The following is a 60,948-nucleotide window of genomic DNA, read 5'->3' as shown; positions in this document are numbered from 1 at the left end:
GTGTGATAAATTAATTAGGTAAGATATTAAAAATGTACGAACACTGAAAAAAACTAATAAGATAATGAAAGACAGCTCTAACTGCAACACAAGGTAAGATGGATTTTCAAGCACAAGGGGTGTGATCTTGTGTGCATGCGCAGTACCCAACGGTACGTTTCGATAGGTAAGATGAAGTGTTAGAACACACAGTTCACAATCAATCGAATGTAAGGAGTAGAAAATACAGATATTCATGCTAAAATGTACGTTGTAAAACTTAAAAGTTTACACAAAATAAAATCAACAAATAAAAGTACAGGTACTCATGCTGACACATATGTACGTATGTATTTGCGTACCCCTATATATGTATATGCATGTTTGTACAAGTGCTTGACACCGCTTTATATATATGTGCAAGTGAAGTACACATTATGCCCTAAACGGCTTTTCCTAAGTGACGGTCTCCGTGGCGTGATGAGGTTGTGAAATTCCTTGGCAAATAAATAAACAAATTTCCGAGTGTTTTTCTCGCAAATCTACGACTTTTACAATCTCCCGATAATATCCGAGTACTTTCCTCGTAAATTTACGACTTTCGTTTCGGATATTCTGGAGTTTTTTTTTCTCGGAATTTTACCCCATTCCTGCAGCTATTTTTTTTCCTACAATGGCCGTAATACGCCGTTGTAGAAAATCCCTAGTAATCAGATATCTCTTGTTTTTATATATGTATAAATCAATATTTTCATATAAAATATATTTTTGTATAATTTCCTATAATTTTTATTAGTGTGCATAACAGTGACAGCTAAACATATATTACAAATATTGTCATTGGACTAAACGTGTTTACATTGTTGGAAAACGAATATACGGTAACCGCCTGAAGTACGGAATGAAAATAATATAATATATACGGTATTACAGAATATTATTGAAGCATTCGTTTCGGTTATGTAACAGGTTATTTTAAGATTGCTATACAGTATTTCAAATTGAAATCAGTGATATGGCATTAAAATGATTATTATAGATCATATTATCAGTTTCCGCATTCCGCGCCATTCTACCCTCAATCATCTCTTCGAGAGGCATCTGGCTGCAGAAGGGCCTGACAGCGCGTGTCCTCTGTCAGGCCCCTTCCACTCTCAAGCCCCTACGTCATTTCCGTTCGAACGACAAATCTTCTTGTCGCGAGCTATAAGAATCCATCTTGTCGTGCGGATAATTCTGAAGTCGTGGAATGTATGACTTAACTATTTAAAAATTAATTATCACATCGAAATACGCCTGTGTTGAACTCATCGCCTTAGTACAGGCAACTCATGTTTACCTTAAAAAAGTCCTAAGAGTAGTGCTCGGTCACATAAAAAAGTCAGCCAAAGACAAAGTAAACTTTATAGTCATCTCAGCTACTGTATATACAAATATATAGAGAGGCAAGACGACGTGACTCCGACGTGACTTACCGTTATCAGGAGTGGCAAGATGGACTTCATAACTGAATATTACACTGAAGAAGAGAAAGATACCATTGTCTATCCCTTTTTTTTTCAATTTTCAAATGTTTCAAAGACATGCATTTGTTTTTAGAAAACACAGCCGACAAGAGCTTAATCGTGTTTTGTGGTTTAGCGTAGTAGGTTCACTGTACAGTACATTGTTATTGTCACAACCGATCGTTCAGACCTCGTGGGCCACGCCCACTTCATTTATCTCGTGTGAATCCCGCTTGTTACCAGCTTTCCTGTTTGATCTTGTTTGTCTTGTGTATTTCAGTGTGTTCTATTTCATTCTCCAGATCTGTCGTTGTTGTTGCTACGTGCCTTGTTCCCTGTGATTCCCTTTTTACCCTGATTAAACGCATTCACGGCTCCCTTCGCCTGCTTCTCCGCACCCGATGTCAGTTATTTTTTATATTAGTCATATATATGCATCTGTTTTTAGTGAAAAATCCTTAATCACTGATTGCAGTTGTCATGCCCGGCCCGCTCCTCCTGTGTGCCACGCCCCCTGATTACCCACGTGTTTTCTCCCGATTGTACCCAGCTGTGTCTAGTTAATTTGATCAGTCCTGTGTATTTCAGTCCGTGCCTTGCCTGAGTCCATTGTCTGTCATTGTGGTTATTACCTTGTGAGCGTATTCCTGCGATGTTCCCTAGTCCTCGTCAGTTTAATAAATCCCCGTTTGCCCTGATCTTGCCGGCTCGCCTGCCTCTTTGCTCGTCGCCCCGTCCTTGCGCCTCACCCGCACCGCACGCGCGTGACAGCAGTACTGTAAATTATTGTATATTTTCAAAGATCTGTTATTTGTATATAGTATTTGTTGTCATTTCATAAAGTAGTTCATATATTTAAGTGTTTTATACTGTATTCTGTTGACATCCTGTTTGGTTTGAAAAATAAACCTTTTGCTGTTTTGTGAGGATTTTTTTATTATTATTAAAAACAACATAGTTTCTATATAACTAGAATAGTAGTTTTTCTTGTAGAAATTTAATTCTCATCGGCTCCTTAGAAAAAAATTTACATAGTAAAAATATTGTATTATGGCCAGTACCAAAGCACAACTTTTTACTGGCAATCGTTTATTTAAATTAGGCAATTACGCAACTGTTTCAACTTCACATTATATTATTGTCTTCACAATATAATTAAAAATATTTTTATTTGTTTTTTTATTAAAAAATGACTTCGTCATATGTTTACATAATATTGAGGTATGTATTAATATGTGATATATAGTGTAATACACGGTAAGAAAGTTCTAATTAGCTATTTAGGCACACTACACTCTAAATCTATGTTGGAACACTGGACTCTAGACATCGTTATTAAAATGATGTTAATACTTGGGCACATATCTTGGGTAAAACAAATACGTTTTGTCAATAACCAATAACGCACAAAACATGTTTATTAGATTATGACTTAAAAGTTTCCGTATAAACATTGAAATGCTGACATTATTAAAGTACAATATTTGACGGAATAAATATGGCACAAGAAAATAATGATTTAAGTACATATTAGCTATAGTCTGATGTCTCACAATAATAACACATACAGTAGCACTACATTTATTTACACACACATATGTACAACTATATTGTTCAGGTTTGAGACGGATTCCCTCGTTTAAACAGAAATTACGTATTGGGGTTTGTCAAGACGTATTTGTCCACAGGACGGATTGTTTGTTTGTCTCTTGGAAAAAATAATCTCTCTCCAAATCTGCTGAAATATAAAGCAACAACACACAACAGCGTGTTCATGGAGGCAGCCATGTTTGAATGGGAGATCGTCACCTCGGAATTTCCGGATAATCTGTCGTTTTAACGGAAATGACGTAGGGGCTTGAGAGTGGAAGGGGCTTGACAGGGGACACGCGCTGTCAGGCCCCTTCTGCAGCCAGACACTCGTGATCTCTTCGGGGGTTTCCACCTCTATATTCTATGGATTACGGTCTCCGTTCTGTTGATGCCTTTCCGGTCACGTGTGTGGCCCCATGACCACATGATGTCATAGCAGGAAAGGGAAGAGGGTCAGCTTTGGGCACTTTCGGGTAAGGGTATAAACATCATAAAACTACATTGCTAATCAGCTTATTGTACAATTATTTGGCACGACTCACTTATGACTGCTGAAATATCAGCGAGCTAGTGTGCCCGGCTTGGTCTGGCGGCAATGCATGAAGACTGTATGGACATTAGCTCCGCATTCTTCCACAGTAATATTCCGTTTCGATTCCTATTCACTCTGAATAACCTACCCTGGAAGAGGCGCTGCCGGTTTACCCGATCACTCTGGCAGGTTATTATCATTATTTATCTGTTTCCTACCAGTAGACAGCAGAAAATCAGAGGGTACTTAGAGGCAGCGCAAGACGGGCCAAACCGATGCGTCTCCTCCATCTAATAGGGATGTGAAATGTACATTGCCATCTGAAGTCGCTTCTGCCCGTCACTGCTGGCGACCTTTTTAAGTTCCTCATGCTTGTACCCCCGCGGTTAATCGGGATCAGTCACTGGCGCGGGTCCTGCTGTGGGAATTTCCCAGGATGTGATGAGGGTCCACAGCCGCCCATCGTTACTGATGTAAAAGTAACTTCGCGTCTGAGCCTAGAGTTCTAATGTGCCAGGTTCCTGTAAAGTAGGTAGCGAACTGACGGTCCCCCTGGCATCCAGCTTTTTACTGATGTAAGAGGTTTGGGATAAATTGTAGAATTAGAAGGGGCAATATCTTGATATGCATCACATATATATATATATATATATATATATATATATATATATATATATATATTTATAGAAATGCTAGCTGAGTGTTGAATTTTTATAATAATACATGCTGGTGTTTGAGTTAAAGTGGATATTCACAGCAATTATTCGAGTGGTTCTGTTTGACGTTTTGTTCTCGTTTGTCTTTAACGTGTACTTACTATTATAATATGCATAAAAATGTTCTTTTCTTTCTTTCATAATAAGGCTGAATTCTCACTGCCCAGCGACATTTAAAATTCAGCAAAAACAGTGAACGCTGCGTGTTGATCGCTGGCAGGTGCAGGTAAAGCCATCATGCAGAGCACAAACAACTACCTGTGGCTCATCTCGGACCTCCTGGGCCAGGGAGCGACTGCCAACGTGTACCGGGGGAGGCATAAGGTCAGCGGGAGTCTAAACACCAACACACGATTTACCAGAGAAAAGCTTATCTGGATATGAGGTTTTACAGTCATTAGGGAACCTGGCTTGTGAGTTGTTCTGAATTATTTAGGGCATTTGATATGATTTTGTTCTTATTTCGTAGATGTTTATTCTAGTGCACTTTTAGGGTTGTATAGGACCTTTTTGTGGAATTTATAAGGAGGTTGGCCAGGTGTAGCAGGTAGTACAGTGGTTAAGTAAACAGGCATGTAACCTGAAGGTTATTGGTTCAAGTCCCAAAAGTGGTCCATCTGTTGTACTCTGGAGCAAAGCAATTAAGGTAATTTTGTTCCAGTGAAACATTTAAATATAAAAATGAGTGAACATGCCTCTTTTAGGGTGCGTTTCCACCGCACCAGGTATCACACTTTTGGTACAGAAATTTCGGTATTTTCCCCATAAGTTCCAGTACCTAAAGTATCAACCGAGCTGGGGTACTTTTTTGGTACTTCAGTACTTTGGGGTGTGACTTGCAAATGCTTTTTTTTCTGCTAGTTGGTTATCAAAATATTCTGCCTCTAAACACAATACAACCGCTGCCTTGAGAACAAGTTACGGGCCCAGAAAACCAGAAGAAATTAAGTCAAACAAAAGACAGTTTAGTAATAAGGGATGCAGGGACCAATGAAGAGACCGAAGCTTAAATTGCAATCTGGTCGGAAGAACAGATTAAACAAGTTCAGGATGGCATGACAGGAATTTATTTTAAGTATTTTGTATATTATCCTAGGACAGCACGTTATTGGGACATTTCCAAATATCTCAGTGTGATTTTGTTGAAATCGGGGTATTTACAGTATAAAACCAAAAACGAGTTCAGCATTATTTTTTCACAAACCTGTATAGGAGTGATTTAAACAGCTAGGATGAATGTGATTGTCTAACAGAGCACATCCCGCACTCATGCAGGAGCAGTGGAGGAAAACTTTAAACTGATTTTTAAATGTTTATTAGATTATTTATAAAAGGAATAAAAAGAGTAAAACTAGCTAAAGTTGTTTTCTATGGCAGTAAAAATGTGAAATTTGCTGTGCTATATTGTTCGTACAGAACTGAAAGTAAGAAGGAGCTTGATCTTAATCCAACAGACTAGCGACGTATGCATTGCAAGTGCATAACATGCAATGTTGGTATTAATATATCACATCGTTCTAATTCACTACAAAATACCCTGTCTTGCGCTGTGACGTCATTCAGCGCCAGTACCAGTATTTACTGTAGTGGGGAAAAAAATCAAAACTTTCCTGAAGTACCAAAAGTACGGTATCTGGTGTGGTTGAAAGATTCCTGCAATGATACAGAAGCTGTACATGTATGGATATGGAACACTCAAGCCTGCTCCTGACACTAAGCTAGATTAGTCAGGCTTGAGTAGTGTCTTAATGGACTATTTCCATCTCATTTTAGGATTGGTTTTTGAGGATAACCATGCCATATGTAAACCAAAGTAGGTTAGCTCATTGCGCATTTTTTAAAGGCTACATAGTTTCAGTTTCACTTGTCTGCGTGGCTTTGTGTTTGCTATGTGGCTCATAGTGTTCGAAGCGTTTCCCTCCGTTGTGAAGTGCAGCTCTTAGCCACCTTAAGGTGTGGACTGGTCTCCATATCACATATCTCTGAACTGGTCTGTCGGCACTGCAAGACATGTGAGCTGAGTGATACAGTCTATCACACATCACCGGCCTACTTGGCTTGAAAGGTTATGCTGTACTGCATTGCAGAAAAACAGGTTTTATTGTCTTGGCAGTGGAATGAGACGTCTGAGTAGCTGTAAATATGAGTAGTGGGGTGCAGGTTTTAGTTTGTGCCTTTGGCACCATTTTTTTGTCTCCCTGACTTCAGGAAACCATGTGAAACATCTTGTAACTTTCTCATTGTTGAGCTTCAGCATGAGTACAATCTTTTTCAACAGCTTGAGGTAAAACATACCAACACAATCAGTTCAGTATCCTGACTCCCTGTAGTTAGTGTGAAAATAGGTGCATCCTATGTGGATGCTGACGCCTTTTTAACCGTGCCAGATGTCCTAGCATCACATGAATGTTGATTTGTGCTCAGATCCCCTCTGGCTTTCATCGTTCACCCTGATCATCGCTCTTCATCCCCATAGTAGTGTCTGTGTTTTGACTTGTTGGTTTTAGAGGTCTATTTTCATGCAAATGTGGAAGATAAGCTTCTTTTGGTGAGGAGATGGTTGAAACAGATACATTTCATTTACAAGTGATTAAACAACAGGATGTGTGACTGTGGTGAGCTGTGTAAGTGTCCTTGGCTGAGGCCCACGTATGGATGATTGAGGTTCAGCACCATTTTTACCTCTTGGAGGCTGAAACTATGTGGATCATCTACATCTCAAAGAAAGGGAGCTGCTGAATGGGCATGATAATAAGCAATGTAGACTTGCATACAATTTTTCTTCCTCATATGTGATGTGATGAAATGTCCTTGTCTAGAAAACAGGAGACCTGTATGCCGTCAAGGTGTTCAACAACCTCAGCTTCCTGCGCCCCCTGGACGTGCAAATGAGGGAGTTTGAGGTGCTGAAGAAGCTCAACCACAAGAACATCGTCAAGCTGTTTGCTGTAGAGGAGGAGGTGAGCCCTTAGCTCATCTGATGATCCATGTGTACTGATCCTGTTGTATTTGATTAGCTCCAGAGTGACAGACTTCACCTTTTCAAGGTGCTATAGGCACAAGTAAAAGTAACTTCTTATGGCGGTTGATGAAATGTGTCTTTATTAGGTACACAGTGGTAAGAGTATTCATTTAACTGCCAATGATGGCTCAGAAGATCTTGAGAACAAACATAGATGCTTGCGGGAGTATTTAGAGCCTTTCAGTCGTGTCCTGTTTCATGACGTCACAGTGCAGATTTTTCAGTGGTAGACTGTAGGATTGTTACAATACTACAATTTCAAACTCGATTCTGATACCTAGGAAAATTCTCAATACTCAATCCTATTTTTGATACCCTGGGTACTGTTTGTGTCTAGTTGCTGGTTCAACTTTTCTCAGCTTCAATCTGGGACTTTAAGAAAAACATAACAAATAATTCTGCTTTCCTGTTAAATGAACACTGTCACTTAACATTACAGATGGGCGAGAGTGATAACCTTCGTTGCCTAGCTGCTATATTAACATTATTGTTTTTTTATTAGCCATAGTCGCTGCCTTAATAACTTCAAAAACAAACAGTTAATGTAGCTGCCGGCCAATCTGGTAATAATTAAGCGGCTAATGTTAGTGTGTGCACCGGCAAAGTTTACATTCATGATAACTGTTTAATACTTCGTTGTTGTTGAAACGGGAGATGTACTGACCTCTTGAAATTCCTTATAAAGGGGTGTAGGTCTGTAAGATGCTTCGGCAAGTTTGCTGTGCTACTCGACTTTGTCGCCCCCACCTTGTAGCGTCGTTTGCATATATGCTTCCCCACATCCTTAGCCTTTCCCTGGTCGTTTGACTCATATGCAAAATATTTCCAAAAGGCACTTTTGCTTTTTTCATTCTCGACTAAAACTGGTCGCAAAGTCTCTTCAGCAGCACTGCTTGCCACGTTCAGCCAGCTCAGTGCTGTTAACGTCAGCTAGCGTTCATGTGTTCAGGGTAAGGACAGTGTGAAGCTTGCCATAAAATGGCGGAGGCGAAGATGGCACTGTTGCAGTACTGTTGCAAATGAGTATGTAATCCGATAATAATTTTTAGTATTGATTAGTATCTGAGTATTGATTTCTTTGACAATCCTAGTAGATTGTAAAATGAAGTTTATGAGTAAAATATCCAGGTTTATATAAATAGATTAAAATGGTCTGTCACTTAAGTGCTATTTGAATCACTAAACATAATGTAAAGGTGATAGTCACCATTCCCCTAGCACCGTCAAATAGTGGTCACCCAAGAGGGTAATGAGTGTGTACCTTCCAGACCAACACGCGCCACAAGGTTCTGGTCATGGAGTACTGTCCATGTGGCAGCCTGTACACTGTGTTGGAGGAGTCGTCCAACGCGTACGGCCTCCCGGAAGACGAGTTCCTCATCGTCCTGCATGACGTGGGTGAGTGTGTCACACTTCCCCCTGCCACAGTAACACCCTTCTGCTGGCTGTACTAATAAAGCGATAATTTATTAAATGTTCATGTGTTTTTGCACTCAAACAGCTTAAGGGTTGCATACTTCCATGCAAGAACCTGAAATGGCAGGGAAAACTGAATTTGTTTTGAAATTTTTTATTACTAAAATTGCAAATTCGGTTAAAGACGGTTCTAAACCAAAGGCAATGTGTCTGTCAATGTGTCTGAATCAACACCTAAGAGATTCTTATTTTCAAATCGGAAAAGTAAATATGTAAAATAAATAGAAATTCAAAAATGAGACTACATCATAACAATCATAATGAACTAAATTTATCTGGAAACCAAAATGTTCCCAAACCACCGATTATGACTGACTGTAACCATCATTAGCCATAACCAGCTCACAGCAACAATCAGCATAATGATTTCCCTACTTTAGCCTTTGCCTGTGTCTAGAAATGTACTTGTTTCATTGTGCGTACCGGACCTAAACTGATGTTACTGAACAGCAGATGACGAATATGTGTACTGAAAACGGCTGTAGCGTAGGGTCTTCACATGAGGATGAAGTTCGGATCTTTTTGATAGTAAATGGTTTTTGTGGAGAGCTCGTCAGCTGCAGACAGTAACTCGGTGCTGGCATTTCAGTGGCGGGTATGAACCACCTTCGGGAGTATGGCATCGTTCATCGTGACATCAAGCCGGGCAACATTATGAGGATGATCGGAGAGGACGGTCGCTCCGTTTACAAGCTGACGGACTTTGGGGCGGCCCGTGAGCTGGATGACGATGAGCAGTTTGTCTCTCTCTATGGGACAGAGGAGTACCTGGTGAGCGTTCAGGGAACTCGGGGGGAACTTCCAAGAGAAGCTTGGTCAAATGTTCCAAGGTGTTTCTGGGTGATATGTTAACTCCTCGTGACCCAAACATGTTGTCTGTTGAGATGTGGGCGGCTCCAGAACCTTCCTGACCAGGTCTTCCCCTCATGTCTTCCAGCACCCGGACATGTACGAGCGGGCCGTACTCAGGAAGGACCACCAGAAGAAATATGGTGCCACTGTGGACCTGTGGAGCATTGGAGTGACCTTCTACCATGCCGCCACAGGCAGCCTACCCTTCAGGCCCTTTGAGGGGCCACGCAGGAACAAGGAAGTCATGTAAGACTAGTCTTCTTCTCTCATCAGCCCCTTTGACATGCCCTGTCTTGTGTAATCCTGATTGTATTACAGCAGGTTATGGCAAATGTGGATTTTATGCCTCACTGTTGCAGTACGTGTTTTTTTTTTTTTTTTAAAACTTTCTTTTCTCCATTTTTATATTTCCTGTTTCTAAGTGAAGAACCTTACTTTGTGAAAACTATGGCTGCCATCTTCCTTCCAGGTACAAGATCATCACAGAGAAGCCTCCTGGTGCGATTTCTGGGCTGCAGAAGTTTGAGAATGGCAAGATCGAGTGGAGCTCAGAGATGCCTGTGTCCTGCAGTCTGTCCAAGTATGTGCTTTTCAGGACCTCCGTAGGCTGCAATAACGGGCTGCGTTTGGATCAGTGTTTCCCCGTCTGGTCCTTTGGAACCCGGTATGGAGCTGGGAGGGAGCAAAAATGTGGACCGTCTATAGGTCCCTGAGGACTGGGTTGGGAAACACCACTTTAGATCTATTAGAAGAGTAACTATAAAAAGCAATAAAAAATAACTGGTTAAACTGTGTCTCTTAAGCACATCAGTGCAGTAATCAAAGGTCTGATTATGCTGTTTTTCACCCAAGCATAGTTTCTGCACTGTCTGTCACTCAGGGGCCTGCAGAGCCTTCTCACCCCTGTTCTGGCCAACATCCTGGAGGCGGACCAGGAGAAGTGCTGGGGTTTCGACCAGTTCTTTGCCGAGACCAGTGACATCCTGCACCGGCAGGTGGTCTACGTGTTCAGCCTGCAGCAGGCCACACTGCACCACGTCTACATCCACGAGTATAACACGTGAGTCAGTCACATTCGGGAGGCCCTCTCCCTTCCCCATCACATGACGGTCAAAAGGGGGACTGTGACCCGCTGTGGCTCCTGGTGGGCTCCCATCAGTTCGACGTCGCAGTTCTCTCTGTGTCCACAGGGCGACACACTTCCAGGAGTTGCTCTTCCGTAGGACCAACATCGCACATGCCAACCAGGAGCTGATATACGAGGGCCGGCACCTCGTGCTGGACCCGAACCGGCAGGCACAGAGCTTCCCTTGCACCACCCAGGACAATCCCATCATGCTGCTAAGCCGCGAGCTGGTGGGCACCATCGGGCTGCTCTTCGAGGACCGTAAGCCCCACCCCCGCCGTCCAGCACCGCTGGTTACCCAACAACCAGTCAGCCTAAGTTTCCACTCCTTTGTACAGCAGGTACAATTACTGGAGTGGCTGAGATTAAATACCATGTTTGAGGCTATAGCAACTGATTTATGGCGTTTGTGGTGCTCCCAGCCAATCTGTTATTTAACTTGACAGTTCCTCCTAAACTCAGGACACATCTAAAGCGTACGAAGTATGTAAAAGTCATTTGTATGAAGTCGTGTTGTGGATGTACAGACTATCCCTGACTATCCCAGAAGGGTTCTGTTGCAACAGGCAGGTCGTACGTCAAAAAGGACATATGTCGGTAATAGTGAATTGCGTTGACTTTTAGGTGTGAATATGAGGCTGGGACAGTTGTGTTGCCATACAGTCTAGTACTTTTCTGGGGCAATTGTTGTAAGCTGCAGCGTGCACAAAGTAACATAGTGCTACCGTGAGTATGGTGCGCTCGAATGTAGTAATAAATTCAGTCGCATAGGTTGTAAGTCAGGCACAGTATGTAATTCCATGATTCTCTGTGGCTTAAGTTTAGGTTCCTTCTGCATAAGGTGAACTTTGATTTGGGGAAGTGAATCTCTTCTTTCTCCGAGGATGGCTTTAGTGCAGCTGCAGGTTTAAACATGCTGTATGCACGCTTCCGTGGTCTCATTGCCATCCCTCTGTTTTCTCAGCGAGCCCCCCAAAAGTGCAGCCTCGCTACGACCTGGATCTGGATGCCAGCTACGCTAAGGTACGGACCCCTGTGGGCTTCTGTCTGGGAGGGTGGCCCATGAGGGGTCTCTTTACCAAAGACTCACTCTGTTCCTTTGATGAATGGGGTCAGTAGATCTTTCGTTTTAGGAGCATCTTTACCACATTCAGTTTTATTTATGGTATTTAGGTTCATGTCACCCTGTATCCCCAGACTTTGCTATTGTCAGTCTTCCTCATTTGGTGGGGTTAGAATTGGTGCTGGCTTTGGATGTACACTGTCAGAAAAGAAAAAGAACCAGTTTGTACCTTTGCTTGTCACTGGGGCTGTATCCTCAAGGGTTTGCTAGTTGTAGCATTAGTTGTAGGTACTTGTACCTTTTAAGATAAATAAATGGACCATGAGGAACATTTTGTACCATTGGGTACTAATCTTCCTCAGAGTTGAATCCTATACCTTAAATTACACTAAAAGGTACATTTACCTATAGCTATGAACTCTTCCTGGTTTTTTTGTAAGGAACTCTTCTTATTCCCACCAGACCTTCGCCGGTGATGTAGGCTACCTCTGGAAGACAGCAGGCCAACTTCTGCTCTACCAGGAACTGATGCGGAAGGGAGTCCGTGGCCTCATGTAGGTTCAGTGGCGCTCTGCTGTTTGCTCTCTGTCCGTCTGCTGCCCCCGTAAACCATAATGCCTGTATCTTTATACCAAAGACCTTACCCCCGTAAACCATAGGAACCACATCGACTAGTCAGGCTCATAGAGTAAGACATTCTGCAAATTAGTCATCGGTCGAAACTAGGCTTTTTGTTGAGCCATCTGTTGAATTTATTCACCACCAACTAGGTAAAGTGTTTAGAAACCGCTAGAAACCTTGATAATAAGTGATTTGAAACTAAGTCAACCAGTTTGACTTTTGAGGGCTGACCTCTGACGGCCAGTTCATACTTCACTTTTCCGCCTGTGCTTTTGGCTGTGGATGAGGGGACGTGATGTAAATCTCGTAATCTGGGGTTGGATGCCTATGGCTGCGGTCGGTGCTTGTGCGGCCCACATCTTTATGTCTAGCGGAATTCTTGCACATACATGTGCATCGACTGCACATGTGCAGGATAATTGATTGAGTGTTTCCAGTAGGTGCCAGCGTGGAATTTCAGTGGTCAACAACAAAAGAGTAGAGAAAGAATAGTTATTGTTATGGTTGTTGTTCTTGTTATGGTGAGCAGCTGTATGAGGAGTGTTGGAGGTAACTGCATATGAGATTTTTCATGTTGTCCAGACATTTTTCCGAGGTATATGGTATTTTGAAAGGCATCCCTATTAGGTCTGTCACAATTATTACATAATCGCCCGATAGAGATTATTTGAATTGACCACGATTATTTTTTTAATCGTTAGAATCGTCTCCATTCATCTGTATAAAAATAGCTGGATGAGACAGAACCGGTATATTTATATCACTGTTACACCACATAGTGTTTGACTTGCACTCATGTAATGACGTCATCTCCTTTCTCTTCTGAACTGATGCATATCACCTGCCTCATTTGTACCTCGCACATCTGCGCATGCGCAGCATTACACTTCACGGTGCCTGATTTGTACCACCTCGTTTTGCAACACTTTTATGTCCCACCCTGATTTCATTCGTATGTCTTTCACGGGCTGATGGTGAACAATCCCCACCAGCCCAGCCAGATCAGTTATTTGTGTTCTCTATCTTCTGAAAGTTCTGCATCGCACATGCACTTGTGTCTGAGTGCGTGTTTATGTGTCTTTTTACGTGGAATCACTGTTTGTCCCTGACGGCTGTCACTGTTTGTCACTGTTTTGCTGCAGCATAGTTATTATGCCAATAGGACAAAGAATTGGAGAAATGTATGTTATTTTGTCCATTTATTTCCGATCCCACTGTATTGGAGTGATATACACAGATGCATGTAACAAGCATGCTAGTAGGCATTCGCCGTAAAGCACTAAACGCGGAAATGTCTTGAAGCAGCACAAATGCGTATTTTACTTAGAAATTGCCTTGCATTTTAACCTTTATGTGGCTAATTTGTACTTCTTTTGCAGCATAAAGGCTAAAATGCTCAGTGATTTCTTGTCATAACGGCCCATTAAATAAAAAAAAGCATTTGCATGTACAGTTAATGTGTACTTGCATACCAGTTATTTGCATCCCTGTATATAAATATGGCTGAAACAAACACAAAATATGCCAAACTTCATATTTCAGTTTAGAGTGAACCAACCCTATAAGTATAACAAAATACCATGTCGCTGGATAGCAGCAACTTCAGCCGATGGAAATTTAAACTAGCATTTCAGATATGGGATATTTAGGTAATGGTGCTGATCAAAAATCAGCAAACGTGCCAGGAAAAATCGGGCAGATGGTATAGATCTCGAGGCAATTTTTGGTTACAAAACTTAAAAGGCACGTACAGTTTTTATTTTTATGTTCCAATATTTAGTATTCAGTTCTTCATAAGGTGTACATGTAGTATTAATCTATGATGAGACTACCTCAATGCTGATAATGTTATAAAATGAAGAGAAAAAGACAATTAAATCATTAATCAATTATTTGTGTGACAATTCGTCAACTAAAATTGTAAACTAAAAATGATTGTGACAGCCCTCATCACTGCTGTGTGCATGCACCGACTACAATCATCCGCATCCGCTGCCAAATGGAGTAGGAACACTAGCTATAGTGCGCACAACCGTCCGCAGCCCTGAAAGCTCATGAAAATGCGGAAAAGTAAAGTATGAACTATGTTTAACTGCTTCTTGTCCTGCTTGTTGCAGTGAGCTTATGAAGGATGATTACAATGAGACCGTGCACAAGAAGGCCGAGGTGATCCACATGTGCAGCTACTGCACTCAGACACTGGAGAAGACAGAGCAGCTGTGAGTCCTGGTCTGCTCATGCTCTCTTGACTGTAGCTCACATGTCCTGGACCGGTCTGGACCTTGTTCTGTTGGGTCATGCTTCGTCTCTGGGTCCTGTCTCCCTCTCTGTTCTGTAGGGTCATGGTCCCACTTTGGGTCCTGTCCCCCTCACTGTTCTGCAGGGTTGTTGTCCCACTTTGGGTCCTGTCCCCCTCTCTGTTCTGCAGGGTTGTTGTCCCACTTTGGGTCCTGTCCCCCTGGTCCCTGTATGTTTTGCTCTCTTCATTTTAGTCCAATCCTGATATGTGTTTAAACGTACTTATTGTGTACGACTAATTCAGTCTTATTAGTTGGACTCAGTTTAAAAACTGAGATTTAATGGTAATATCTGCTTGCTGTACTTATTTCAGGTGTGACGTTTTGACTCAGGCGAACTTGCTGACGTCTGAGTGGAGCGAAGTCTCTGAGATGCGCAAGAAGGTAATCCGGGTGAGTAGGAACCGTCTCAAAGGAGCCTCCTGCAGCCGCTCTCTCCCACTTTACTCCTCTTCCTTCTCACTTTGTGCACATGGCAGAAGTGCTCCATTGTTGTTATGAGCTTCTCTCTCTTTGGGTCACCTCCAGCGGACTGTCTGACCCCCCCCCCCCCTTCCTCTAGCTCTCTAGCTCCCTGGCCTCCGTGGAGCAGACTCTGCAGGAAGTTAAGAAGATGTTTGCACCCAACAGTCTCCTGACAGATGTGTGGACTCAGCAAGTGGGGACCCACCCTGAGGACAGAAAGTGGGTGCAGTCAGGCCCTCGTTTGGGTTGTTCAGTCTCAAATCAGGGCTGTATCGTTCTGCTTGTCTTTAATAAGCATTAAATTAGATGGTTAAAAAACGGAGCTTCTTTACACTCTACTGGTTACAAGCATGATGAACGAGGTCTACACTATTCACACTCATTTTATTATATGCATCTCTTAATTTTTGGGGTTTGCATTCTTAAAGAAGTTAATGCCCGTATAAAAGGATCTTCATGTTCTCGGCTTACTCTGCTCAGCAATGCCTCCAGTTGGATTATGTTAGGACACAGTGTCTCACGGCATGCTAATGTCGACCTTTTCAGCGTGGAGAAGGTTAAAGTACTCCTTGACTACATCACCGCCATCTACCAACAGTTCAAGAAGGACAAAGCTGAGCGGCGTGAGTTTGTCTGTCTGGGCGGAGCCTGTGATTGCTGTTTGCACAGGACGCTTGAGGTCTTTGAGGTTTCTGACAAGGCTGCCCTCTCCTCCCCCTTCTAGGCCTGCCCTACAATGAAGAGCAGATTCACAAGTTTGATAAGTAGGCCTCTGAGCAACCGTCCGAGATTCCTTGGCCGTGTGTCGTCATGGTAACGCTCTCCCCCCATGCCCCCCCCCCCCACCACAGGCAGAAGCTGATCTTCCATGCCTCCAAAGCTCGCTCCCTGTTCACCGACGAGTGCGCCAAGAAGTACCGCCAGTTCATCTCCACCGGTGACGACTGGATGAGGTGATACAGCAATGGGAGTACGAGTGCAGGGGGGTTGAGGCCATGTGCAGATCGGTAGTCCACATTCTGTGCCCCCCGGGCATTAAGACCCCCAGACCAGATCTAGCCCCTTTTACTCACCCCTGATAGGTTCTTGTCTAGCAGTTAAACATCCGATAGTCCTTTTAGTGTCCTCTTATTGGAACAGTAAATGTCAGTTATTCCAGATTGTTACGCCCTATCAGTGTTAACAGGCAATTATTAATGGTCAGTCAGACAAAAGAATATCCCCAAGTCGATGCTAGCTGTTTCTCGAGATTTTAAAAAAAACACTGTTGGTTTCATATATTCATAATATGCCCACTCTGACTTAAAGCCCTGGATTAGCTATATTGCATAACTGTTCTCAGACCCTCTCTGTAAGGTTACTCTCTATTGACAACCGACTGAGTGTAATCGTCACTTCCGACAATCAGTGCCTTGTAAAAATACCTGTATCTCTTACTGCTAAAAAAGCTAATTTTAACAAGTACCGTACCTAACATACTACTCACTGGACGGAGAGGCATAGAAATGTATGTACATTCAGAATTTGAGGTTGTTGCCTTGGTCTTCGTTCCTTTCTGAAGCTGCTATATGTGCAAAGACTCAAAGTGAAACCTGTATTCTCAGTAGCATCCACCTCTTCTGTAACTGAACCCAAAGAAATACCCGTGGTAGTTCTTCAAGTTGATGGTTCCGCTTTCTGTTACGGTCCTGAATTTCTGATTTTCGGTTTTCATGAAAACACGTTTGGTGTCTGGGCTTGGGCCTCGTGTTTTCTGGTGAGGTGGATGTTTAGGCAGAACTTTTTGGCACTGAATGCTGTTTTATTTTGTTTCAGGAAAGTCCATCATGTGAGGAAGCAGCTGCTAAATCTGACCAACCAGCTGATCACCATTGAACAGGAAGTCTCTGTACTGGTCCAGCGAGTTTATAAGGTGAGCAGATGCTGGTTTCCAGTAGTCGTGTCTTCAGTCTATATGCATTACTTTTATGTATAATTCTGAGTAAATAAACTCTCCAGAGGTGGAAAGTTGAGGTCCAGAAGTCAAAATCCAGACCAAGATTTTGTTTCAACCAACTAGATGAGTATGAAGTGTCACACTCACAGAGTACTCAACTGTTTGGTTCGAACAAAATCTTGGGCTGGATTTTTACTTCCTGGACCTGAACTTTCCACCTCTGGAGAAATGTACTGTTTTCACACATACAGCCTGATACTGTACTGAGAAAAAAAATCATTGCTATGTGCTATAATTGGTGTAATTAGTAAGATGTATGACCATGTGTGTATGGCTTTTTGGTGCCTTTGAGGAAATCCCCTCCTTTGGCTTGCGATTGCGTCTTGCTTCACACGAAGCTGTTTTGCCGCCTGCCACTTTTCGGTGTACCGTAGCGCAAGCGCAGATGTGCTGCAGATGTGCTGCAGTTCTGTGGCATGTGTTCTTGCAGTTACTGGAGCAACTTCCCCAGAAGATCATGCCAGTGGCGTCGGGTGCGATCAAGCCCCAGGTGTACCTGAACCAGAACACGCTGGTGGAGATGACCCTGGGGTGAGTGTGCTCTGCCTGGTGATCTCAGCGTCCACATCTGTTGCTGAGGGTGCTGGGGCAGAGATGACTCCATACTGGGGGCTCTCATACCCCATTTTTGGAATCCATTAATGAAGAAAACAAAACAATTTTGCAGGATGAAGAAGCTGAAGGAGGAGATGGAGGGTGTGGTAAAGGAGTTGACGGAGAACAACCACTTCCTGGAGAGGTGACACCATCCTTTTGATCTCAGGATTGTCACGTTATGTGTATAACTTCTTATTTATATTCATCATGGTTCTCTGCTGTCCCCCCTCCTCTTCCGCGCTTTAGATTTGGTTCCCTGACACTGGACGGGGGTCTAAGAACTGTGGATCGTATTTAAGCTCCGCCTACTGTGAGTCGGAGAACCATAAGCACAGGACGACGTCCCCGGGTTCCCATATGAAATCGGCCATGTCATCATGTCTCTCCATGTACATAGACTGTAAATAACAGGAAAATATTTAGGTTCCTTATATTTAATTTTATATCTGCTGACCTTTTGCCTTAGTTCTCGTCGCTTAGCTCTGAGTAACCACCGTAGGTTTCATCTGGCAGCACTGATGTTCTGGCCACGTTCGCGGGAGATCACAGCCAGCTTGACGCTCTAGTAGCTAGTTTGCGGACACACTCTGAGCCAGTGTGTTGTGAAGAAGCTGCTGATTCGACTGCTGTCAGTGCTTTTGCTGATGAACAAGTGGACGGGTGTAACTCGGGGCCAAAAGGCAGCAACGTATTGATGTAAAATACACACTCTAGATGCCCTTGGAGGTATTGTGTTACTCCCTGGAGTACTCTGTGTTTCAGTCACATCCTGTGTATAAGAAAAGCCACCAAAACGATCACCTGGTTGGGTGTTATGATTTCCTAATATAAATGCTGTTTTGAATTATATATTAATGCATTAATGGAATATATGTTTGCATTAAGGATATGTTTAGTTGAATACTTAAATGTTTATCAACCTGGTGTTTAGCATTTTTTCCCCGAGAAATTGCATCTGAAGGCTGATGAGGGGCCTCTTGTTGACCATGTCTGACAGGTCACCTGATCAGGTCGTTTCCTCCTCCTCCTCCTCCCTTTTTTTGATTGGTCCACAGCTGATTTTCCCCACACCCCCAGGCAGTTTCATGGGCTGCTTTTTGAGCACAGGGGATGTTGAGGGCTATGTTTGAGAGGTGAAGTAGCAGAATGGCTGCAGGCACCTTGCAACCCTAAGCCAGACTCCATTCTCACATGTACAAATCAAGTGTCTGTAAAATTATTGCAAATCGTCGATACATGTTACCCTAAAACCACTTTCCTTAAATCAGACCTGTGCGACCTTCTTACAGTTAAGTATGGAACATGTATCTAAATGTCTTTTTCCCAATAAATACTTAATTTTTGACTATTAGATGGTTCTTAGTTCGATTGTTACCGTCCCCCCCTCCCCATTTTTGCATTTTTTTGTGTATGTGCTTGTCTTATTTTCTGCTGAGAATTATGTTTAAATTCCAGTTATGAGTTAATAAATGTATACCTTAATATTCAGGCTGTACCGATAGAAATATTAAAAAGTAATGTATTTAATGTAGCATTAAGCTAGTTTATATGAGTCCATCACAGTGCATAAATGGTCCACTCAATGTTTAGTTACAAATGAATAAACCTGATTAAAAGCTTAGTGGGAACCTATTCAGTGTGAATGAGGGTCCCAAGTATAGCCAGGATACCAAAATCCACAGATGCACAAGTCCCTTATATAAAATGCCATAGTATTTGCATGTAACCTGTGCACATCCTCCTGTGTACTTTAAATCATCTCTAGGTTATTGTAATACTTAATACAATGCAAATAACAAGGGAAAACACAGCAGCCAGATAAATGACCTTGATAATGTCTGCCTCAAGATCATATGAAGAATTTTACCCAGCATCCTTGGTTATTAGCACAATAAGGCAGTGTGGGTAAATGAGAAAGGAGAGCATCTCCAGCATTCAGCCTCACCAGTGCGGCAAGCCAGAAGGAGGACAAAATGAATGGATCCGTGTTACCTTTCAGACGGCCCCACGTCTGAGACAACCTCCCCCAGTTACACCAGCGGTGTAGTGCTCGGTGCGCGGCAAGTTCTGCTTCTTGGAACTTTCTGGATGTCCCCCCCCCCCGAATATTTCCGACTTGCGGTTGGTTGAATCCATAGATGCGGAACCCGTGGATACAAAGGGCTGGCTGTAGCAGCTGGGAGATGCTCTGAGGTTAACATACATTCGCTGCCCCTTATTCTCTCTTCCCATTTTATACCGTTTCTTTTTTCAAGACACAAAATGGTTTGTCTTTTAGCTCTACTTCACCATTCAGATTTGACTCCTACTCAGTGCCCAGTTTTTTAGATGCACCGCCTTATTAGCACAAATACCCTGCTCCTACGAGCAGTAAAACCTGCTCTTGGCATACAGCATACAGACAGGTTTGCATATCCAAGTGAGTTTGAACCTGGTGGATCACAGTATCTCAGAACTAACCACGTACCTGGGATTACCGCTTGAAGTCATCCCTGCTCTACCCATACTAGCTTGGAGTACCTAATGAATTGGCCATAAGTGTATTTCAAAATAGGGGCGGCATGGTGGTGCAGTGGTTAGCACTGTTGCCTCACACCTCTGGGACCCGGGTTTGAGTCTCCGCTTGGGTCACGTGTGCGGAGTTTGCATGTTCTCCCCATGTTGTCGTGGGGTTTTCTCCGGGTACTTCGGTTTCCCCCCACAGTCCAAAAACATGCTGAGGCTAATTGGAGTTGCTAAATTGCCCATAGGTGTGTATGCGTGAGTGAATGGTGTGTGAGTGTGCCCTGCGATGGGCTGGCCCCCCATCCTGGGTTGTTCCCTGCCTTGTCCCCATTTCTTCCGGGATAGGCTCCGGACCCCCCGCGCAACCCAGTAGGATAAGCGGTTTGGACAATGGATGGATGGATGTATTTCAAAATCTCTAATGTAGGCTCTCAGCCCCATGCTGTTGGGTTCTGTGGTATGTAGCTGCTCTCTGTCACAAGCTCTGCATCTTGGATTCATTCTCACATTGTCCTGTTGTAGCAAAGGCTCTCAGAGACCCTGTGAAATGAACTGGACCGTAACAAAGGGGGCTGTTCATCCTTCAGATCTTCCTTACACAAGGTATCTACTGTATATCCCAATCTGAGCTCTTCTCTAACAAATGTTGCCACATGTCTGCAATATGTGTGTGCAGTCTTATATTTCTGACACAATGGAAGTTTGGGCACTCTGGGAATATCGTTAATTTTACTGGCTATACTTTATAGTCTCATGTTTTGTCCAAACACTCGGTTGAGGCTCCTTTTCAAGGATTTTCAAATATGCTAATGTTTAGTCATCCTGCATTTGCTTTATTAAAGTAAATAATTATTGTCTATATGGTATAACCTGTAGGACTGGTATACCTATATACTGAACAACCAGCGTGGTGTAAACACGTTAACCCAGCTTATTACAATACATTCAATCAGGTATTCATATAAGAAGATATTTTCCCTGTTATTTAGAAATCTTTAAAAATTCAACGTCATGATGTTTCACAAGGTCTAAACCTTCAGGAAGCTCATGGTGAATGAGGATATTGTGCTCCTGGACAAATTCTACTTACGCGTGTTTGGTGTGTCAGTGAATGAAGGATCTGAATGCATGTTCATGCGAGTTACAGAACATGCACTCACAGCAGGTGATGGTGGGTAAATGACCAAACCATCTGCGAGCTGTAGGAAATGCTCAACGATTCATCATAGAAAAAGAATTGACAATCTTCATTCTCCCCTGGGAGGGAGGGAGGGATAGATGGATGGATGGGGTCTTCATACGAGAAACAACCAAGTAGACTAGCCACTCCTCCCATTGAAAGTTTTTTTTTTTTTTTTTTTTGGGGGGGGGGGAGCTGTTGCAATCTCCTTTCCTCATTTCTGAGATGTAATACAATCATGTAATAAAATTACTTTTTATGGTTTGATGCATCCTTTTTTTCACTGCAATGTTGGCTTTACATTTGGCACGTATGTTTGCATATATCAATATGTAGCACTAGAAGAAAACTATATATTCTTCTGTAAACTGAGGACTGCCATGCCAATGAGGAAGGACATCCTATTTGTGGATTTTCAGACAACTGTGCTGCAACAACAAAGTGTGGCATAAGTAGCCTGTGACCGGAGGGATAAAATATATTAGAGAATTAAATATGCTTTCCTATATATAGAGTGTGTATGTGTCCTTTTCTCTGTGACTGACAGGTGAAAATCCCCATCTTAACCGTCTGCTGCCGTGATGATAAATGCCACCAACATAGAGACAGTGATGCCACGGCCAGTGCTCAGGGTTGCTTCTAAAGACTCGATGCTTTATGTGCAGCCGGTTTAAAATGAATCTTGAAGTCATTTTACATCATTTTTCTTTTAGGAGAAGTTATGCATCAGTGGAATTTTTGATTTTTACACTAAATCTCCCTACATTAGGTCTGCTTGGGCCCTACCCAATGTTGAGTAAGAAAAACCATGAAGGTATGCTTTTACAGAAAACGATTATACACCACTGTGTTTATAATGGTACTTTGGGTATGTTCTAACAATATGTTTGGACTCTGAGGCAGACATTGTGGAAACGTCTATCGGCTTTTGTAATAAAGAAAAAATACCAGTCTGACCCTTTTTTGTTTGATTCTTATTAGCAAAGATATTCTAAATAGTTTTTTTTACACACCCCAACACTGGTTAAAATGTAACTAAAATGTTAATAGAAAAGGCCTCTCCTGAGCGCAGGTTTACCCTTTATTTTTGTAATGTGTCATAGTGACATCTACATGAAAGCCAGAACCCAAGGTTTCCCTGCAGAATGTTGCCCAAAGCATCACACTGCCTGCCGACTTGCCTTATTCCCATAGTACATCCTGGTGCCTTTTCTTCCTCAGGTAAACGCACATGAACTCGGACGTCTCTATGATGTAACAAGAATTGTGACTGTGACCAGACCACCTTCCATTGTTCCAAGGTCCCGTTCTGATGCTTACATTCCCAGTATAGGTGCATAGCATTGCAGGAGCTTTCGACGGTAGACAGGCGTCAGCATGGGCCCTCTGAACGGTCTCCGGCTATGCAGCTCCATAGGCAGCAAGCTGTGATGCACTGTGTGTTCTGACACCTTTCTATCATAACCAGCATTAACTTTTTCAACAATTTGTGTTACAGTAGCTCTCCTGTGGGATCGGACCAGACAGGGTAGCCTTCACCCCCCACGAGCATCAATGAGCCTTGGGTGCCTATAACCCTGCCGCTGGTTCAGTGGTTCGCCTTCCTTGGACCACTTTTGGTAGGTACTGACCACTGCATACTGGGAACACCCCACAAGACCAGTTGTTTTGGAGATGCTCTGACCCAGTTGTCTAGCCATCACAAATTGGCTCTTGTCAGCCACTCAGATCCTTACACTTGCCCATTTTCCCTGCTTTCAACACATCAGCTTAAAGAACTGACTGATCACTTGCCTCATACATGACGGCACCCTTGACATCTTTACGAAGATGCCATTGAAAGGAGATAATCAATGTTACTCGCTTCACCTCTCAGTGGTTTTAATGTTATGGCTGATCGGTGTATAATGATACAAAAAAATGGGAAAATGTCATTGACATCACTGTTTTATATCATTTAACATCCTCATTAATCAGATTAATAAGAATTTGATACTTACTACTCCCCTAACTAAGCACCCACCATTCTGTACGTGCTGGTGAAAGTGAAAGTTTTCCTGCTAATTCTAGGATTTATTGTAAATTGTTCACTGTGCTTAGTGCAAATACATAAGTGAGTCAGGTCTGAGTTGCAGTTCCTCTGGTATTTCAGCATATATATTGACATACCAGAGCTTATCACTTTAATGTTGAATTTTCTGTTGCCTTCTTTCACTACAGCACTAGGCCATTATGCAAATGAAAATAATCCTGAAGCTAATTGATGGTTCAAGTGCCAATACTGCTGCTGCATCTTATGAAAATACTCCGAACTTGCACCAGTTGAACAAGTACCCATTTGAATATGATCTGTGTAATTAGTAGTGCCATTAGTAACGAATACTAAATGTTTACATGGTTTGTATCCTACATTTTTGATAGGAATGTAGCCGCATATTGTTTCATCCTAAGCAATGCTCAAAGTTTGCTTCCACACCTAAGCTTATGTTTTCATAACGAGTCAAATTCTATAGTAATGATATAATAACGCAGCTACCTCTGTTCTGTGCTTCCAGATGGCAAGAATTTTACAAATAAACAGGGACCCCTATATATTCTGCTTCATTAATTGATACACAGTAACAGGCCTATTAAAAACGAGTGCGACTGAATGGCAAGCTGAACTTATAGGGCACATAATACATAAAATACTAATTACCACTGCGACTTTTAGTCAGAGTACTAAATCTTTCTACATCGATTATTCGGAACAGTTCGGCACTGCATACTAACAAAGAGGGTTATTTGCGCAATTAGTGCTCCTGTTTCACTTGGAGCATATCTTGTTTGGTTAAAGCCCAGCTGGTACCGCATGCACTATGGAGTCCGTGGGTTCATTTCAATTACATTCGCGTCTTTGAGGTTTTGGGTGGGGTGGGAACATGCCGCTGTCCGGGGTCCTGAAGTCATGCATATTCCGCGCTTACACCAAGAGCTGTGTACGTGTGCAATCCTCTCGGTGCCGTCGCGTTTGTTGCATCTGTGCATCAATCTCCATATCTAAGGTTAATTTAATTCTGTAAATACTGAGTGGTCCGTCTAAGGTGTTTTCGTGGAAAAACACATGATTGCGCACTCACACACGTGATATTCTGTGTTGAGAGAGTGAGGAGAAATATATGGAATGATCATCAAGCTTCCCCCCACGGCATCTTGTTTCGGTCCGAGTTGCCCTATAGCCAAGCATCCTGCAAGAGAAAAAGACCGCGGCTGGATCTATGAGCCCGCATCTGGAAACAACGTGTGTTTCGCACAAATACACCGAACGCCGGAATCACCATGCCATCCCCTTTGATTTGACGAGGTAGGCACGTTTGCTCACTTTGGTGGCTGTTTTGGGCGGTGAACGGCGCAGCCTGAAATAGATATGGGGGACAGAAAAGCGAACGACGGAGGTGAAAAAACAATCGGCCACATCAGTCTTACCGTCATTGCATTTTATTAGGGAGTAACGTTTCTAAAAGCTGTCGGTTTTCTTTAATCGTTTTTAAAATTACTTTCAACCCATAGGCCTACTGGTACTTGTTAAAAATGTTGCACTCGTGCACAAAAAATATTCACTCAATATAAAAAATATGTAAGTACGTCCTATCCAAATGTTACTCGTTTGACTTGACATGTTTTGTTAGAGAAGCATTGATCTTTGTATTGATTTTACGAGCAGCATGTTTGTCGTAAAGGGCACATATTGCGTACTGTTGCGCTTTTCCTTGCAAATGATACAAATGCGAAAAAATAATACGACGAGTAAAATTGCGCGGACGAAATGTGGACTCAGTTTTGCATGCAGTACGAAAAGCTACAGTATAATGCCACTGAATCTATGTTATCAGACTAAGTGACTAGGGCTCTGCTCCCCACTAAGTTCCGCCGGTTTCCGATGGAGAACTGTGGTCCTTCGTTGTAATGACATTATGGAAATTAAGACATTGGGTTGAAAATTAAATTGCAGTTTGTGCAGCAAATATTCGTGATTATCCTAATCATCAACAGTGCGTCCATAGCTTTGTATCACTAGCTCGAAAATGACCTTTGAATTAATCATTACTTGTTTTATGTGTGATTAGGACTATGATTTATTAATTATACCCACCGCGAATTGTACAGTTTCAACATTTTTAGATTTTATTTTATTTTTTCTTATTTATTATTAACCACAGTTTATATTTATTTGTGCATTTACATTTATGCATTGGTTATTCGGAACATTTGGGCGTTACTGATAAAAAAATGTTACTGTGAATTAAAAACACCAATAGCACCGAATGCAGTGCGCATAAATATAGCCATGTTTCCAGACTGTAAAGAAATGAATGAGTCTTTGAAATTAAAGCAAGTTCTGTTTATAACCTTGGATTCTGTGGCTTGCTAGTTACAATCCAAAGGGTATTATCTGTTGCACTCTTAAAGATAACTTTTATTAAGATGATACAAAAACACCATCAACAACAACGACCATATTAACAACAATAATATCTTTAAATGAATAACCAACTAAGCAACTTTTTGAATTTGTGCTTTTTTTTAAGATTGGTGTGCTTGTTTTAAAATGTAGCTATTGTGTTATTAAAAAGAAAAGCATTTCAACATTTGTGCAAAACGTTGCTCTTCATAATTTACCCAAAATGCACTGAGCTCCAGTGGAGAAGAGTGCCTGGTTTTCTGTAATTTTGCACTTTGCGCGTGCATATGAGGGTGTGTGCGTGAGTGTGCGCCTGAGCGTGAGACAGACGCATATCCAGCCCTGTCAGCAAGTGCTACTTGCACATGGGACCCGGCGCAGCGCTGAGCAAGGTTGCCTAGGGAATACCCGGACCAGAGCAGTCAAAGTAAACATGAGACTGGCGATAAGCGTAAACGTTCCCTCGTGGACACCTCAGCTTCTTTAATTAATATCCGCTCTGAAGACTCGGGGGGTCGGGGTGGGGGGAGGCAGGTGCCGTGGCCTCGCTCGCCTCTCTGGGTTACCGATTATGTTACATCGCAGTTAGCGAGGCGATCTACGGTCGGCGGTAAAATATGGACCTCGGAGCTTTACAGCCCATGACATTTACACTCATGTGTTTGGCAGATATTAAACAATGGCGCGTGGTTTGATAAGTAAAATACCTTAAGTACACATCCGGTTAAACAGGGCACCCTTTCGTACAGGAAGCAGCCTCGCTGTGGCTGATGTTAAAAACAGCCTCGGTGGTTGGAAAAAAAGGTCATTGGTTTTAAAGGGCTGATTCCCCAACTCTATGTTTCCTCCAACTAAGATGTATGAGAACCGTTAAGTATACGTGTTTGTATAACTGGTATGTGTGAACCGTATTTTAATAAATACCAGATGTCCCCAACAATGTAATAAAACTCTGCTTTTTTTCACGTTGTGGGCACCATTTTTCGTATCCCTACAATGTCTGTGAACGTAATCAAAAAAGTAAAAACGCCTAAAGTCTCGTATATTGTTTGGTTTCTATTGGTTAAGGTTAAGGTTTGGATAGGGGTTAAGGTCATCATGTTGGGATTGGAGTTTTCCGCATAGAAATGAATAGATCGTTCCCACAAAAGTATACAATTACAAACCTGTGTGTGTGTGTGTGTGTGTGTTTGTGGATTATAGATACATGATGGATGGGCATTACACAGGGGTAAAATCTGAAATCTAGTTTTTTTCAGAACTCCCATTTAGTTTCTGTGTCTCACAGTAACTTGCAGGAATCTAAATCGTCAAAATGATGTTACTGTGGCTGAAATACAGTAAAATATGCACTGTTGATTTTAACTCAGTGTCATTGCTTTGAGTAGTTCAAACTCTCCAGTTACTTTACTCATTTGTTTACCCATATAAATGTCTCTTAAGTTCACACAGCAGTATCCCATGAGAGTAGGATTTCATTAATTTATTTTGCCTTAATTAGATGGTTTCTCCAAAGTATTCCCAACTGCTGATTTAATTAATTGGAATTCAGTGTAAAATGCACATATGCCTTTGATTGGAACCTGGAGGGGTAATTGTAAAACCTTGGTAAAATTCCCCTTTAGGTTTTGGAATTTGTCTTGTACAAAAAATTTCTGAAACTATTATAGAAATTACAGAATATTATAAAAAGAACTTACAGAATATTTTTACTCTAATTCCCTGGTAGGTGTACTCATTTGGGCATTTTTGATACAAAAATTATTTTATATCATATCCACAAATAATAAATTGTAAAATCTATCTATGAGAGAAATTTCTGTAAATGTTCTAATGTCACTGGTTAAGTTAAAGCTGAAACAGAGCTGTTATTCACGTATGAGTACAAAGATAAACAAATTATCATGGAAGACGACCTGCATCAGATGCAGATAAATTATTCATTAGGCAGTTATTTCTGTTATATTATTCGTTTCTTTCTCAGAGGATGTTTTCATTCAAAATATCTTACAAAGGCTTCAGTTTACCAACAAAGTCCACAAAAGACCAACAAAGGCTATGTACTTTCATTAAGGCAGTGGGGTTGCATCAGAAGCGTCTGCACCTATACCATGGAGACCTGAAACGCGGAGTCTGCGTGTGGCTGAGCTACGCTACCACTATAGTATGTAGGGTGACCTTCCACAACATCATTTATGCTGTCTTTGACAGTTAAGATTTGGATCATTAATCTATGGTACAACAGCATCTTACCTCGGAGTCAGAACTGCAGCCAACTGCAGTTACGCCTGAATAGGTGCCTTTTTGTCACAATGAGGAGGACAAAAATGAGGAAAAAAAACTAGATTGAATATGTTTATTGTGTTTCATAAATCTGAAGTGAGATGTCCTTCTACCTTTTTCTGCAGGTCCTGTTCAAAACAAGAAGAGAAAAGATGGTGTATGCCCACTCGACGGACACCACAAAGCCGTCTCTGCAGTCTACTGCCAGCACTACTTCAGTGTTCTTCAACTCCAGTGAGGGGGACAATGCGACCCCCTGGCCCAGTGTCTCGAGCCTGCCTGACTGCCCCCGACAGGGTTCCCCCACCATTCCCAGTCCTAATGGCTCCCTCCCCTCATACACATTGTTGCCAGGAGAGGCGGTCCCCCTTGGCCTTGCTCTTGGAGCTGTCTGGCTGGTTTCGGTGTTCGGCAACGCCTTGGTCTGCCTGGTCATCCACCGTAGCCGCAGGGCCCAGTCTACCACCAACTACTTCGTGGTATCGGTGTCATGTGGGGACCTGCTGATGAGTCTGGGCTGCACCCCATTCACTCTGCTGCAGGTGGTCTCCGGACAGTGGCCGTTGGGTAGTGGCCTTTGCAAGGTGGTGCGCTACATCCAGTACTTGACCCCTGGCATGCAGAGCTATGTGCTGCTGTCCATCTGCCTGGACCGCTTCTACACTATCGTCTACCCGCTCAGCTTCAAGGTGTCCCGGGAGAAAGCCAAGAAGATGATACTGGCGTCATGGACCTTCAACGCAGCACTCGTGTCCCCCTGTTTCTTCTTCTATGGTTCATCGATGCACAGTCACTGTAACTTCTTTCTCCCGGGCAGCTGGGATGGCATTCTCTATGGCGTGGTACACCTGCTCTTTGGTTTCCTGCTGCCTGTTGTCCTCATACTCCTGTTCTACCAAAAAGTGGTAAAGTACATCTGGAGGATTGGTACAGATGGACGCACAGTGAGGAGGACAATGAACATTGTCCCCAGGACTAAGGTCAAGACCATTAAGATGTTTCTTTTGCTCAATGCTGTCTTTCTTGTAACCTGGATACCGTTCTACATTGCCCAGCTGTGGCACCCCCGTGAAGATGGCTCACAGCAGGGCGCGTCTTTCTTCATGGCCATCACGTTGGTCTCCTTCAGCTCCTCTGCCTTCAAACCCACGCTGTACTGTGTTTACAATGCTAACTTCCGGCGGGGCATGAAGGAGACCTTCTGTATGTCGTCCATGAAGTGTTACCGCAGTAATGCGTACACCATCACCACAAGCTCCCGGATGGCCAAGAAGAACTACGTGGGGGTTGTGGAGATCCCCGCCCTGGCACAGCACAGGTCCGTCACCAAGGAGTCTGTCTACAGCACCTTCGACCGTGAGGCAAAGGAGAAGAAGCTGGCATGGCCTATCAACACCAACCCACCCAACACATTTGTGTGAGTGCAGTCACAGACTCAGAATAAAGGTTTGCAAGGATCCTCTATGCTTGCCATTGCACTGCTAGAGATTCTACCCCTGTCCATTTTCATTCACATCTATACATTTCTACAGTCTACAGGTAAAAAGGTAAATAAAACACTGAATCAGGTTCTGCTGGAAGTTGGCAAGGCACAGCCTAGATATTTCTTGAGCTAACAAGCTATGGGATTTGGTATTAGCTTAGCAGGAGTGTTTATTTTCAGAAGCAATTCAGGCTGAGTGCTTTGCTCATGGCCACATCACCCACTTCCCACAAACTTCAGAACACAAGTCCAGTTTCCTCACCACAAAACCACTTTCTGCTGGGCTGGTATCTTTGGTCTTCGTCGATCGTAATTGAGCTCATGTTTTTTTTCCCACCCATGGATAATACCATCTCTAGCTACTTACGGAGGGGGGGGGGCTCACTTTTATATTAACAGAGCAGCCACTTGTGTGACCATGAGCCGTCATCCCCGCTGTCCGTCTCTCACAGTTGTGTATCACTGGCACCTGCACTTATATGCATCTGTGAACATGACCATACAGGCCTACAGACGAGAGGATGGACATTATAGGAATCTTTTTTGTAGAAGCAATTTTACACGCACTCATTATGTAAGTCTCCCATTGGACAAAAAAGAATAAATAGATTATCTTCACGAGGGCAGTGTTGCGTGTTGTATGCATTGATGCTGTATTGTTCTGCAGTGTGAATGGGCAGTGCTTAATGCATGTGTATGTATGTGACGTGGCACACACTGGAAAATGAGGCTACCAGAAAACCACCGTGTAACTCAAACCCTGGTCAGACGTATGTCAAAAAATTCATGCCGCAAACCCAATTTTATATATATAAAAAAACAAATACAATAAATAAATACAATAAATTTGTATTTATTCCAAAGTTGAACTCAAATTAATTTTAAGTTGAATTATATTGCGTTCTGCGTTTGAGGTGGCGGAGCACAGCTAAACTCCGGCACAAAATAAGCACTGTGGATGTGTAGAATCACTGCAGATTCTGCTCTGGTACCTCTGCAGCAACATGATTGGTCAAACTCCCATTGCAGCTCATTGGTTTATCCGTATAGCTCTGGGCCAACACAAACCATGTCAACCCACAACACGCATTCTACCCCTTGCTTCTAAAATAGCTATAAGGGGAATGCAGCTTTCATACAATGGCGCTGAAGCAAAAAATGAGTACAAGTGTAGAATATAAATGAACTGCTGGTTCTCCGCACGTGCTTTGGCTTACTCTAAAGCAGCCCCCAAGGTCCAGAAATAGCAGAAAGTGCACGGTGCCAGCAGCCACCGGAACCGCAGTGGAACCCATCAGCCTCAAGATGCACCTACCTATCAGCACGCTCACATTCTCAAGCATAGGAGTTTCCCTCAACACAACGAAAGCAAAACGGGTTCCTCAGGGTTTACGGCTGTGTTAACAAAGGGCCTGTATTGTTTTCAGCACAGCTGTAATGTTTCATTTGCATTTCTTCGTATTAAGCCAGCATTTACATTTCAGCTGGACAAATGGGGCAGCACTTTGTCCGGAAAAATCCATCTAAATGCCTGCAATCAGTATTGTTTGTAAGTGAAATGTGTCACTCAATAATTTATTACATTAAGAATGAATCTTGACAATGTCCAGATTCTCAGACATTAGGCTCTAGGTGCTGTGCTGTTCTTCCCCCACCCCCACGTATCAGCCAATAGCAACGTTTCTCAATAAGGGTCGTTGTGTAGGATGGAGATGATTGGACAAGAGGGTGTCAGTTATACTGCAATCTGCATAAAGGCTGTATACCCTAGTGAATCAGATGTTATTTTTCTCCACTAGCAGACATTTTTCTCCACCAGAGGAATGAGGAAAAGACTAATTCTTGCAACAGGAATGTGTAAAGTCCTGCAGTCCCATCATAAAAATTAGGCTGAAGAATTTGAAGTTTCAGGCAATTCATGACCAGTCTTGAAAGTTGTAATTCTTCAGAAAATCTTCCTGAAAGCTTCTTTATGCATTTGCAAAAGAGTATTTTTTTCAGAATCCTAATGTATAATCGCTGTTCTATATGGTCCTGAGCATTTGAAATTTTTTGCAGTTGGTCATGCACAATGACAACATATTTGCCAACGCTATGCATACCTAGACGAACATTTAAATGTACGAACATTTAACATGGTTTCTTTATTTTTTAGGAATGTGATCACAAAACAACATACAACATGGATTTTTTTTTAAGGGGATGTAAATAAATATACATAAATTTAACTACAGAGTCCAAACTTAGTGATACAATTAAATTAATCAGTCAAAAAAAATAGAATTGGGGGGACCAGAAAATGCCCTTAGATATCAATCACTTCGAAAAAAGGGCCAAAAAGACACAGCAAGATAAAACAATATGAGACAGCAAGAGTGAAACCTTTTGGAGTACAAACATAACACACACTCACACGCACACACAATCCTTCAAGGACACTTTGGCATTTCCCCATTACCCCATATAGCATGATAACCCCGTTTTTAAAACATAGTTTTAACATCTGTTCAGTTCTCTGGAGAGGAAATAAATAAATAGCATCAAATCTGGGGGATTTTTGAACAGACAAGCATGACGAAACCAAAAGAAAGAAATGCCAACTGAGAGCTGCTCCCTTTCTTCAGGCCCCATGCAGCTTAGTAGTTATTGCCACTTATTACCACAGAAAATAGGTGCAAGAAGCGTCTTCACCCTTCCTTTTGGATCCCAGCTGATCCCATCTCTCTCTCTCTCTCCCCCCATCATTTTTTATTACAAATACAACGCTGATGAACAACGAGATCTTATTCTGACAAAAAAATAACCAGAAGCTTAACTTTTTTTTTTCCAAAATGATTTGGTTCATCAATAGCTAATGCGAAAAGGATTAGTGTGCACGCTACAGCACGTAGCTTTTAGCTGTGTTGAGAGAGCACATGCGCGTAATGAAACACAGGGAACGTTCGGTCACGGTTAAAGCTCCTTTTTGAATAGTACGATCACAATGCCTCTGCATCGTAAGTCCTTAGAAGGTTAACAGTGAGCTCATTTGTACAAATATATACATACATGAAATCAGATGGAGGGAAACCTTAAAACGCATTTAGTGCAATTTATAGTAACATAACATAGAGAACACAAAAACAAAGGCTAGGGAAAAAATATATCAGCGATCAATCACAGTTATTACCCATTTTCTTTGTTAATTCAGTGTGTTCTTCAGTTCTTGGGCATATCTCTTTTGGCACTCAAGCAAGTGGATCATCTCATCAAAGTGTATTTTTTTTCTAAAAAAACAAACAAACAAAAAAAAAAACACAAACCGACCTCTCGTCCTTGTGCCAGTAAAGGACAATAGTCCATACGTGAAGCGGGGGGTCACAAGGACGAGAGGCTGGAGCCCTGGACCAGCGGTCGTGCTCGCATTAAGGTGACATAGAAGTATGGCTGGCTGGCTCTGGTCATTCCTCCTCTACAGAGCAGGCCTGCCTTTTATAGGTGCGTTTGTGCCTTCATCACTGATCCACATGTACCAGCGGCCTGGATTTCAGATTTCACACACGCTCGACTGCCCCCCACACATACTGAAGACAGACTTCCTTTCAGTGAGTCTAATAAAAACAAAATAATTGCATGTCTGCTGCTTGCGTACCTCCTTGGCCTTTATAAAAATAAGTTCTCCTTCCACACCTATTCAGCAAGAATGGACTTCTGGACAAACTAGGTCACCACTGATTTAAAACCTCATACACATCATTTATAAAACAGCTTCCACAAAGTTTTCCAGAGAATGGACCACACTACGGCGAAAGGTTTTCATTCCTAACAGGAATATAGCTAGAGTTGTCTACTTATAATAGCAAAATATAGCATCCGTTAGCAGATTTAGTCTGCCTTCCACATAAAAAATTATCATTTCTATGATACAGAAGCCTTATTAGCATACAAATGCACACAGTGATAGAGAAAACATAAGGTAAAAAAACAGGCTAACAGTAAATTTACACATCTTTACAAAGTACCTTCATTATCGCATGCCCACTCTTTTATATCAGTAATTTCAAACAACGCAGCTTTAACTGACTAGTCAACTTACATCCAGCTCCTACAAATATCGTAACAGAAACCTGTGCAATATACAAATTCTACAGTGCAAAAAGAGACTACTGTGAAAAACACACGCAAAGGCAGAGTTTTCACTGTCACCTCAAAGGCTTTTGCTTGCATTTGTCCACCCTAAACCAACTTACTCTGCCCGTTACTGGCTGTGTGACCCTTTCCATTCTTAGGAGGCTTGCTGGTGCTTTGGGATGTCTTCTGCTCATCTCCCGTCAGCAAGGCCTTGATTTCGGACGGGATCTTCCCCTGGTCCATCGCGGAACACCACTGCTTGTACTACCACACAAACACGAGGAGAGAGAATATTCTTTGAAGGCAAAGCCACTGCGGAAGCGTCACAGGAATTCATGCAGAAATTGATCGTTTTGGAGGTGCTTTCACATAAGATTTGGAAAATCATATAATTCTAAGCCAAATCTCTCTCTTCTAACCTCAGATCAGCATCCAAAAATGTATCCAAAAACACATTTGGATGAAGGAGTCTATCAAGTGTGTAGGTGGTTTCAACATTGGTAGGGACCAAATCAGCCCTGAGCCCCCAGCTCCTTAAACACACATGGTACTCCCACAATGGTAGCAGATATGTCCCTACTATCCATACCCAAATTGACACCCTTGGTGTGTATCATTCAAGTGTGATATACCAAGACTGCCATCCTTGCTCAGTCCTACCATCTCCAGCTCCTCCCGCAGCGCACAGATGGCCCTCTCTTTGCTGGACACCAGCTCCTCCAAATACTGGTAGCGCAGCTTCTTGCGGGCCCGACACTCCCGTGCGCTCTGCCTGCTCCGCTCCAGCTTGGCCTTCAGGTCGATTTTGGCCGGTTTGCGTCCACGCTTGCCCGGCTTCTTCACTTTGCCACCCACCATCTGCAGCAGGCACAGGGCTCGTCATGTGCATTTTCCAACTTTAACTGTAACAATTAAGGTTTCTGCTCTGCAGCCACCGGAAGCATCAGATGTCTCCAACAGCTCTACTATTTTTGGCTGAAAAACAGCGCCGTTGAAGAAGATAGCGTTTTGATTCAGTTTTGCACGCTTGCAGCTATATTAGCGGCTCCATCTAAACGCACACGACTTTCCGCGAACCAATGTTTCAGCAGATCTCAGCTGTGCTATCTGACATGTACTGCAAAATCCACATCTAATACACGAAAGATCAGGTAGTGAATTTATGCAGATCCTCTAAAGCCAACGGCCTGATCTATTACACTCCGGACTTAAACCAACCCCGTCAATTATAAGTAGGTCGGTAATCGGCCTGCATAGCTGCCTTTATTTTCTTACCTTGCTGTCGTCCATTTTGGACTGCTCCGGCAACCAAACAGATAACTATTCCGACAAAATGCAACAATGACCAGCTGAACTTACCACGTTTGGCTTATAGGAGAACAGCTTATCTTTTACTTAACGCTCACAAATATGACACGTAAGATATACGATATAACAGGCTGCTTCTTGCATGTCAACAACATTCCTCGCAATCCTTTTATTGTATCTCGTCACTTCCTGTTATGACACGTCACACAGGTCAAGCACTCTCGGATTTATGGGTATTGGAGTTTTCCGTTGCATGCTGGAAACGTTTCCCATTCCTCCAGTATCAAACGTATTAAGCAAAAAGGCGAATTATATACGCTGACGATGGTAAAATGGAAATTGCGTCTCTTATAACTGATTTGGTTCTCTTTTTTATTGGCAAACTAGACTCTTTGATATTTAAGTTGTTCATTTCTAATAAAAAAAAAATTCTACAACGCCTGATAAGAATTTGTACACAACATAGTATAACCGTATACATTGCTTTATACAAGTTAAAGTCTTATTATGAAATAATGTAAAATTCATGACGACAATTTTTATTCGAGATGAAAGTCACACCTGTTAAAGTGATAGCACCCCAGATGTCTTATAAATATCGATGCATGTGAGAAAAGGCTGGTCAGACGCTCTCTGAGTGGACCTTTCACAAGGGCGAAGCAGTCTGATGATTGCCGTGGTAAATATGGCTACAGAGTACAATAGAGTGCATTGAGAAATCTCACAGGCATCAGGGCACAAACATCTGGCAGGAAAACAACAGCCCACCATTGTTGTGGGAATATTGGGACGGAGCAGAGGTAGGGAAACTGTGGGCAAATCATGTGAAATTCACGAAATGTTTTGGGTTCAGTGTGGCCCACAGGTCTGGCCCTGGAAGTCACGCTGCCCATCAGACAGAAATGCATGTGCTATAATTTTAGTCATGTTTTCAGATTCTTATTATTTTAAATAATCTTTTTTAATTTGGAAAAGAATCTATTAATGTCATAACTTCACGTTGGGAAATTCCATCTGATTCTAAACCACAGAATACATCAAATCATTAATTGTTTGCCCACCCATCCAGGGTGGACCCCTGCCTTGTGCCCTGGAATGGACTGACTTCCTATCCAGGGTTCACCCATGCATGGACAAGACTGCGTTTTTTCTCCCTGGGTTTCCTCCGGGTGCTTTGGTTTCTACCAGTGATCCAAACACATGCAGTTATGTGAACGGTTGCCTCTCAGTTGCCCATAGTTTATGAATGTGTGCGTGTGTGTTTATTGGCATCGTGCCCAGGGTGCTTTTATGCTAGTGATACATGTCCTGTTATCCTGGGCAGCAAAAGTGCTTCGAAACCACAGAATCTGTTGCTTAATGAAATGTTTTACCATTTAACAAACATTTTAACATGACCAGATTAACACCTTGCAGTGTTTAGCTTGACCGCCCCTAGCTGTCCTCCATAATATTTCGACTGGAAAGTTTCTTACAATGCGGTCACCATTTGTCTGTAATTCAAAGAATGCAGTCCAGGTGAGGTAGTGCCTTCCCTGTTACATGACTATGCAAGAATGTGCCTTCCAGTGCGCCTCAGTTTATGAGATGCCTGACATCTTTATCAATGTAAATGGATAAGCAATTCAGTAAACACACATATGGCCGTGCAAATTGACATAAAAGTTGGTTTATATACATCTATGGTGTGTGTTTATTGGACAGCTATATAGACTTTGTTGTAGTTACACTGTTTTTAAAAAACATATCACAGATATAATGTGACATGCAGTAAAAATCCTTGGTGGCTTAATGGTTAGGGACACACACTTGTAATTGAAAGATTGCTGTTTCAAATACCTCACCAGCAAAGTACCACTGAGGTACCATGAGCAAGGTACTGCTCCCTGGGTGCTGAATCAGCTGTACCCTGCTGTGACATATGTGTTAAATGCAGAGAACATGTTTTGTTGTTGTGTGCTATGGTGTGTCAGCAATAACAACTAATCAATTTCTCTTTAAAAAACTGACTGATAGGGTCCATCTGCATCTTGCACAATTTACAGGTGTTGTCTGGACAGGTCTGGATACTATGTAGACAAAGTGCTTGCAAATTTTACTGAAATAGCCTGGAGACGTTATCAAAGAAGGTCACAGAGTTTGGGAAAGAAAACTTTAGTGGCCTGTGATGGACTAGCCTCCTGTCCACATTCCTCTGTTGCAACCCTATTGTCAGGCATAAGCACACTGAGGCCTGAAAATGTTTTTTGACGATGGGCGAAAATTTAGTTTTCTGGCTTTACTATTATGCAGAGATTCAGACATATGACTTTAGTGACATGAAAGTTTACCTTGTATTACTGAGATGATATCTTGCTTGATTTTAAGTGACCCCGGTACAGGTGGAATTCTTCTAGAAAATCCCAGTAGCTGAAAACGTTCCCTGACAAACTGGGGACTCAGGAGGTGTGTTTTCCATGCATCCCCGGAAGGCATCTGCCAGTTTGCAGTTTTGGATGTTTTTCTTTTTCATTTTCCTGGAACAATGTTAGATGACATGAAAATCAGTGTCTTTTGTTTAAATCATGGTACACAGGTGTTAGAGGAACACATTGTCTGGCAGACAAGTGCCACACCGGGCCGGCTTTGCTGGTATGTAAGGCACTGTTCAAAGTCACTGTGTGTTGCCTTAAAATGCAATACTAAATGCAATAGTAATTTATGCTCTATGAGTCTCATTATGGAAACAAGGGTAAATGAGTATTGTAAAGTTAACATTTAATTTTACCAGTAGTATTCTAAGAGTCTGATATTAAATGACAAGAGATTAAATATTTCTCATTCACTTAATGTACTTCCTTAGCAAACTATTACTGAAGTGTACACAACTTTAAGGAAAAAACACCCTAAACGATGGCATTTCAAACTATTAAGCTCATTAGAGTTTAATCCTTAAACAAAGAACTGAAAGGCAACCGTTGGCAACAAATATATAACAAAACTAGTATGTCGATTAATTTCGTAACCTATATATGTTCTGCATGGTTCCCATACTGGTGGGTTCATTATGTATGACAAATATTCCACGCATCCGACACATTTTTGTTTTTCTGTTGTTACATGCTGCCATATGGAGGGAAGCTGAAGCCCACAACAAATTTAAGAAGCCCAGGCTGCGAAGGGTTAAAGGGGATTTGGCTCCGGCCGAAGCTGGAAACTTTCCAAACAAGTGCGGTCACAGCGAGCAGGTCATTAGAATAGCGCTTTCCGGGGTTTCTGCCGCCGCTCCGCCCCGGCAGTTTCTCATACATACTTAACAGCCGATTTCAAGTTTACATTTTATATGTACACTACTGTGACTAGCTAAACTAACGGGGGGTACATAAAAGTATATTTCTACGCTATTGCTTTAGAAGGAAAAACGGTTTCTGGGGTAAAATGAATGCCAGTTCTGAGCCAAATTGTGCGTTGCGCCTTTAAGACTGTTGATTCATTCAGAGTGGGACTGGTTTCAAATGACGCCATCCTTTTATTTTTATCCCGATGACCTCATCTCTTGGTTGAAGTTTAGTGATCAGTAAACCTTTTTTCCTTTCAGTTTATTATTTTTTTTTGTATATTCATTTTTGTTTATTTGCCCCCCTCCCGACCATAAGGACGCGATGAGGAGACGCACTTTGGAGGCCGCCGGGCTTTTACAGTAAGTTTCCTCTGATCTACAGCATGACAAAGTCGTACTTTGCCGAGGGGCCTCGCATGTGTCCCGGCTGGGAGATCGGGGTAATATAGTGTCCCATCTCGGGCGATCGGATCGATGCCTTTAATTGTGCGGGATACATAACAATAACCGCCTGACACCGCGCCGGCGGTGGAAATAGAAAGCAGTTCGGGGCTTCATGTAGAGAAACTGCTGGTAAAATGTTAATCTGAAAATCATCCAGCGTCTCCAGAAAACAACTTTTTAACCTCATTGAAGGTGATTTTGGTCGTTTTATTTTGCGCATGTGAAATGAAAGAATAATCGAAAATGGTTTATTTGTGTAAGATTTCACGTTTGTATCGGACAGAGGACTGGGATAAAATGTGTCCGTGTGGGCTTAACAGGAATTAAACTCGACGGATTTCCGAATTACAGTACCGATGCTAATAAATCACATTAATGCTGTTGATTGTTGTGTTCCAGAAAATGTGAACACTTTTTAAAAACACTTTTGGAACACTTAAAAAAAACAATTTAAAAGGAAGAAATACCTACGCGCCACATGGGAGCTTTTTTACGTTAGAATGTGATGCCAGTTACAAACTTTTATCCCAGCACGACCATCCATACATTATCAGCTTACCTGTGCAATATAACTTCGTTTGTTCCACTTAAACAGTCGCCTGCTCTTGAGTTAGACAAAATGCGAATATCATGGGCGAAATTCAGCGTACAAACATATGACCGCTGAAACTGACCTTTTTTTTTTTTTTTAATAATTACATAAAATTTAGTTTAAACATACAAATATATTCAGTGAAGGACGACTAATATATGAGTATTGTGAACAGATTTAAATAATTTGGAATGAATGTAAGTTGTAGGTATATCGGGAAATGGAGGGAAGTATGAAAAATTATTTATTAAAATAACTTTATAACATATTGATTGGTGTTATGGGAGATGAATCATTTAATATACTTAAATATGTTTGAATGATATTTCATATAATTAAATATTAATATAATTTAATTACATTAAATGACTGTGAGACTCATTAAAGGGAGGACTTTATATGCAAGCAGATATTTATTGACATTAATGCCTTGGGGGGGCAACAGACACGAGTCACAGATTGCCGGTCGAGGTGTGGGAACTTTTCTGCTGCCATTCACGGCGCCTTTCCTGGTGATGTGCGCGTGTGTCAGGATGGTGTCATGCGCCGCGTGCATGCGCCGTCTAAATAAGCGTCTGACTCGCGCTAAATGATCGCGGAGCAGCTGGGAGGCTGAGCGAACACGCCGCACATGTCCTTATGGAGCTGTTTGTTTCTGTCTTACTCCTTTACTGTTTTGTTTGTTGGCGATAATGGGACGTAATGTGCCCTAAATATCTGCATCTGATACTTTTCTGTAAAATGTCTCGTTTAGACCAGGAAATAATTATATATTGTTTCTCAAAGTGTTTAGGACATTTCTTCTTCTTCTTCTTCTTCTTCTTCTTCTTCTTCTTCTTCTTCTTCTTCTTCTTCTTCTTCTTCTTCTTCACCATGTTTGCGTAAATTTTGTGTAACTGGGCCTTTTTGCTGTAGTTTTATTTCCATTCCTAAGACCCCTCTTCACACATCAATATCCTTGGATCGATAGGCACAGCTGCAGTAGCCTCATTTGATGTTTGACTTGTTGAGGTTGGAAAGAACATGCGCTTTGGTCTGGAAACCGTCCATGAGTAAAACGCAGGAATAGATAGAACAGCCAGAACCATAAACAGATCTTTTTCAGTTTCTCATAAAAAAAAAAAACAAAAAAAAAACAAAGAAGTTTAACGTCATCTTTTAAAACGATATAATAATAAATTTCTTTGTGGGGAGGGACAGTCCTCACGGTATTTTCAAAGCCGCCCGAGACCACGGAAATGTATTTCTCTGCTAAATTTCCACCATGATTTAGCTGTAAACAAGACACGGGGAAATGGCAAAGCTTCCTCCGAGGAGACGTCTTATCGGCAGCATATCAGACTGACCGAGAGTCTGCAGAAATCCCTGACATTGGGGTGCATCGCTCCCTCCCCCAGAGAATCGGAAAACGCAGCCCCTCTGTTCACAGGCTTGGCTTCAAGTGAAAGAGCACTTCCTAAGTTAAACGTGCGTGTGTGTATATATATATATATATTTTTTTTTTTTTAATTTTTTTTTCTAGTGCACCAATGTGATATTCTTATATAATCCTCTGGCTGCTGTACCAAACTGACTGACGGGATGTGTCCTAAAGTGGCTCGCCCCCATATCCTGCCAGGTGACAGCGAGACCCTGGGCTTCCTGCCTGGATTCCCGCCGTCTTGCTTAACGGATGACGCTGCTCACAATACACATTTATTTTTTACCATTACGATTATTTTATTGGTAATGTCAGACTGCCTGGCAATGAGCTGTTCAGCTTTGAACGAGTAGTGAGACGTTTCTAGCATGTTTATTTTGGTCTTTATGATGGCCTTAGGTGACAGCCAGCTTTGACAGCTTTTAAAGGTGAATTATCTGGGCTTGGAATGAAGCTGGCTGTCATTCAGTATGTGTGTGCAGCTTTTAATCATTTTTATTTCATAAGTCTCCCATGTGTATAACATGTATGACTTTATGTGTGTCTGAGAGGTCCGTTTCCAGAAATGTGTGATGTTCAAAGCAAAACCTGGTTAAAATCAGGGTAACAGAGTTGTGATACAGTGTTTAGGATGTGTGCCACTGTCTAGAACAGAGCATAGTGTATGTACTGTTTCTGTTATACGCAATATATATGATTTATATCGATTAATCTAAATATCTGTGAACAAATTAATCAAACAGATTCCAGCCCTGGTAATTCTTGAGTAATCCATTGATGTTGTCTTCATGCGTACTTGATTTGCCAAACCGAGATATATTTTCCATAGTTTTTTATGGTTCAAAGTTTGATACCCATTAAACACCACTGTCATGGAGACAATCGTAATATACATCACACGCCAAACTTATGATTGGTGTTGTTATCTTTATGTTTGTGCTTCAGATAAGCGAGAGCTGTACTTCAGTAAGAGTTCTGTCTGATAAATATGGCTTTATCTCTTGTTTAAGAACTACTGCTGCATTGGGGCTGGTGTACAGGAAGTGACCGATGTGACATGGTTGTGTTTGCGTCCCCTTTGGGTCGAATGAAGCCTCATTAGTTATTGGATGTTAGCAGATGCTTCAGCTTTTTTTGGGGCCTTGGGGGGGGGGGGGGGTCTTTATGCACTGAATACTTGTGAAAATGTAATTACGTAGTTTGTTTATGATCAAGTTTGCTTTGTTTGTTTATCCGTACTGATTTTTCGGCGGTTATTCTTAGCCTGTCCGGATGGCTGATGAGTGCCAAGGAGGACATCCAGACAGTGGATGCTTGCCGCCTGTAAAGTCTAACTTTGTCCACCGAGGACACGTGAGGTTCCAGTGCCCCCCCCCCCCCCCCCCAGGGGGATCGGATTCCCTCTGATTTAGAGAGGGAACCGTGTTTGGCAGTCGAGCGTCTGCTGGAGCTGTTCGGATTCAGGTGGGGAGCAGGAAGGAGCGCTGGTGTCTTAGCGGATTAGTAAGTGTGCGGACGCCCTCATCTCCGAGCTGATGTCCCTGCTATATTAATACACTTTTGGGTGGGATATATATTTTTTTTCTTCAAATCGGGTTACAGGTTTATTGGTGTAGTAAGTATTTTTTGTGGGAAATCCGTGAAGTTTACAGCTTAATATTTCACCACCTGTGTGTGTGTGTGTGTGTGTGTGCGATGTCACACGGGTTTTTGTCTGTTTGCTCTACTTTCCTCCCGCAATCCAACAGAAGCGATTTGTTAAATTTGTGCCTCTAAAGTAATTGTGTTTGTGTGTCATCCTGTCCACTGTCTACTTCAGCCCCCCAGTACCCTGTGCTAGACATGAGATTGAAAGATGGACACATGGTTAGTTTAGTATTTCTCTGAGCTGAATTAATGGCTACTCTGTGTGTCTTGTGTCTGTAGCATGTTTAACGTACCACATACACTCAGTGTCCTTTCTTTCTTCCACCAACACCTTATGTTGTCCTGAATATACCGTCAACTATACATGTGTAAATATCTTAGTTCGTAACATTATTTTGTTTTTCTTGTAAGGTGAAGTTCAGATCTCTTGTATTTGTGATACACACTGCCTTTGATATCTAACATTTAGGAAGAGTCTGTACATCTCTGCAGTACCTTTGGCTCAGCCCCAAGGTTGGCTTCTGCATCTGTTGTATCGCACTGAGCTGTTTCATGTTTCTTTGTGACAATTTGCCCACATTTCTCATGTCCTGCACTGCGTCATGTCAGCTGTTTTAACGGCACAGTGTAAACTGTACAGGAACTGAACATAAATTGTTCATGTCTTATCCTGCAGTTTTTGTAGCAGATTCTACACTCTCCTCTTTTTCTCCTTATTCATTGGCTGTATTGCCTCCCAAAACCCAGAACTTCTTTAGAAATGGCCAGTTATTCAGCTTTTTTTTACTTTGCTTTTTTTTTTTTTTTTTTTGGGGGGGGGGGGGTTACATGTACCTCTCAATCTGTGTAATTTTCATGAGAGCGACACTCATACTGTGACGCTGCACCGTCAGGCCTGTAACCTGGTGTTTCCATTCCTCATCTCCAGGCCACGCCCCTCGCCACATCACCTCCCTTAACGTTCACGTTAACAGTAGCTGCCTTCATTTTGGCCCTTAAGCCTTGAGGTGTCCTTGCAGGTAGAGCTCACCATGGCTCTCGCCTCTGATGGGAGGGGGAGATCGCTTGGAGCGGGATGTGGAAGTGGTTCTTATTTTTAGGATCCCGTGGAGAAATGAGAAATGCATTTGAAACATGCACATGCAGTATCGTATGACCCCCCCCCACCCCCCAAAGAAAACAGCCGCATTTAGGAAATTTGCCGCCCTTCTTGGTGGAAATCCATCCACGGAGCCCCCCAGGCATTGGCACAGGAGGCCGGTGTGGGGTCCGGTTTGGCCCGGAGCACGTCAGTTCTGAGTTGGGATGGCGCTGTTCTCTCATCCCGCCACTTCTCAGCTTCTGGACTCGCTGTTGCCAACGGCGGTCCGAAGGATGGCAGCTTGGGACCTGTGTGGCAATCTGCCAGAACCTTCTGGACGTAACCCTCATCCGCACTGAACAATGTTGCTAATGTTCTGCTGTCACGGAAATCCTGCCCGAGGTCGGACACGCGGAGCCTCCTCAGCTCTTTCTTAACATATAACATTCTTTTGCTTCCCTACCGTGAACATTTAATCTATTCAGAGTCATCCATTAGCATTTTAAGAATTACCGATACATCAAATCTGTATAATACTTGCTTCTTCTCTCGTTAAGAGTTTCATGAAGGTTGGGAGAGAGTCTGGAGACCTAAGGAACTTGGTTTAAAACGACATGTTCAGGTATCCAGAAAGTTCTGTGTGTCGTAACCCTGACCTGAATTACTGCAGTTACACACGTCTGTGTATGTCATTACCATGTGGAAACCATTATTGATAATTATGACTGCTTTTCTTCATGCTAGCAAAAGGTACACTCTCCTGTAGCAGAGTATTGCTTATTGCTGATTATTTGAGCAGGTTTTCCATTTACTAATAATTATGCATCATTTGCTGCTTTTAAGAAGTTTGGCAACAGAACTGAAATGTCGTCCATCATTGTGACACAGAAAAATGCGTATTTCTGAGTGTTTGTTCACTGTGGACGCCTGCCACGAAATTTCAGTCCTTACATTCATTCTCAGTTTCGTTTTCAGTCACTTGTGTATTATGAATCATTTATGTACGTATATGACCATGAAACATCTCTGAACATAAATATGGGCAACCTTTGAACTTTTATCCCGTTTGCTTGGCGGTTGGTTCTGTAATTAACTAGTGAGAATTTTCTTTGTGGTACAGGTTACCTTATTTACCTGGCTAGCTGGTTTAACAGGATTAAACAAGCCTTGTTTGCTTAAACTGTACACACATAAAGTTGATACTTGGTATTAAGAAGGAACTTACCTGATAAAAGGGTAACTTTATTGTAGATGTAACATTTAATGCATTGTGTCTATGTATCTACTAGTGCCAGTTACTGTGTATCAGCTGCTATTGAAATTATGCCCTTATACTAATGTAGTATTCATGAGTATTCCATTCTCAAGGATACAATAATATATATATATGCAGCTGGATATATGAACGGAGTATTAATGATCTCACATGCATTTGACTTTAGTCATCATGATATCATTTTTTGGGCAAAGTAGAGTATTTGTCTTTCTACTTGTCAGCATTATGAATAGTGGTGTTCATGATTTAATTATGAGTATAAATCCGCATGTCTCCATAAGCTGTAGGGCTGTAGATCTCTGTGGATTTAGTCTCGCTCTGATTGTACAGTCACAGTTCAGCCCAGAGCCTGTTTTGCACCCATGTTCCGCCCCTCCAATCACGCATTTATTATTATTTTCTAAGTGCTTCAGAATCGACAGGCCTGTCAGGGCTGTCTCTTGGCCAGACGTGTGGAGACGCTTTGGACGCGGCCCATGTATGCAGGCAGATTGTGTTACCGCTCCTTCTGGCAGGGCCAGCACACATGCTCATTGGACAGGACTTTTTTTTTCTGATGTCTCAGGATTGCTGTTAACCATTAACTGTCATTTGACTTCATGTCTTTGTTGGACTGTAAACGTTCGTATGATTCTGCTCTTGTTTTCTGCATATGATTAATTCACCTATCTTGGTGTGAAAGACAATCATTTTAGTGGTGATAGTCAATAAACTGTCCATTACTGCTGCAAAAATTCTTCTTCTTCTTCTTGTACTGGATAATTTGCCATGGAATTATTGTGGATGGGTGGGTAACGCTGTCGCCTGGCACCTCCAGGGTTGAGCTTCAGTTCCCGTTCCTGCCTCTTGCATGTGTTTGTTTCAGACAGCTCGCCTTAGGTATTATGCATATTGATTTCAGGGAGATGGAAATTTGCTGACCGTGAGCTGGGGTGCTCACAGTAAAATTTGCGAAAGGGGAGGTTGGAGGTTGTGGCGGTAATAGTTGCTGAACTTCTTGCCAGCAAATTTCTGGGATATTGCACGTCTTTCATGGGTGTCAGGGAACTGCTGTCGGCCCGGGGGGGGGGGGGAAGGCGGGGGGTTTCCTGGGGGGGTTTCTCTGGAGTTTCCTTCAGATATTTTGGTTCCCCCCCTCAGTCTGTAGTGAAGTGTATTGGTGTCTCTGAATAGTAATGTGTCTTTGAATCTATGTGCCTTCCCTCCCACCCAGAATGTCTCCCTCCTTCAATCCTGTGGTTCCCAGCACAGGATTCAAGTCCACTATGACTCTGCACAGTATAAGTGCCTTTAGAATGATAATGATGCAAAAACATGATCTGGAGGTCCTTCTCCCACCTTCACACACTGTTACCCTTCTGTACCTGGTGTCCTTTTTCCAGGTTTGATCAGTCTGTGTTCACAAGGGCTTTGGATCACTGTAATCTGATTTATATTCCTGCTTTTTTCAGACCCCCTACCTAGTTTCACACATATTAGGCACAACAGGCCATTAAACCGCTGCTGTTAATGTGAAGGTGCGGTTTCTGGCTGCCTGGGTTATTGTGTTCTGGAAGGTTCTAATTCCTCTCTGTCAGGTTAAGTCGCCACCATTCATGGTGGTCCTAGCCTGAATCTTCTGTTTGGTTTGTTGATTTTTTATTTTTTTTTAATCCCTCCAACTTTAAGGCATTTTCACTTAAATATGACAGTTAAAATTATTCATACAGACAATAATTGGTCGGTTTAATGTCGATGACCGAGAGCCTGCAAATGTCTGTTTCTTTGCCAGTGGAAAACAGCCACCCATGAGTAGCTTTCTTACGCTGTTAATAATATGAGACAACCTGTATAGCCATGGCGAGGCACCAGAGAGGGTAGCCATGATGCCAGGGGGGCCATTGGCTGCTCCTTACATTACATTTGGAATCCTTCAGTAACAGTCTGCATTCATAACTGGCGAACACTGACAACCCCTTGTGTGGTCAGATGTCCACGTTCTGTGTACACATGGGCTGCTTTTTTTGCGGGGGGGGGGGGGGGGGAGATCGTGGATGACAGGCTGCAGGCAGCTTCCTACACATAGTCATGCTCAATGTCAGGTAGAGGAGCTCATCAAACTCTAATGAGGACACGTGGACTCCAGTGCAGCTCCTACGTAACACACACATATATATATGTGTGTTTGTATGTGTATATATATATATATATAGTACTATGTATGTATATCATATTTTGACTATCTGAAGATGGGTATTCTAATTCCATTCTGTTTTTCACTTTCAGGACATTATTAAAAAGATCAATTGACACATTCAGCACTTCATTATAAAATAGGCTTTGTGTTAATGACTTTGCCCAACTGTAGGCTAATGTGTTCTAAGCATGTCTTAGGTAGGCTAGACTGTGATGTTTATCTGTATATGTTTTTGTACATTTCAGCTATTTATGTTACACATACCAATAGAATTCATGGTTTTATCTCTGACTTGATGAAGCTAGTCCAGGGGAGGGTCTTCTACACATGACCAACACACTCTCATCCCTTCCTGTTCTGACTCCGGGCCTTAGGGATACACTCTTCCATCATCCAAACCTGACAGCCTTTTTCTAGCCTATTCCAAGCCTTATTAGCGAAACTCGAGCCGCACAGAGATTGATTAGGTGCATTCCCAACATACCGGAATCTCTTTGGAATATGACTGGCCAAGGTAGTTTTCGAAACCTTGAGGTACCCGAGTGAGAATGCGGATTTTATTATCTCTGGCAATCATGAGGCCTGACCTGGCTGCACAAGGTTTTATCGGGCACTGTGGGTGGTCCGAGGGGGATTTCTGCCCCCACGCGCACACCCCTACTTTTCAGCGAGGGCCGGGGGATTTCCGAGCCGTCAGTCGGCCGCGTGACTCAGCCGTCGCTCGCCTCATACCTGCCCCGCCATCACGAGCTGCCACCGGCTGTTTCTGTGCTCCAGAGTGCTTTGATTTGAGGATGTGGTGAAACAAATGTCAGGCATGTCAATGCAATCTCTTATTTGGTTTCCTTTTGAATATGCCCCAGAAAAATCCGGTGGGGGGGGCAGGGGGGGGGGGGTACATGCATTTTTAGGATAGCTTCTAACATAATTAATTTGTTTTGTTGTGTATTTTATCTCTGTATTCTGTAATTTCCGGGGAAGCAGAAAATTATTTACGTACATTGACGACCTCAGTCACTCTGGTTGATATTCAGAAAATGGGGATAACGTGTGTATGTTTATTTGCTGCCCCCCTGCAGATAACCACTCGAGCATGAAGAGCTGGGGGTTTGGGATGATGTCATCTCCATAGAGCTCAGGGAAGAAAAGCCCTCCTTTGTGCAAGCCCCCGTCAGCGCGAAAGAGTTCCCGCTTCCCCTGCACGAGCCTCCTCTCCCAGCAGCATCTGGACGCTGCGGACTTGAGACCTAGGCGCGCGCACACACAGACACGCACGCACGCACGGACACACGGACACTGAGAGGACCAGCAGTTTGGGGTCTGCTCCTCTCTCGGTAAGACTGCTAGACATCACCCACAGGACGACTTGCCCAGCCAAGAAAATGTGGTGCTTTTCCCCCTGAGGACCCTCCTGTGGGGGCGAGGACGTAGGGGTGATGTCGGGGCATCCCGTGGGAGGAGGTGTGCGGCCCATTGGGCCGGAGGGCCTGGTGGCCCTGCTGGAGGGCAGGCTGGACAGCGTGCTGCTCATAGATAGCCGGCCGTTCGTGGACTATAACACCTGGCACATCCTGGAGGCCGTCAACGTCAACTGCTCCAAGCTGGTGAAGAGGAGGCTGCAGCAGGACAAAGTGCAGATCACAGAGCTCATCCAGCACTCAGCCAAGAAGAAGGTATGGCGTGCTGGGGCGAAGGTCTGGGCACTGGGCTGGGATTTGGGGCACGATGGGGTCATAGCAGGGGATGGGGACAGGTCCACTGGGGTGGATCAATGATTAGCGGATTGATTGGGAAGGAGGAAGAAAGTTCCAGAACTGGGCCTCCTCCTGATGATACATCTGGGCTGTGTTTGGAGTTTGGCGTGTCTGAGACATGCTGTTTTGCTTTAATGGTGAAAAAAGAGAGCATGCAGCTAAGTAGGTAGCTGGGGGACGTCACCAGCCAACTGTTGCTCAATGGTGGTATATTCACGGTTACATAACGGCGGCTCGGCAGCTCTGAGCGGGGGAGTGCGGTTTCCATGAGCTGAGCCGTGAATGCAGACACGTGTTAGTCGGCCAGAGAAGCTGAGCAGCACCTCCATCACCTGCACTCGCCAGTCTGGCTGGGATGGTCTCACAGGGCTGGAGTGCCGGAGTGAGGAGCTCATGATCGCCGTCTGTCTCTTAGCGGATTGTGTGCCTGTGCGTGTGTGTGTGTGTGTGTGTGTGTGTGTTTGTGCTTGTGTGTGTTTGTGTGTGTGTGTGCATGTGTGTGCGTGTTTGTGTGTGTGTGTGCGTGTGTGTGCCTGTGTGTGTGCGTGTGTGTGTGTGCCTGTGTGTGTGCGTGTGTGACTGTGCCTGTGTGTGCCTGTGTGTGTGTGTGTGTGTGCCTGTGTGTGTTTGTGTGTGTGTGTGCCTGTGTGTGTGTGTGCCTGAGTGTGTGTGTGTGTTTCTGTGTGTGTTTGTGTGTGTGTGTGCCTGTGTGTGTGTGTGCCTGTGTGTGTGTGTGCCTGAGTGTATGTGTGTGTGCGTGTGTGTGTGTTTGTGTGTGTGTGTTCATGCAAGGTTAGAGGTTCTGCTGCTTCCACTAAAACGGGTGACATCTGTGTTTACTGTTAAGACAAGAATATTATTATTTTTTATTGTATTTTTTTGTCCACACATTACTGTGGTTGTGGTTTGAGGGGAGGCATTTTTGGGAGAGATAGTAACTCTTCAAAAACAGACTTTTTAGGAAATTTCAAGTTTTTCTTTTTAAAGAAACAGTGCAGCTTATTTTTTTGCCATCTGTTGACATTATGCTTTAGGTTTTGTTACCGGGTCCTTTGGAATTATTCATCGCGTCGAACTGCCTGTTAACAGGAAGTGCCCATGGAAAGAGAGACCTGTGTGTGTGGGTGGGTAGGTGGGTGATTGCTGAGATTGTTTCGATCTGGGCCATGCCTGGAGCTCTGTCTTTGCTCAGCTCTGGTTTACGCAGCCGAGGTCTCCGGCCTAAGCAAGGACCCTTGACCGGGCTGCTTGTTTTACTACCTGTTTCCTTTGTCCAGCTGGAGCCCCAGCGGGGGCAGGAGGTGGTGGTCTACGATCAGAGCTCCCGGGACCCCAGTGCTCTGTCCTCAGAGGCTTTCATCTCTGTGCTCCTGTCCAAACTGGAGCAGAACTTCCCTTCTGTGCACCTACTCTCAGGTACAGCTTCCGAACAGGCCGTGGGAACGAAGCCATCATACCTCTTAGATGGTGTTTCTCATCCCAGCCCCTGGGGACCCCCAGGTTCCTCCCAGTTCCCTGCCAGTCTACATTTTTGCTCTCTCCCAGCTCCCTACGGGCATCTGGGGGTCCTCAAGGATTGCTTTGCTCTAAGACATTCCCCAAAGATGAGATCAAATCTAAACACGTCTATCCATCTCTGTGGTCTCCAGTTAAAGCATGTCCTTGACTGAGACTCGACAGAAAGTTATAAATAATGTTGCAAACGGTCAGCAACACGGTTCACCCTGAAAGCCCTTTCAAATGGCTTTCGTGTGTGTTCATAATTTGTCACCATTACGTCACAGTTACATAACCGTTAAATAACAGGGTACAGTCCTCCTGCATCTGGCGGCCAGGGTCCCTTTGGGGGGGTTTACTTTCCCAGAGCCCAGATCCGTTTGTCGGTGGTAATGACGGCGCCGTTTACCTGTCTCTGAGGACGGACTGACTGACTGACTGGGCCCTAGCCTCCCGGGAACAGCTCTGAGACGCCGATTTAACGGTGGCCCTCACATGTTAAAGCTACACTGTCTTGGATCACTTCCAGGAGGTTTGTCAGGCGGAGAGCTTACTGAATCCATGTGGGTTTTCAGTGAACAGAAAAACTCCATAAACCACTCGATTTTTTTGTGCTTGTCCACATTTTCTGTTGTTATTACTTTCAAATGAACTCCATGTTGTGAACCTTCTGTGGTTTGTTTAAACAGTGATGTGTAATCTCTCAAATTGTAAGGCTGTTATGCACTCAGTTTTGTTCATTCAACTGCAATCTTAGGTTTGCATGGAAGTTTTCTTGTTTGATGACCAAAAACCTCAGGATAGGTTAAGTAAAAAGTGTAAATAGGTGTATATTTAATTCTGATGAAGTTCTTTGTTCCATTAAGTCAGTGGTTCTCAAAGTCGGTCCTCAGGCCCCACTGCCCTGCTTGTTTCCCAACTATCCCTACCCCACACACTGCTGATTACCTGGATCAGGTGTGTTCAGTCAATCAGAAGCTGAAAGACAGCTGGAACTTGTGTGTGGGGCAGGGATAGCAGGAAAACAAGCAGGGCATTGGGTCCCGAGGACCGAGTTTGAGAACCACTGCATTAAGTGGTGTTTCTCTATTATGGGAAGCAGATTTAATTGGTCTGATGTTCAGATGTTCAGACTGGTATCCTTCTTTCACTTGTCCTTCTTGACCAATAAGCAGTTCAGCCTCATACCCAGTCATTCCGTTCAGCTGGAGAACTCAGTGAGCACTGCTGGTTTGTGGTCTGTCAGTGGGCAAAGTTTTTTTTGGGTAGATGTCTCATAAGAGCATTAAAGTAAAGTTAACTCTTATAACTAGTATATGATCTTTCTTGTCTTAGCATAACTGTTGCAAAATACTGTTGCTGACATTGATATTCTTGAGTAGTAATTTGGTCGTGAAAAGTATCTTAATCTTAGGGGATCATTATGCGTTATTATTGTGAATGTGTGTTGTACTTTATTAATGTGAGAGTGTGAGAGTTCAGTTGAACATTTTCTGTAAAAATGAACTAGCAACAAAAAGTTGAAGAACATGATTACAGAGTACATGACAAACTTGCTAAGTTTCAGCAATCATCCTGTACATATGCTCTGTTAGCTTATTTTCAGTACTGTAAGTATCACATCACCGTTCATCCTCTTGACATTTAGTGATGCCTCTGTTCTCTATCTCCCTTTGCCATTGAACAGATGCTATGCAGCCACATACAATTAGGAACTTCTCTTTCACCCTGAGGTGTTCTCATTGATCCAGTGAAACCTATGCGGTCTCTGACAATAATGCTTTGGAAAAAATGTCTGGATGCATTTTGCATGCCTTAATCTCAGATATAAAAAGCATAATTCTATAACTGAAAAGCAAATATTATGCTCATAATACGGAAGAAACACATCTCACCCAAAATGTGACTCAGGTCGGCAACACTGCTTATTTTTCACGTTTAACGGCGTTGTTTAATCAGGTTCGTGGTGTTAAAGTTTCCAACGCTACCATCTCCCTGCAAAACACTCATATTGCATAAATTACATTTCGCAGTCTTGCCCTTTTCGTCTTTGAGTTTCATGTAACTCCACACTGCCGCCCTGCTGACAGGGCTCACACACAGCAGAAGTTCCTGTGTGGGAACGTGATGCATCTGCGTATGGCATGCCGCAAGTTTTTACAAGCATTTTCGTGATGTTTAATGAAGTGGGGTACATTTTTATTCCTCCCTGATATCCAATCCAGTAATTTAGTCCAGGATTGGATCGATACCGATACTGAATATGGGATTGATGCATCTCTAACACTGAAACTCCTGCTCTGTTCAGCTACCACTTGTCTCCAGAGTGGAGTGTTTGAAACTCTTTGACAGCAGTTCTTCCACAAAGCAGTGGGATGCCTGATATGCGAGGGATGTTTGCACATCTGATGTGTGACGCTTCTGGGAAGGTTGCGGCTTTTGTCAGTTTTTGTAATTGAGAAACAGTGAGACAATGCTGGCCTGAAAACAGATGGGATTCATCACTTTGTGTCTAATTATAAGCTGCAATCATAAAGAAACGTTGTAGGATAAATAAATTTTCAGTCTCCCTTTGATCTTAACAGGAAATTCTTATGTGTGGGAATGTGTATGTGATCAAAGAAAAGGATGAATGTATAGTCATATGAAAGATCAGGGATCATGGATATCAGTAGGTCACGGCTAATGACCGTGTTTCTTGGACAGGTGGCTTTGCAGAGTTCTCACACCTCTTCCCGGGCCTCTGTGAGGGCAAGTCAGCGCTGGTGCCCTCCTGCATCTCCCAGCCGTGCCTGCCTGTGGCCAACGTGGGCCCCACCAGAATCCTGCCCCATCTTTACTTGGGCTGCCAACGTGACGTACTCAATAAGGTGGGGAAATGAGCTGCCGCACGGTCACCCGAGGATGTTGCGCCGACATGTGAAGTCCTGACCTGCTCTCGCTAACCTTTCCATCACAGGAGCTGATGCAACAGAATGACATCGCCTATGTCCTCAATGCCAGTAACACGTGCCCAAAGCCCGACTTCATTCCTGAGTCACACTTCCTGCGTGTGCCTGTCAATGACAGCTTCTGCGAGAAGATCCTACCCTGGCTCGACAAGTCTGTGGAATTTATAGGTCAGTCGTCTTCACTGAGAGTACAGCCGAGGATTTGATGGGCTAGGTCAAAATTTGTGACCATTGACATCTTCATCACCATGGATTTTGGTCTATTACAGAGTCTTTTGGCTTTATTTTTGGGAAAGCTGTTAATGGGTAGTTACCCACTTTTGTCTTCTAGAGAAAGCAAAAGCCTCCAATGCCAGAGTCCTGGTCCACTGCCTTGCAGGAATCTCACGGTCGGCCACCATAGCCATTGCGTACATCATGAAGAGGATGGACATGTCTTTGGATGAGGCATATAGGTTCGATTCAAACAATGTATCTCATAGGTTATAGGCAATCTGTCTCGGTCATGTACCACAATATAAGAATTAGTTGGGTCTTTGTAGACGTAACTAAAGGCTGATCTGGGGGGTTGGAGTTCCTCACTTCTTTAAATGAGGATCTCAGAACATAGAGATTCTCTTTCATTGAATGAACTAAAATTCTCCAGTCCCAGGTGTCACAGAAATTAGTTGAACAACTTCAATGTCTCTGGTAGTCTAATCACATTTATGTTGTCCTCCTAGGTTTGTGAAGGAGAAAAGGCCCACCATTTCCCCAAATTTCAATTTCCTGGGTCAGCTCCTAGATTTTGAGAAGAAGATCAAGTCTCCCCCTGGGCAACTCACAACTAAGCTGAAGCTGATGCATCCAGACAAGATGAGCGATTCCCTCTCGGGACCAGAGGGAGGAGTCATTTGCGGATCCCTGGGGCTACCTTTAGCATGTAGCCATTTAAGGGAAAGCAGTGACCCTCAGCAGCCAGAAACTCTGACCCTGCCCTGCATCCTGGCAGATGCCCTGTCTCCGTGCAGGGCAGGGGAGAGGACCCTAGCACAGGGCTTGGAGAGCTTGCATCTGGGGTCAACCCTTGATGGCACAGAGGAAAACGCCAAACTTAAACGCTCCTTTTCCCTGGACATTAAGTCCTATGGGGGTTCTGGCACTAGCCTGCTGGGTCTTGGCCCAGCTGAGGATGCTAGCGAGTTCTACAAGTCCTCTGCCTTCAAGGAATCAGCAAGTAAGCCCTGCCAGTTCTCTCCCGTGGAAGAGGTGTCCGAGCAGTCCACCCCCGAACAGAGTCCTGACAGAGAGAAGGTGGATGCTGTCGTCCAGAGTATAGATCCAGGCAGCATCAGCACCATCTCTTGCCCCAGCACTGGCATAAACTCCAGCCCCAGGCATTCAAGTCGGTGTGAGCATCCACCCCAAACACAACATCACTCCTTGTACCGCAGTGGCAGCATGGAGGACAGCCCCAAGGCCACCAACTTCCTGTTTGGTCTCTCGAGCAGCCAGCAGCACCTAGCCAAGCCAGGCTTGGGGGCAGCCCTTAAGGGCTGGCACTCGGACATCCTTGCCCCAGCCGCTACCGCCTCCCCGTCACTGGCGGGCAGCTGGTACTTCTCAGAGTCCACCCGCTTCTACTCCGCTTCCGCCGTGTTCAGTGGAGGCGGAGCAGGCTTCTCTGCCTACGGCTGCAGTGCCGGCTTGGAGGCGGTGCGGCGGCGGCAAAAGAACGGGGACCGTGGCGACTCACGCCGCAGCTGGCACGAAGAGAGCCCCTTTGAGAAGCAGCTGAAACGACGGAGCTGCCAGATGGAGTTTGGGGACGGTATGGCGGAGAGCCGATCCAGGGAGGAGCTGGGCAAGGTGGGCAGCCAGACCAGCTTCTCTGGCAGCATGGAGATCATTGAGGTGTCCTGAATGGGCTCCGGGTCTTAATGAGATCTTCGTTTAGTCCAACCCAAGTCGTGCTCCTTTGAAGTTCTTTCTGTGTAGGCAGTAACTGGGTTTCACCCTAGCTGAAGACTGAGTCTGCCCTTTCACTCATGGGTGAATGCTCCAAACCACTGCAGTCTGCTTCGAACTTTTATACATGATGCTGAAGCACAGAATCGAATGTGACTCTAGATGCAGCATTTCTTCCAACTGACTTCCGACGTGCCTAAGTAGCAAAACATCCAGTACCTCACAAAATCCAAATTTAGGCATTTCTTTTGTGTTTTTCTTTTTAGCTCAATGACGATTACAATCTCAGGTTTTTATTGCGGTCAGCAAAAAGAGATTTCTGCAGGTGCACAGTGGATGACGGAGACACCTAAGAAGACAGAAGTTAGAAGGACTCATGCGTTGCTCGTTTGCATGCAGAAGGACGGCTTTTTGAAAGTGGTCTGCAGAGCGTAGGGGTCTCGTTCAAAGACGGCATTGTGAAGCTGATTGTAGTGTCTCCCTGTACTGACTTGATCAGCAAAGGCAGCATTTAGCATGAGCTTTGTGATGAATAACAGAACCAATTTCCTGCTTTTGGTTATTCACGTTTGTTAATCTTTTTTTTTGTCTGCATAATGTAACATTGCACTATAACTGTCTGAATTATTGTTTTAATGTAGTCTAACTGTTAGGTGTTTGTTTTAAAAGCACTGGGTATCAGCTCTGATTCCAGCATATTTCTGCACTTCTGGGTGGGTAGAAGCCATTATTTTAACAGGTGTTTGGGAAATATTGAGGTCTTCTCTTCTTTAATGTTTGTATTCCTTTCCGCTATTTACTCTCAAAATATCTATCACAGACTGTTTAGTACTTGTACCATAAGTGCAAGAAACCAGTTCTTTGTGTGATCAGGAAGATTAATTGGGTAAGAACACAGTCTGGGTTGCAAATAGTACATATATGAAGGTTTGCTAGGGAAACTTTGGTCACATGACGTTTTTGAGCCATGAAAAATAGTTGTTAGACAGGCCACAGTTCAAGGTCTTCTGCATTTAGAAATACACTTTCTCATATGGAACAGGACAGTTAATTAATTAATGATTTCAATATTTGTGCAGCAAAATCTTTAGACCGTCCCCAATTCGTGACTGGGTTCCTTTTCGACAGACAAGCCATATGCATAAATGGACGAATGTCGGAACTGGATAATCTTTTAGGCTTCAGAATGGGAGTGGGGGATGTGTGTGAGGCTGGCAAGGCCGCACTATACTTTGTCGTGGTAACTATCGTATGGGTACAGCATGTAGTGTGCACTAGGTAGCGTAGTGCTGCTGGGGGAACAGCCGCCCAAAATGTGTTTTTACATACATTCACTTAATTTTTAAAGTAAAACTTCAGTCATATGTGCGACTTGTCGTAAGTCGCATAGGTTTTAAGTCAGGGACAGCATATATAAATATAATTTTTTTTAAAAGCCTGTGAAAAAAAAACTGGAAACACACTTGCTTTTTCATATCAGAGGTAATGACATATACACCCAAGCCATGGTCACTTTCCCAGGTCGACCAATCTTTGTGTTGAGCAACACCAGACTGTTGTTAATTAGCAATGATAGTATGACCACTTGTAGTATGTGTTTTCTAAGAATAACATCACCCATCTTCCAACCACTCCTGCTGTCCCAGGCAGCACAAGGCCAGGGCTCACCCTGAATGGGACGCTGATCCGTCACAGGGCACAAGGCCGGGGCCCGCCCTGAATGGGACGCTGATCCGTCACAGGGCACAAGGCCGGGGCCCGCCCTGAATGGGACGCTGATCCGTCACAGGGCACAAGGCCGGGGCCCGCCCTGAATGGGACGCTGATCCGTCACAGGGCACAAGGCCGGGGCCTGCCCTGAATGGGACGCTGATCCGTCACAGGGCACAAGGCCGGGGCCCGCCCTGAATGGGACGCTGATCCGTCACAGGGCACAAGGCCGGGCCGCGCCCTGTATGGGACGCTGATCTGTCACAGGGCACAAGGCCGTTGCTCGCTCTGAATGGGACGCTGATCCGTCATAAGGCACAAGGCCGTTGCTCGCTCAGAATGGGATGCTGATCCGTCACAGGACACACACACTCTCAGTTGTAGACTTTGGGCAATTTAAAGACACAGGTTAGACTATGTGCCTGTTGGCTCATGGGAGGGAACCCAAGCGATATAGGGAGAGCACGCCAACATCCCTAACCCTGGAGATGAGGCAAGAGTGCTGTCCGCTGAGCCACTGTGCCACCCTAGGAATACCATTATTTTATTATCATACCTTCACATAAAGTACGGAGTGATTAAAACTGCACTGATCTCACTAGTTACCATTCATAGTACTGTAACTACAGCATGAAACCTTAGAACTAAACCTGCAGGAGGCTTTTCTTGCTAGTAAACAGCCAAAGTCTCCCTTATGAGAAGCCTTGCTGTTATCTTGTGAACTGCTCAGCAGGACACAGTTTGGAACCGATCAGCTGGATTCTATGCAGTATTTGACAGGTTTTTGTATCTGTCCCCTTCCCCCCTTTTCCTTAATTTCTTCGGCAAAAAAATAACAGAGCTGGGATGCAGTGAGGGAGAGGGCAGCCCAGTTTGCTCAAGTATGTATACGGCAGAAATGGTTTTCTCTACCAGATTAGATTTCTCCAGGAAATTTGACTGTGAACATCAAGACTAAGGTGAAGTGATTGGAAGTGGTTATTTTGATGTATATATGCAAAATTAGTGTGGGGTGACCATGTTGAGAATGTTGAAGCTTGATATACAGTAGTATAGTTCCTGCCATTTTTAAATTTTTTTTTTAGTTCTCATACTTTTGGGTGGACAGGGGATTTGCGTCACATACCCTGTAAACACTGTTCCACAAGATATCCATCTATGCTGGAGCTGGCAGCCAGGACATGGTTTTGGTGCAGGAAAACCTTAAGATGGTGACTGGGTGTTGAATTTTAGGTCACAGAAGATGGATGTGTGCAGAGCAGAGGCCTTGTGAGGTTGTATAGGTTGAGCAAAGGACAGAGTTCATCACTTTTGGAATGTGAGGACCTGTTCACCAAAGTTGTGTGATGTCTTTCTTGACTTTTCCACACTGTATACTCTAGCTATGCTGATCTCAGGTTCTCGTTGAAATGCCTGCCTGAAAGACGCATTTGGAGCAACTAATAACACTTTTATTTTTTAAATAAACCATTTGAAATGGATCAGTAGATATAAGTGTATGACATTTAGAGGAGGGAACTTGCAGGAAATACCTTCAGATGAGCCCTAGAGATGATTTTCAAGCCTTTTCCCATTGCATGACTCCTCTGTGTCATTGCCACCTACTGCATTCTTCACTCCAGAGGTTCTTCAGCTGTGAAGGCTTTGTACGGCTGATTTTCAGTGGGTGATATTTTTCAGGTTCCAAGTGATGTTATTTACTAATGACTTGGGGAAGTTGTTACTGTCCTGTATCTAACAAGGGTTTGTTGCCTTCATAATCTATATAAGCCATTGCCAGGATATCGGTAAATTGTTTGCTGGCAGAATAGGTCTCGGGGGCATAAATCAGAGTGTATAGGAGGTAACATCATTGGTGCTACAGTATTAACAAAGCCGGGTTAGCAAGCAGTTGTGTGGTTTATTTATGGGGGGCCCAGTGACCTTCACTCAGTAAGGAAGGAGTTAGTTTGTCCAGAGCCATCTGGCATAAATAGCGTTTAACCACTTGAGCCATTCTGAGAAGAGAGGGATGGGTGGAGCTCCGGCATGGAGGATCGGGTGAGGGGTCAAGAGAGCTGAGCTTCAGCTACATGATCGACGAGAGCAGAGTGACGTACTGTAGCCCTGGAGATGGTGATCTCAGAGCCGTCTGTCCACTCCCATACCACTTCGGACCTTTCTAGTGCGTTTTATTCATGTCGCTTATATATTTCTCAGTTTTTTTTTTCTTTTTTACAAGGCTCTTAAGCTGTGAAAATATATGTGATATCACACTTGCATACACAGAAGCAGAGTTTATGGTGTGAGAGTTTGAGGTGTTTATTGCACAGGACTTTGGACAGCTCTGTTTTCTCTGGTATTTGATCAGTTCCTATTTAATTGTTGCCTGGTTGTCCAAAAGAACAAAATGTGTCCGCGTGTGTTTTATCATTTCATGAAAGTTGCCAAAAAAGAGTAGTTTGTCACATTGTAAAATTATGGGACATTAACTGACAGTGCGATATTAGTCTTCAAGATGGTACCTGTGGTAAAGTGTGAGAGAGTGGGGAGTGTAGGTGTGTTGTAATGGTTGAACATAGTTAGCTTTTTTTTGGCAGTGTTTATTTTAAAATGTTTTAATATGAAACTGCAGTAAGCATAGATGTATGCTGTCAAAAATAAAATCGGAAACGGTACTCAGTATATTGCATTATACTCTTTATATTATGCTGACGATGACGCATCCTTGAGGTATGACAGGTAAGTGTTTTTGTTTTTTAATATATTTCCTATTATATTTTACTTTTTAATAGTTTGTAATTGTGCATCAGTTGGGAGACATAACTGCTTAGCCCTTCTTGGAAAATGGACATTATAGGTGTTTGAGTGTACCTGCTGTATTTTCCAAAAGGGCAAAATTATTAGTAGAATAGTGATACTTTATTCATCCCTTTGGCGAGGGGGGGGTTCATCTACCCCGTCTTATTAATGAGACACACAGACACATACACGCAGGTGAGAGAAAGTTCTGGGGGTGCAGGGTCAGCCAGTCGATTGGCGTTATGGGCCTCAAAAATGCACAGTGTTGGCTTCAGTCTGCTGACCACAGGATTAACTTCAGCAAAATTCTGATCACAAGCACAGATGTTGTAGAAAAATTATAAATCCCCTCTAATAACTCCAGTGAAGCCACTTAGAATAAAACTCCGGAGCTCTCTGTTGGTGACCAAAGTTATCTCCTTTAATCGAGCAATTCCATCAAAACGCTCCCGTCACACTCTGGTACCAGGTACCAAGTACCCCTAGCACTGAGAGCAACCAGCTGATAAACCATAATTCTCAGTTCCAGATAAGGACTTCTAAGTCCTGATTGGTCACGAAACACCAACAGACCGAGCTCAAACGTATAACAAACACAATTCTCCCGCTCTATTGGTTCACCTGGCAGCAAGGTAAAATCCACCCATTATGCTTAGTTTACCAGAACATGTCTCAACTGATAGGCTTCTACTTGAGATATTTATATAGATATTGATTATATTGACATTGTAATCACTGTAAATATTTGGTTGTCCTTTGATTAATGATTGACGTATTGTCATTGTCACCTGCCCCAGTCTTAATGTCGATTCTCAGGTTTCTTCATAAAAAATCAGCCTCCCTCATGGTTTCTAGCTTCCATACATGACCAAGTTGTACGAACTCTATTTAGAGTACATTTGTGAAGGAGCTGCACCCCTTCAACTTCCACTTTAAGCCAAATTAAAATATTTCCTGAGGCTATACCAGAAATGATGACTAGCAGGAGGCGATGTTATTCAGGATTTTTTTGTTTTTAGACAGCAAGCTGATCAAACCAAACTGAGAGATCAGCCACATTAGTACATGTGATATTTAAAGTGACGAGCGTTTAGATGACCCATTTGATCAGATATGGCAGATCAGCGGGACAGTCATCTGCTGGTCTCCGCGGCGATTTCTGTGAGCCATGGACTGAGCAGCTGACAGCAGTTTAGCTGTGAC

The 60,948-nt window shown here is 43.3% G+C and overlaps 4 protein-coding genes across 12 annotated transcripts; 3 read left to right on the top strand and 1 right to left on the bottom strand.

The window, feature by feature from the left end:
• The first annotated feature begins 3,434 nt into the window (after positions 1-3,434).
• tbk1 (TANK-binding kinase 1) lies at positions 3,435-19,191 on the top strand. 5 transcript variants are annotated; one of them, XM_049028166.1, is made up of 21 exons: positions 3,435-3,550; positions 4,546-4,649; positions 7,145-7,285; positions 8,616-8,745; positions 9,413-9,594; positions 9,761-9,921; positions 10,145-10,255; positions 10,556-10,735; positions 10,866-11,062; positions 11,766-11,824; positions 12,327-12,418; positions 14,603-14,704; positions 15,097-15,175; positions 15,345-15,466; positions 15,794-15,870; positions 15,972-16,011; positions 16,099-16,200; positions 17,063-17,159; positions 17,674-17,774; positions 17,911-17,982; positions 18,087-19,191. In XM_049028166.1, exons 2-21 carry the CDS (start codon positions 4,563-4,565, stop codon positions 18,136-18,138), a joined length of 2,184 nt encoding a protein of 727 aa, XP_048884123.1. In that variant the 5' UTR covers positions 3,435-3,550; positions 4,546-4,562; the 3' UTR covers positions 18,139-19,191. The 5 variants fall into 5 exon arrangements, with proteins under 5 accessions (XP_048884123.1, XP_048884104.1, XP_048884142.1 ...); XM_049028147.1 differs by having other exon boundaries at positions 4,473-4,649; XM_049028185.1 differs by lacking the exon at positions 3,435-3,550 and adding an exon at positions 3,557-3,798.
• Positions 19,192-24,538: 5,347 nt separating this feature from the next.
• LOC125750429 (probable G-protein coupled receptor 19) lies at positions 24,539-30,350 on the top strand. 3 transcript variants are annotated; one of them, XM_049028239.1, is made up of 2 exons: positions 24,539-24,868; positions 28,375-30,350. In XM_049028239.1, the coding sequence occupies exon 2, from the start codon at positions 28,402-28,404 to the stop codon at positions 29,668-29,670; it is 1,269 nt and encodes a 422-aa protein (XP_048884196.1). In that variant the 5' UTR covers positions 24,539-24,868; positions 28,375-28,401; the 3' UTR covers positions 29,671-30,350. The 3 variants fall into 3 exon arrangements, with proteins under 3 accessions (XP_048884196.1, XP_048884217.1, XP_048884206.1); XM_049028260.1 differs by lacking the exon at positions 24,539-24,868 and adding an exon at positions 24,951-25,141; XM_049028249.1 differs by lacking the exon at positions 24,539-24,868 and adding an exon at positions 26,292-26,393.
• Positions 30,351-31,857: 1,507 nt separating this feature from the next.
• On the bottom strand, positions 31,858-35,352 carry crebl2 (cAMP responsive element binding protein-like 2). Of its 2 annotated transcripts, none has more exons than XM_049028273.1 (3): positions 35,202-35,352; positions 34,503-34,700; positions 31,858-34,106 (listed from the first exon to the last, which is right to left on the bottom strand). In XM_049028273.1, exons 2-3 carry the CDS (start codon positions 34,698-34,700, stop codon positions 33,948-33,950), a joined length of 357 nt encoding a protein of 118 aa, XP_048884230.1. In that variant the 5' UTR covers positions 35,202-35,352; the 3' UTR covers positions 31,858-33,947. The 2 variants fall into 2 exon arrangements, with proteins under 2 accessions (XP_048884230.1, XP_048884227.1); XM_049028270.1 differs by having other exon boundaries at positions 35,118-35,349.
• A 3,075-nt stretch (positions 35,353-38,427) lies between these two features.
• dusp16 (dual specificity phosphatase 16) lies at positions 38,428-59,628 on the top strand. 2 transcript variants are annotated; one of them, XM_049028201.1, is made up of 7 exons: positions 38,428-38,829; positions 48,185-48,778; positions 50,137-50,275; positions 53,063-53,226; positions 53,316-53,475; positions 53,639-53,762; positions 54,030-59,628. In XM_049028201.1, the coding sequence occupies exons 2-7, from the start codon at positions 48,542-48,544 to the stop codon at positions 55,207-55,209; spliced, it is 2,004 nt and encodes a 667-aa protein (XP_048884158.1). In that variant the 5' UTR covers positions 38,428-38,829; positions 48,185-48,541; the 3' UTR covers positions 55,210-59,628. The 2 variants fall into 2 exon arrangements, with proteins under 2 accessions (XP_048884158.1, XP_048884166.1); XM_049028209.1 differs by lacking the exon at positions 38,428-38,829 and adding an exon at positions 42,313-42,428.
• Positions 59,629-60,948: the final 1,320 nt, after the last annotated feature.

Source organism: Brienomyrus brachyistius, chromosome 1 (assembly GCF_023856365.1).
Source record: "Brienomyrus brachyistius isolate T26 chromosome 1, BBRACH_0.4, whole genome shotgun sequence".
Lineage (NCBI taxonomy): Eukaryota > Metazoa > Chordata > Actinopteri > Osteoglossiformes > Mormyridae > Brienomyrus > Brienomyrus brachyistius.
The sequence above is the reverse complement of the archived record's forward strand: the minus strand, read 5'-3'. Positions and strand labels throughout refer to the sequence as shown.

What these genes read in the sequence shown, in the direction of transcription:
- tbk1 (XM_049028166.1), top strand. Translation starts at nt 4,563, where the DNA reads ATGCAGAGCACAAACAACTACCTGTGGCTCATCTCGGACCTCCTGGGC. An exon ending in TGTTTGCTGTAGAGGAGGAG is followed by an intron (nt 7,286 to 8,615) that starts GTGAGCCCTTAG and finishes TGTACCTTCCAG; the next exon opens with ACCAACACGCGCCACAAGGT. An exon ending in CAGATTCACAAGTTTGATAA is followed by an intron (nt 16,012 to 16,098) that starts GTAGGCCTCTGA and finishes CCCCCACCACAG; the next exon opens with GCAGAAGCTGATCTTCCATG.
- LOC125750429 (XM_049028239.1), top strand. Translation starts at nt 28,402, where the DNA reads ATGGTGTATGCCCACTCGACGGACACCACAAAGCCGTCTCTGCAGTCT.
- crebl2 (XM_049028270.1), bottom strand. An exon ending in TGCGGGAGGAGCTGGAGATG is followed by an intron (nt 34,107 to 34,502) that starts GTAGGACTGAGC and finishes TTTGTGTGGTAG; the next exon opens with TACAAGCAGTGGTGTTCCGC.
- dusp16 (XM_049028201.1), top strand. Translation starts at nt 48,542, where the DNA reads ATGTCGGGGCATCCCGTGGGAGGAGGTGTGCGGCCCATTGGGCCGGAG. An exon ending in AGCACTCAGCCAAGAAGAAG is followed by an intron (nt 48,779 to 50,136) that starts GTATGGCGTGCT and finishes TCCTTTGTCCAG; the next exon opens with CTGGAGCCCCAGCGGGGGCA. An exon ending in TCTTTGGATGAGGCATATAG is followed by an intron (nt 53,763 to 54,029) that starts GTTCGATTCAAA and finishes TTGTCCTCCTAG; the next exon opens with GTTTGTGAAGGAGAAAAGGC.